Genomic DNA, 72089 nt, shown 5'->3' on the forward strand with positions numbered 1-72089 from the left:
TTAAAAACATTTAAAATTGTGCTGATATTTTCTTCCTTTTTCATAGATGAAGAGCTTTTCTCTGGAATGTATAAGGATTTCACGGGGTCAGATGTTGCTATTTTTCGCAGTTTGACCACAAAGAATGCAGGCAGACCTGATGGACACAATTCCAAATGGCTAAGTGGTCAGAACACATTTTATGTATTTTTGAGAACCATGCTTTAAAATACGTTGTTTAATTCCTTAGTGAAAATTAGGTTAAAATGGTTAAAAAATTAAAATATCAGGCCATAATATCAGTAATGATGATTGTGTACTCTATGATTTTAAATATTTAGGATAAATAAATAATTGAAATAGTCCATAGTTCATATTCCAACTCTTCATTTACCATCGCTCAATTATCGTAGGATATATGAGTAAATAAAAATGACAGTGATATTCATCATAATGCCCGTACACAAGAATCTTGTCCAGTTGTTTAATTGTAACATATTACAATTAAATATGCTATTTATTGATTTAGTCTGCTTGTATATTTTAATAATAGCAAATTGAAAATTTTCCTAGATTTATGACAGTTAGATATAATGAATAGGGTATATTCAGGAACTCCTCCTCTTTGTTTTTTACACAGATTCTAAAATTACAAAGCTGGTATATATTCTGTCTTCATAATTTGACTATTGCTTAGTAGAAATCATGGGTATGATAATTTTATGATTATCAGTATTCAACTGTTTCCAGTTCTTGAAGTCACCTCATGAATGGTGCTCATTTGACTTGAACGTATGATTCCAGTCAGTTGCTGTTGTTTAGAGTTATTTAGAGGAGGAAGAAACCACTAAGAGCCTTGTCATCTCACCCTGGGGAAAATTTCTAGCTGAACCTACATTCGGCAATTCGCTCGACATTGCGAAGGTGAGCCTGACCCCCGCAGCTGAGCATCTTCTTTCACAGATAGGCCAGCGCGAGAAAGCATGGATTGTCCGCTCGCTTCTTCAGATTGGTCCTCCAGCACGTCTGGAAATGGAGAATTCTAAAAGCTCTTGTGTTCTTGAAATAAGGAGTCCTTCTATGTCTCCAAATGACTGCATTTTTCCTTGGAAAGTTTCCCCTTCATTTCATATTCTGCATTTTAAGAAAAACGTGTTTTTTGGATCTCGGACTCCTGACTCTTCATTCTGCTTCAACGAATTTGAGTCTACATGCACAGGTTGAAAATCACACTTTGAAAAGCAAACGTTTTTTTCTATAAAACGCCCATCAGATTCCATGGGAAATAACTGGTAGAAAAGCTTTTCCGTGTTTAAAAACTCATCAGGGAACATAGAACTTTTGCATTTGCTGCACTTCCAGAATATATTGCAGACAGAGAAAAATGCTTTAAGCTCTCATATTATAGGTATACTCTGTGGCACTTGACATTCCAAATGCGACATGTTGAGTGAATACAATTACTGCTCTGAGACTTTCTGCCTGTGAAGATCGAATTGTTCTTCTATACTGAAGCTGGAGAAGGCACGTGCCTGTGGGTTACTTGGAGGGACGGTAGATGGATTTTCATCACGATTTTCATCATTTCATATGTATATGTACATAGTCGTTGTATTTTTTCCAGAACCTACGTTTGTGGATGCTCACGTCATCCCAGATGGCACTGGTCCTAGTGATGCTAAGGTGTACTGCTTCTTCAAAGAGAAACGGAGCGACACCAGCAGAAGCACAGAACAGATCCATTCCATGATCGCTAGAGTCTGTCCCGTAAGTGTTAATGTTGTTCTAATCTGAAGAAAGACTACGAAATTGAAATTAAATAAATGTTTTCTTTTCCAATAGTTTCTTTTCCTACTTTTATTATCTGCTGTTAAAATTAACAAAATATCGAAAAGAGACGTTTTAATTTAATGTTTATTCACGTCAGCCATACGAGATAAACACTCTATTTCAGCAAAAAAATTAGTTCAAGGAAATATTGTGGTTTTACACAGATAAACAGTTTTGATTACTTTTTGCTTTTTCATTTAGCACATTCGTATTAAGCACAAATAGCTAAATTGGATACTACAGAAAGAAACGGAACATTTCTTGTTAAGTACACGAATAAAATATAGCAAAATCTCAGTAGAAGACTATTTGGGAACTGTCTACAACAGTGAAAATTCAGAAACGCTTTGGTGAAATGCAGTTCTAATTATAAACAGTAACCAAAATGTTCTCGTGTATAAACGGTAAGTATACACAGCAACTCAAAAAAACTCACGATGTCCTCTCATGTAGGAGTTTTACAGGCTTGTCCTGACTTCTTTCTGGTTAGCATCCTTTGTGCGAAAGTACTTCCTAAAGGATTTAGTGTTTTAAACAGTTTATTTTTAAATATTACAGTATTCCACTGATCGTGGGGATCATCTTCTTCTTAATCATTTGCAACAGGGCAGTAAGGCCAGCAGAAGAGGTGAAAGGCTTCTGGGTGTACAGAAAAAAAAATGTCATCGATAGAAACTATTTGTGAGTGACCCAAATGCCATTTTCCCTGCCCCAGCTGGAGAAATATGTATACTAACGCATCCAATTAGAAATACTAAGGGTTAAATGATAACGTGAAGAAATGAAGGAGAGAAAACAGAACTATTGGGGACCATTGGGGCAAGTGTAAACCCACTCTCCCGACCACAGTCGAGTCTGCAGGCTTCCCTGTGTGCGAGAATTTATGTCCACGTTGAAGACAGCTTTATCAAGAAAAGGCAAATTAAATCATGTAGTCTCCATAACATTTTACGAATGTTTCCATCGTACATTGTTCAATTTAGAAACTTTAGGGCATACATTTATTAAGTTCATTTTTTTAAACATTTTCAGGTGATGCCATACTATAGCATATCTATGGCTATTTTATAAAATACTATATCTCTGAAATATTCCTTTTGAACTATTGATATGCAGATGTGGTTAACAGTTCCATCCTTCAGATTATGACTAATTCCTATGCAATAAACATCCAAGTTGAGTTTTTAATACATTTCAATATTTGTTTAAGCAATCTGAAATATGTTTACAGAATGGTTTCAGAATGACACTGGTGGACTGCGTCATCTTGTCAACAAGTGGGCCAGCTTCGTAAAAGTGAGGCTGGTATGCTCAGAGACTGGTAAAGATGGCCCAGAAACTCACTTTGATGAATTAGGTACGTAGATATGAGACTGAAAAATATTTTTGGAAGAGATTTTGTAAATTTTATAGATTTTAGTAACCTCTCAGAAGGGATATATTTTCCATGGGTGTTTTCAGCATAAATACTATGCCAGTTTGAATTAATGGTTGGATACTGTTCATAAATTTCCTCAAGTATTTTTCAAATCTGTTTTGCCCCTGAGTGCCCTGCTGAAACGTCTGGTTCACTGAATTCACCATGATACATCAATGAATGTGTGTGTGTGAGAGAGAGAAGTACTTGTATAATTTATACGTAAGTAATGGTATGTTTGCGCTCTTTGAAAATGAATGTGTATTTCATGTTTATCTAGGTTCTCATTTGAACTCAGTTTGTGTGAGAATACAGCTGTATGTTTTTACCATTACAGTAAGTAGACAGAATAGATATAACATGGAAACGTCAGAGTAGAAATTAGACTGAGGCTCCAGGCTCTGTTCTTGGTGACCCCGGGACTAAGAGATCTCAGCATGTGTGACATGAGGAGGGTTATACTTTCCTGGTCAGATAAGGACTAACAATCTGATTCCTTTCTGCCAATCAACAGTTCTCTTTTTAATCAGAATAACTTGGTATATATCATAGTGTCATGATTACTAACTGCCATTTAGAAACGACATTTCTTTTGCTTTAATCCATTAAAATGTAAAATGCTGGTTATTCTCGAATGGATTAGGTTATTTTGAGACAGGTGATGAGGTTAGCAACAAAAATCTGTTACAATATGGAAAAATTTGCTAGTTCTAACAGTTATAAAAACTGAAATAGATAATTGGTTTCCTCAAAAGTCATTACCTTGATGATAAAAACAAGACTTTCTGTGCCAGCATTTCTAGAAAAAAATTCTAAGTACGATTTTATGTTATAACCTAGTCACTTATTATTTTCCCCCAAATTCTTTGCAAGTATGTTTGTGTTTCCGTGACTTAGGATGTTTCAGCCTTTCTTGTTTTTTAGGGAGAGTTAAACAGTGTCAGACTTTGTTCACATATGGAAGGCCTAGTGGTTATAATTTCTTGCTTAAAAGGCTATAATTCACTGTGAGTTTAAACCAAATACGTCTTTCTTTGTATTCCTCAGCAAGACTTATTTGCAAAGATGTCGCTAAATCCAGACCTTTCTTGTAATCATGACAATTATTAATTGGGGTTTCCTCTCAGAAATCTACTTCCAGGTTCTGTTATGTATTAGTGCACCTTACTGTCTATCCCTTTGTGTTTGCCGTAATATACTTTAAACTTCTTGTTGTTAGAAAAATTATTGATTAAATAAAATATCACTAGCAATTTTGACTATAAGCCAAAAAAGTCTTATTTTATGTAAAGCAAAACAGTGACTATGAAAAAGTTTTCTTCCATGTTCCATCTTCTAACCTTAAGTCAAAAAGAAATTGAGAGTTGTCATACCTTTTAAATTAAAAAAAATAATATATTATCATTAAAGGGTATTTAGAAAATGCAGAAAAAAAGAAGAAACAGGAAAATTTCTATAGCTCTGCTAACCAGAGACCCTCACTGGTAATCTCCTTGTTGTCTTCGGGCGTATAGTTTTAAGGTTTACAAGGTTCTAGTCCGTATTTTATACCATGGGGTCTTTTCCACTTACAACGATTTCTTTAGCACGTTTTCTGTCAGGTCACAGCCATTGTAAATCCCTTTAGTGTTTGTACAGCATTTCATTTACTTTACCACGTGCCTGTCATTAATTGACTTAGTTGTTTCCAGATTACAATGATGCTGCAGGAATATTCTTCTGAATGATACTCTTCATGGTTGAAATTATTTTCTTAGGGGTAAATTTTTTTAAATACGGTTAATATTTGGGAACTTTGAAAGAATGACGTTTCCCTTTTACAGAGGATGTGTTTCTGCTGGAAACTGAAAACCCAAGGAGAACTCTAGTGTATGGCATTTTTACAACAACAAGGTAGGGATTAAACAATTACATTTTACGAGTTAAACAATAAACTTTATTGAGTAGTAGTAATTATTTAAAAAGTATTCTTTTGGGGCCGGCCCGGTGGTGCAGCGGTTAAGTTCTCACGTTCTGCTTCGGTGGCCCGGGTTCGCTGGTTCGGATCCCGGGTGCGGACATGGCACCGCTTGGCAAGCCATGCCGTGGTAGGGGTCCCACATAGAAAGTAGAGGAAGATGGGCATGATGTTAGCTCAGGGCCAGTCTTCCTCAGCCAAAAGAGGAGGATTGGCAGCAGTTAGCTCAGGGCTAATCTTCCTCAAAAAAAAAAAAAAAAGTATTCTTTTTAAGTTTTACTTTTACATAGCGTTTAAGATGTCACCCTCCTTTTCACTTTTGCCTGATAACCAAAATATATTTAAGCTGAACTAACGCTTTCAAAATAGTGTTGTACAGAGTATTTATAATGATTAAATGCTATTTTTCTCAAAGAAAGGAAAACATGAATTACAATGCAGGAACAAAGTATACAAGATATTTTATTTTAAGGAAATACTTTGAAGACTCATAATTCAAATAAAACTTTTGACATTGCTATTAAAATATTACTTCTGGAGCAATCTAACTTGACTGTATAGGAGCTAAGAAGGCACTGAACCAGTTTTCACATTCCATATGACAGTATTTCATATGTTTGAAAATAAGTTTAATGTTTTCTAATTGATGTGGGATGCCCAATCCCAATTATCATATATTTCAAGACAGTTCACCATATTCTCACTCTTTCCTGCACGTCTTTCTGCTTACACATTTTATACTAAGGATATTACTCAGAATTCAGCACAGCTCTCCACCTGTGACACGGCCAATACAGAATGTAATGGGTCCCTTTCATTAGACAATCAACCACACAACAAAAATCTAAAGATTTTAACATTTTTTTTCTAGTGGGGGAAAAACGGTATAGTTGTAAACTATAATGAGCCATTCAAAGTAAAAGAAAATGCCAGAGATATTGATTATAAATCATATTTACATTTTCCTTATAAGATACTTAAAAAGGTGTCCTTCAGGATGAGTTTAACTCCTGTTTAACAAAGAAAGTCATCTTGATTTAACTCACCAAGAACTGAACAAAGAAAAAAGAACCAAATTCTTAAGGAGAAAATGTTTGTTTCAAAAAAACTTTCCTAGTTTCTCTTTTTCTTAACACCAATAGCTTTAATATTGAAAAATTCAAAATTGTCATTTCTGAGTGTTACTGCTAGTGATTAAAATATATCTCATTTTCAAGGGGCTTCTAAGTTTTCCATTAGGTTTTAAGAGAAATTTAAGAGAAATACGTGAGGCAGAGAAATGTTTGTTTCAATCAATCTGCCTTAGTTAAAATGGAAACAGTTTTTAGTAAGGATCCAAGTAAATTTGATGAGATTTGGGGCTGGCCTGGTGGCAGAGTGGTTAAGTTCGCACGCTCTGCTTCAGCAGCCCGGGGTTCGCAGATTTGGATCCTGGGCGCAGACCTACACACCTCTCATCAGGCCATGCTGTGGAGGCATCCCACAGACAAAATAGAGGAAGATTGGCGCAGATGTTAGCTCAGGGACAATCTTCCCAGGTAATTTAATGAATCTTTTTTGGACCCTATTGTTTTTTCTGTTACTAATAGAGAAAGTACATAAACAACAACAATTTTGACTCCTCCAACTACTATTTAGGATAAATAGTAAAATAATCTTAAGGCAAAGAGATATGGTGTTCTCTTATTAATGAGGTTTATTTCTAGGAGTTAAATTATAATAGATTGTACTGATAGTGATTTAAAAATTCAAATTTATTTACTTATTTGTTTCTTGTGAGGAAGATGGGCTCTGAGCTAACATCTGTGACAATCTTCCTCTATTTTGTATGTGGGTTGCCACTACGGTGTGAGTTGATGAGCAGTGTACAGGTCCGCACCTGGGATCCAAACTCACGAACCCTGGGCCACCAAAGCAAATCCCACAAACTTAACCACTAAGCCACCAGGCTGGCCCCAAATTCATTTTTTTTAAAAATAAATCATCAATTCATTTTTTGTTGCTAAGATAAAATAGAAACTTCTTTGACTTGTCCTATATTTTGGAAACTGAGAATTTTCTATAACTTACTATTGTTTACTACCTTCATGGATGAATTAAATGTTTTAATGCTTTATGTATCAATGGCTTATTTCAAAACAGCGGAAGTTTTTAGCTTTTCAAGTGTAACATAACATTCAACCCTTCCATGAATTATATCAAATTTTTATCACAAACTTTGCCATCTATTTTTTTAACCATATTTAAATTTAAAAACAAAACAAGAATAAAATGGATCCTCTTGTATTTTCCTAGCTCAGTTTTTAAGGGATCAGCAGTGTGTGTGTATCATTTATCTGATATGCAGACTGTATTTAATGGGATTTTTGCCCACAAAGATTGGACTTTTGTCCAATCATCATCTGATTTCTTATCAGTGGAGAATTTCATGTTTCTCTGTTATTTTGCTTTTTTAAAAAATATAACTTAACGAGAAATGAATATCATGTTGATGTTTATTAAATACAACCATAAGCCTACTGGCACACTCATTCTAATTTCTCAGCTCGTGGGTTCCCATATTTGGGATTTTGCAAATATGTCATAGCACTCTACAATTTTTTCTAAGAGGTATTGCCAATAAAATCTCATTTAGATTTCAAGACAACTGGGTATGTTAGCCAGGACAGAGAGATTTTCCTAATTTTATTGGCATAAAAAACAAAACTTGGAAAGTCTTAACATTTCAGTGGCAGCCTAGGAATTTGAATGCTAGTTGCTTTTCACCACTCTTCCTTATATTAAGGAATCTCATCTATTTGAATGGAGGAATACCGTGAAAGAATTAATTCAGAGATAAATCATGTGGAGATATTTCAATTTTCAGGGGTAAACTTAGTTAAAAATTGTGTGTTGTGTATTTCTCAAAGAAAGAAAATGGTGTGTGTGAGCAAATAATTACAGTGAAAGTGATGTTATAATTCAAATGAAATGTTTACAAAATCTAAAGTTCTGAGGCAAACAGATATAGCCATGTCTTACGGTATTAGTAGCATTAAGGGGTACGTTGAAAACTAACTTTTCCAGCTGGAGTTACAGACAGTGGACTGACAGGTTGGAATTGAAATTTTTCTGGGACTACAATGATCACAGTCCCAGATCTGTGGCCCATAATAATGTTGCATTGCATTCTAGAATATTGATTAGTTTCTGTCTCTGTAAAATGTTAGACAGTATGGTGATTGAGAGGAGATGTTATACGATTAATCGATTGTATATCAAATTATATCAAGAGGATATAATTTTCTTACATCTTTGCATTCACAGAATAAGGTTATAATTATAAAATGGGGTGGGTATAAGTAAAGAAGAACGATTTTATGCAAAAAACCAAAAGGTAGTTGTTAAAATAATATTTAAACAAAGTGTTTCTTTTTCCCTTTTACTTGAATATGAAATTCCTTTTGTCAATATGCTTTCAGAAATTCATTCCAAATAATTTTTACTAATTGTTGATGCATTTTATTTTTGTGATATTATTAGAGTTTATTCACAATGTATTACTTACTCCTTTATTTTCTCATCATCTTAAACTATCCTGCTGTCAAATTTTTTTTAAATAGGAAAAATAGTTTGCTAAGCCTTTAAAGAACCAATTTATCTATTCAAAATTAAAAGGGCTCAGGTTTGGTTCCCTGGCTAGGAAGCTCAAAGATTAATCATTGATATGTATTTTATTGAACAATTAACTTTTAATTAACTTTGGAAAAACTATCGGCATTGCTACTTATCCATAAAAGAATTAAATTTTAAAAAGCCATATTTGGGGCTGGCCTGGTGGTGCAACAAAGTTCACACATTCTGCTTCAGTGGCCAGGGGTTCGCCGGTTTGGATCCCGGGTGTGGACCTAGGCACTGCTTGGCAAGCCATGCTGTGGCAGGCGTCCCACAAATAAAGTAGAGGAAGATGGGCATGGATGTTAGCTCAGGGCCAGTCTTCCTCAGGAAAAAGAGGAGGGTTGGCAGCAGATGTTAGCTCAGGGCTAATCTTCCTCAAAAAAAAAAAGCCATATGTAATTATGACTGACAATAAAGTCCCATCATAGAATTCACAGTCTCCTTTTAAATGATCTCTCTTTGATGCTCTTAGGTCAACAGAAGATGGAAGAAACATTTATCTATTTTGTATAACACAGGGAATAGAGGTCAACAGAGATGTCCATCTTAGGGTACCTCAAGTTGGTGTGCACTGGGTAAAAAGCAGGGATTACATAAGAGAAGGGAAAGCGAAGGGGGAGGCTGAGCAACTTTCAAATGCCATTATAGCTCCAGACTCATCATTTCAGTCGGTGTGTTCCATGCGTTTCCAGATAACTCACTGATAACATGTTCAAGGATCAATCATAAATTCTGAGACTTATTTGCTGTTTGAAGTTGACCAAGTCATTCTTTCATCTTAATACGGAGAATTAAGAGGTGGTTGTGATTGCCTATGTTTTCATCAGTTATTCTTTTGGACAACATAGATCCGGGGTTAGTGCAGGAGCAGTTGGTTTGTAAACTCAACAAAATTCTATCATTCCCTCAAATAGTACCTTAAGAGAGACCTCTGAGATAAACAAATAAAACAGGTGAAAGAGAGAAACGCTGACTGAATCGAGGTCTGAGGCCTCAGAGCCTCAGCGAGCGTGTGCGGGAGCAGCTTATACCTCTCTCCGCAAGAGTGGGTTCTGTGCACCTCGTCTCAAGTGAGGACATCACAGTGGGGGGCACTTGAAATCAGCATGGTGGGAGATGTACACTATGGAAATTGACAACACCAATCAGGGATTTTTCCTGAAGAAAAGCCACTCTGGTCCCAACTGTCATTAAATTCTTTACCCAGATGGCAGCTCAAAGGACCATGAGAATCACAGTGAGAAAATCACTCATGTCAAGTAGCAATCATTCTACAAAGAATGTGGGAATAGTTAAACCCTTTTTAGTGAAACAAAATAAACCAAGGCTAAACCAGAAAATTCTGCTAACAGTCCTACTTTTCACTATTTCCAAGCTCCAAAGCACAGCATTTTTTTCCTGTTCTAAGGCAGTGTGGAATCAGCCAGGGCTTAGCGACTCACCGTTGGAGCAGGCTCCGTGAAAAAAGAGCGAGGTCAGTACTTGAGACATATTTCTATAATGTGGTTTCTTACATCTGGTGCTGAGACCAGAGCAGTTCCTTTAATAAGAAAATTGTCAGTTGAGTGATCCTTGGGGAGTAAAGGAGGCAGCATGGGGGACTAACGTCTGGAACTCCTCCTGGGAAAGCACCCCTCCCTGAAGATTTGGTCCCTCCGCCCTGCGCTGAGCAGTACCCCATGCAGTCAGCTCTCTGACTCAGAGTGGCCAGCACGTGTCTCCTTCCTGGGCTTCCAGGGTTTAACATCCCGCCTATGTAGCCAGAAGCCCTATAGCCAAGTGACCCAAAGCATTCTCTTCTCTAGGGTTAACGATGTTGCCTCTGAAGTCCTCCCAATGAAGGATTAACTGTGATAGCTGTGCTTTATTCCTCTACACAGTAGAGAAATTGTCAGGTCCAGTTTATATGACACAGTAGTCCAGTTGCCAGGTCAACCTCATAAATACGCGAAATGTATGACTGGATTCTTAAAGCAATGACATTAGCATCAATCTTACACCCTTGTTCTAATGTAGGTGCTTCTTTTAAAGCAGGGATGATGACCTTATCAGCAAACTGCCCCAAGCAGCAAGCCCAAGTTGGCAGGAAGAAGCCTGCCAATTGTGTCATCATGTTTTCCCATAAGTAACTCAAGTTTGTGGAAGAAATGAGACACCTTTGGCATGTTGCAAAGGGCAGCCAGAGACTGCAGGTTCTCTCTGTGGCTGAGCTAACACGTGACATTATTCTACAAAGTTTCTGTAGGGGTTGTGTTTGCTTATACTCTCCTGTTAAAGCAGAACTAATAAAGTGTTCAGTTTTAACGTCTGTTTATAAGTGGGCCAGAACCGTCTGCTTTGAACCTCGTGCTTTGAACAGGTCTGGGACCGGTGCAGCAAAAGAACACAGAAAACTAAGGACCCACAGAGTCAGCAAGAAAAAGAGAAGTTGACTGGCACTTGTGTTGATTGCATGCATCTTTTGGTTGTTCTTACATTAGAAGTATTTCTATTCCTCATGGACATTTACAAACATTCAGTTGGGAAAGTTTACAATCAAATTGAACACATAAGGCACATAAACATGACAAGTTAATTACATATTGTTTCACGTCCTTATTCAAGACATGTGAATAAAATAGACAATATATCTTATTGAAGTCTAGAGGAGAGAGAGTTTGTTGTGGGGCAGCCTTGTCTGGAAAGGGGTATAAAAAATATGAGATTAACTGGCCCCAAAGGGCAGTTGGATGTGGATAATTTGGATAAGTGAAGAAGGATGTTTCAGGGAAAGTTTGCAGCATACGTTACAAGTGAAGATAGAAATTAATAAGTGTGTTGTAGAAGCTCCGTGTGGTCTAGTGGGACTGGAGCAGAGGGCTCTTGTACGCACTGGAGGATAAATGTGAAGAAGATGAGGTCCAGCTGGTGCAGAAGTACAAGGCTTCAACTATGGGATTCTTTGGGCTTTAAATAAGCGGCCTAAATTACCAAGGGTGCCTACATAAATTCAACTTCTCTCAGGACACGAGTTTCAAAGATCAGTGCTAGAGACCAGCTCAGATTCTGGAATGCCATGGACTTAAGTCCATTTGTTCAACCATCCACCACTCATCTTTCAAACTTGAGGTCAAGCTCCCCTGCACCATGCCAATCACTTTTTCTCTGACTAGTTTTACATTTATTTTCTGCTGTCTTTGGCCTCAACTCCTACCTCCTCCCTCTGCTTTATTTCTATGATCCAGCCATGACCCGGGAATTACAGTTCCCTAAATACTCCAAACTTTGTTCTTTTAAAATCTCTAAACCTCTTCATTCACCCTGGCAACCTTAAGTTCTCTACTATTCTAAATTCATTTAAAAAAATATTAGCTCTTAAATATATACAGCAGTTGATCACGAACCAAGTTCCGTTATTTATTTTATATTTGTCTTAAATTATTATTATATGTCTTAACTGTTATTTTGCTTTGAATATGTCCGTCTCCCTTTCTAGAATACTCGTGTCTAGAAGACAACAGTGGCTTCTTATTCTCATGTCCCCTGCTGGGCACATGAAGACACTTTTTGAATAAAGGCTGTCCAAAGAATGGATGTATGAATTAATATCTGAATATATTAATACTGAAAACTGGTATAATGGATGTGAGATTAGGAAAACTTTTAGGAGCATTAGAGGACAGCAGATGCTCGAGAACACCTGAGACTATCAAAGAAATTAGGTAAGGGCAGCAATTGCCGGCATTTCTTAACACGGCACTGCGATTACTCCTAGCATTTCACCTGTCACTTTAGCCACTTTAGTCAAAACACTTAAAATATCTTTACTCGAAAAAGGAGTGCTTACCACTGCTAGACAGAGAGATAACTAGAACTGGAGAAAAACAAACTCTTAAAGGAGAAGTTTAACCAAAATTACTTAGTGACTGTTTGTAGAGCAAAATGATCCTTCTGAAGAATGAGACACCAGCCTAATTAATGGACAAAGGCTTTATTTCATGGCAGCCCGTGGATGTTATGTTATCTCGAGGCTTCAGGACACGCGCTTTCGTACATCACAAGGTGAGGGAAAAGCTAATCGCATCTTGTTTATACTTGGCAGTGTTGCACTGAGCAAGCTCACAAGTCCAGATAGAGAGTCTGCGAAGGGTCATCAATATTTGTTCTTGTCACCATCATTGTCACTCGTTCTGTGTCTTATCTGCAAAGTTTACGCCATGAATTAATGGAAAAATTAATTGTTGTCAAAAGAATCCTTTTGACATAATAAAATCATACCAGGAGACACTTGTTTCTAAGCAAGAAGTTCATTGTGAATATAACAAAAGTCTCAAATGGGGGACATTTGAATACATGTAAAATACCTGATTTGAGCTGATTTGTTTGGGTTACCTGTTTAATAACTATAGTTTTGAGCAACTGAAACATAATTTTTATCTGAATTTAAATTACCATTAAAACCCGAAACTAGACACTTATAATTTAAAAAGCTTCTCTACGCATGAAAATAATTGCTAACTGGGTATTATATAAATTGCCTGGTAATACATGCTAACTTTGGATCTGTCTGGAACTTACAAATGAGAATGCTTGCAAATATTTAAGGCGACATCTCAGCTTAGCAAACCATAATTGGCGGTGTTTTATGAAGGGCTGGAACCATTCAAATTGGCCATGCATTTGTTCTTTCCGTGTTTTCGTTCAGTGAGCAATGTGGTTCCCCTTTTCCACTTTGTGTAAGGAATGAGGGTAGAAAAAACCCACAATTCTACACTTTTCAGAAGCATGGAACACATCCATTAGTTTAGAATACCCTCAAATGAAATTCTTTGTTTTCATTTGGTTTTTTTTTGTGGGCAATTTATAAACACATATATTTAAATATAATGCTTTTTCCTAGAAGAAAAGCATATGAGCACCATATGAGATGGAAGTCTAGTTAATGGGATAACAGATGAGAGGCTTAGTTTTATTACTTGCCTCATTCTCTCTCTATGGTGAACTCATTTACTTGCTTCTTGTTCCCTTCTACAAAAAGAAAGCTCTATTTACTGAGCCTGTAACAAGTTCTAGTAATGCTAGGTGGTCAAAGTGAGTCTAAAAGTAGCATTCAGAAGTATACAGTCTAAATGAGTGAGGCCACATTAGTGATTGGCTGAGATCCTCTTTGCAAATGTCAGTCTGCCTGGCGGTACTAGCCCAGAGGCACTGACGTTGTAGCACAGCTGTTGCAAGGATTTAACCCAGAGGTTGCCATGTTTTGTTTGGTCCCTGACATCGTTGTTCTTCTTTTCCATTGAGCCAACGTTAAGTTTTTGCAAATTTCGCCTAAATTCCCCATTTCTGTCTTCTATCGAAATCTGCTTATGCTAGGCTCATATTCCTGCACAGGTGCAATCAGCCAGGAATAAGTGTTCATTGCCACTTTCGAATAAGGTGTAACTTTGCATTTGTTACTGTCCCCATTGCAACCTACTGTTTACTGCAGATACTGTACCCATCGCTATTGATCAGGAAGCTTGCTTGCTTTGTTGTTTTCCTTTGACCTCGTACCTCTCCAAAGAAGATAAATGAAAACTAGAACAGGAGTGCTTCTGTTTCAAGAAGAATATGACATAGTATTTTTGTTTCTGAAAGTAGAGATATTGACGGGTGTTTAACAGGGTTAGACAAGTAACGTTTATATGTGTTAAAAGATTAGACCCAACAGCTTTGCTTGTATAACCTAAGACTCAGATCCTATTTGTGAGGTTCCAAGCTTCAGCAGCTCCCAGCCTACCCTTGAGGTTGGCCTCAGGTGCCCTATACATGGAATCTTCTCCTCAGAAGCCCTTGTCATGCTCCCTTCCTGGAACCGCTGAAGCTGTCCAGCAGTCCTTTCTCAGATCTCCTTATTGCTTTCTATCTGCCCCTTTGAACTTGAGGCTCTGAATCTCTCCTCTCCTGGCCGGAACCGAGGCCCCTGTTTCACCCAGCCCCTGCACCAAAATTGAGTGCCAGATGTAATAGACTAATTTACTCATTAAACTACTCTTTGTTGAATATCCACTGTTTGTCAGCTTTGTTATAAGTCTGAGAGACATGAACCAAATATACTTAGTTAAGGTCACTGCGTGGCTTACATTCTAGAGGGAGAAACAGACCATAAAGATACAAGCAACTATGTAATACATAGTGAGGTAAATAGGGCTGTGAAGAAAGATAAAGCAGGCTGAGGAGGTGGAGAGTGGAGACTGAGATGGGGAGCTATTTTCATAGTGTCATCAGCTTCAAGGAAGTAACTTTTGAACTGAGAACTGAACGAAGTAACAGAGAAAACCATGGAGTCGTCTCGACAAGAGTGTTCCTGACGGGGGCGGCAAGTGCCGAGGTCCGGGAGGGGCCATGCTTGAGGCTCGGGAAGATGGAGAGCTGCTCCGGCGGGGGTAGACACAGGCTCGACATTCAGGGGCTTGCAGGCCATGCTGAGTGCAGGGATTTTGTTCTAAGAGTGATGGGTGTCACTGGATCTCTCCAGAGGGCAATCATCAGGTCTAACTCACCACACCCAATCCCAGCTCCGACTTGGGGGATCCTTTTTTGGGAGGGGATCAACTGGAATAAAACTTGCACATTGGCGTTCTGATTGATTATGATAGTGATAATCTAATTTGTTTTAGCCAGTAGCAGCATTAGATTATAGCCACAGGATTTTTTTTTTCCCCACCAACACTGTACCTGGCTCAGAATAAGAAATAGAAAAGTGATGGAAGAGAAGGGCAAAGAGCTGTATCGCATATAAAACGGCTTTATTTACAACATGACTTATGGCAACTTGAGCTTCTCAGTGTCTTGAAAAGTACAGGCCTTTTGATTACTACTAAAGCAAAGTGACTATTTTATTAACTTGGTTCTTTTTAAAATATTTGTTTAGTGCCCAAGAGGAGCATTTACACCCAATATGTGAACCACCAAGGAGTTCCCAGACAATGTTGTCACTTTCTTTCACAGCCATCCACTCATGTACAACTCCATCTGCCCAATCCACAGGAGGCCTTAATCGTTTGCATAGGCTCTGACTACAAATACACAAAGATGGCTGTGGATCGAGTGGAATGCTGCCCATGGTAGATACCATGTCTTGTTTGTCAGAACAGGTGTTTGAGCTCACACTATACCTTAGTGTGTAGTAAACAAGCGTTAGAGGTAAGGGCCATGATGTTGGAACTAGACAGACTCCAACGTTTACTCCTGTCTGACCCTCAGTGAGGCGTTTCATGTCTCTATGCCTCTGTCTCCACATCTGTAAAATGGAATTAATAAAATAAGTTACCTTATAGGGTGTTGTGAGGAACAGATGGGTTAACCTATGGAAAGCACCTAGAACACTTCCTGGCACATATCGTAGTGAAATATATAACAAGGAGCTGAAGGAAGGGAGGGGAAGGAATTTTAAACATAGATAAGTGTTTCTCTCAATTGAAGCCAATTCTGTGACTTTTTCCAGTTATAATAATAATGGTAATGTAGATATGTTCTAGATAGCATTTAAAAGTGAATTTAAGAACTAAATCGCAAATCGGTTTTTTGAAATATTAACGATACTATTTTAATGCATCCACAATTCTGGTTTGCCAGTTGAATAGACAGGTTGAGTGAAAATACTCTTGTTTATTGACCTACATGGATGGGAATGGCTAGCTTTTAGCAGTGGTTCTCAGAGTGTGGCCCCTGGATCAGCAAAATCAATATTACCCGAGAACTTGTTAGAAATGCACATTCTTGGGCTCCGACCCAGGAACTCTAGCCATCTGTGCTTTAACAAGCCCTCCAGGGGATTGTGATTCACACTGAAGTTTGAGAACCACCACTCAGTAGAAAGAAACTCTAGTTTGTCAGTCAGGCAGTAATTAATATTATCTTTCAAACTTTCCCGACTACCTTGAAGGCAGTGGTGAAATCTCTTTGCTTGTCTTGTAACATCAGAGCTACTCCACGAAATTAGGAAGTTTCTCTCGTGGTTTAAGAAGCAGGTATAAAATGTGTCTGTAAACCTCGTTATAAGATGAGCAGCAGTGGAATACGTATTCTGAGCTAAGGAGTGAATTGCATGCAGACTCATATCAATTTAAGATGTGGCTGTCTTTTCTTGGCGAAATAAAACTTTCAAAGTGTGCTTTTCTTAGAAAGTACTTATTTTATCCTTATTTATTCTTCTATTTAAGGCCCCAGATCTGAGTCTTTCACTCTCATATAATTTCGGCTTGTACGGGTCTGAGGTTGCGAATTCTCTGACGTGTACTATTTGGCATCCTCTCTGCACTGGAACATATCTGTGTTTTTGCTGGTCCTCTCTCTGCTTGCCCCATACCTGAGGAATAATCCTTCCTTCCCATCTAACCGTTCCCCATTCTGCTCTCAATTTTATCCCCTCCTGCCATCTCCAGGACCTTTCTTTATTAATCATATTCTTACTCACTTTGTTCTTCTGTTTCATCCTCCACTGAGCCCTTGGCTTGGAAACCTTATGCTAGGATAGAAACTAGACTTACACCTTGGCCCACTGCCGCTCTGCTGTGCTGCCGATTTTGCTGAGGTCTTCAACGTTCCCGTGATAAGAAACCATTGAAACACGTCCTTCTCCTCTTTGCGTCGCTTGGCATTGTAGAATCTCTCTTTACCCGTTGCTTCCCCGGGATGTCACATCAATCCCCTCTTTCCTTGGCAGCTTCCTCTCAGTTTCCTTAGGCTGGCTTCCTCCTGCTGGTGAGCGTGGGTCTTCCCTGAGGGTCTGTCCATGGTCCCCCTCTTTTTACATATTCTTTGGCCATCTCATTCATTCATTTTTTTTTTTTTAAGATTGACACCTGAGCTGACAATTGTTGCCAATCTTTTTTTTTTCTGCTTTTTCTCTCCAAATCTCCCCAGCACATAGATGTATATTTTAGTTGTGGGTCCCTCTAGTTGTGGCATGTGGGACGCCACCTCAGCATGGCCTGACGAGTGGTGCCATGTCCACACCCAGGATCCGAACTGGCAAAACACCAGGCCGCTGAAGCGGGAGCGTGCGAATTTAACCACTCGGCCATGGGACCGGCCCCCCATTCATTTGGTTTTAATTATCTATTCTGTGCAAAGAAATCCCAAATGTGTATCGCTAGTCATTCCCATTTTCTAAGCTCAGTATTTGCATTTACAACTCACTGTTAGGTAACACAAACTGCATGATGCATTAGTACTCCAGACATCATGCTTCAAGCCCAGTTCACCTCCCTGTAAGACTCTCTGACCAATGCTTGATCCCATCTCCCATGTTTATATTCTTACCACATGTCCCTCTCCAGGTTCAATTTCTCCTTGGTATACAGTTATGCTTGCTTAACGACAGGGATATGTTCTGAGAAAGGCATCGTTAGGTGATTTCATGGTGGTGCAAACATCACAGAGTGTACTTGCACAAACATAGGTGGTACAGCCTACCACACACCCAGGCTGTGTAGTACTAATCTGATGGGACCTCTGTCATATATGCAGTTCAGCATTGATGGAAACATCATTGCGCTGCGCATGACGGTGTAATTTCTCTCTAGCCATATCACCGGCCTGGGAAGCTCACTAAATATTTGTCAGAATGAACTGAAAATCATAACTATGTCCATTGCTACTCATGTAATGAAGTGAATTCATAACTGATTGCAAAGCTGATCTTCATTTGCATATAGGCTGTGTTCTCCAAAGACGCAGCCTCGGTGTAAATGACCAGGAAAAGCTGCTTTTAGCCTCAGCTCAGATCATCCGACGTGGAGTTTGCGTCTGAAAAAAAATTTTTTTTTTGTCCTGGAGTGAAGTGGACCTGTTCCTTTCCTTAAGTGACCTGTCTTAAAGGTGGACTCTGATGTCGCAGTTGGGTTGTTTTTCCATGGGAATCTACAGAAAATATGTCAATTTCATGCATGGCATTTTCAGGTCTTTATAAACCGTGCGGCAGTGTTTATCAGATAGAAGGTAGTAAGAAACATACTTCTGCACTAATTTAGGGCTTTTCTTACCACGTAAGTATCTGGCAGCTTGACATAGATTTTTTTATGTTGGTATTTAGACATTTGTGTCATTTTGAAAAACAGTGTTTAGGCGTATGTTTTTAATTGCGCTGGGAAGCTTCCGCAGTGATTGCTTACAAAGCCACTTTGATGGAAAGTGTATGTGGTGACAATGCCTCTGCCAACAGCATCTTTCTGAAGAGGTGATAACTCACTCAATCGCTGACGCTCATCCTCATGATCATAGCAGACTGCGCTGCAATTTAAAAAACAGTGATTTCTATTTACGTGAAACTCTAACAGTATATTGGTATAAAATATTTGCTGCTCAAATAGTTCTTAGGCTCCTGGAGAAATTTCTTCAAAGGAGTTCTCGGTGCTTCTTTGCTGCTAAAGGTGAATAAATAGCCTTTCCTGAAATGGAACTTGAAAGAATCACAGGTCACTATTCCCAGGATCTCTTAGCTTTGTGTGTCTAAGGGTCTTAGGAAGGATGCAATATGTCTTGGGTGTTGTCAGTCCCCAGAGAGCCCTTCAGCTGTTGTAAATAAATAATGATGCTCCGATTATTGCCGCCATGAGGCAAGCTTCTCTCATGGCTTCTCTTTCCTCTGTACCAGCATGGAAAATTCAGGGGAATTTGATGAAGACATTCCTTGTGAAAGAAGATGCCCTAAGAAAAACTTCTGTGGCAGTTAATTGGAATGCAAATAGCATATTGTGTAACGGTATTCCCTTTGAATATTATGCATGATTTTGTAACTCACAGAATCTCCACGGTAGTTGTATGGGCTCAATGCCTGGTAGCTGGTAAAATTAGCCCATTACTGTGTACACACTAGCTGAGTTTGAAAGGCTGGTAGTCTGGCTTTCCCATCTCCTGGGACTGCCTCATTATATTTTGTGTGCTGCCAGATTCCAAGGTAAATAAATAAATAAGAAAGAAAGAAAAAGCAAAAGGAAGGGAAGGAAGAAAAGTGAGCTTTACCCTCTCATCTTTTACTCTTACAGTTTGCATTATCAATATGTAGTCTAAGGATCAGCAGACTATAACCTGGACCAAATCCAGCCCACTGCATATAGGGTCTATAAGCTAAGAATGTTGTTTTACATTTTTAAATGATTGAAAAAAACAACAAGAAGATTTCGTGAGCAGTGAAAATTATTAGCTTTTTAGATTTCAGTGTGCATAAATAAAGTTTTATTAGAACACAGTCACATCCATTCATTTACATTTTTCCTGTAGATGCTTTTACCCTACATTGACAGAGTTCAGTAGTTGACAGAGGGACGACTTAACCCACAAAGCCTAAAATATTTATTAGTTGGCCTTTTACAGAAAGACTTTACTGACTACTATTTGGTTTGATAATCATATAATTTTAGAGAAATTAAGGTTTCTTAAAGAAGTTATTTTCTCATATGTAGGTATGATACAGGAATTCATAATATTACCCAAAATAAATATTTCCCCTTTAATCTCGAGTAAAAATTATCTTGTATTCTATTAAAACTTAAACTAGAAGCTAAGTTAGCTTAATTATTTTCTCATTCATTCCTGCTACTCCTCCCTCTGAAAAGGAACACAGGTGGAAAAAATGTAAAATCAATGCTTTTTTTAAATTTGGTAGTATTTGTTGATGATTTGTAATTTTTTTTTTTTTTTTTTTTAGCTTTTAGTATTACAGCGAGGGTATTTTTATGTTCCTTACTCCTTTTTTTTGTTAACCTTCAGGAAGGGCCATAAAACAGCAGGCCAGGGCTCCCATAGGATTGACATTTCCATTGTAACTTTGCCACCTACTGCTCTCGCCCAGGCCATTTGTTCAAAGCCCACTGTATCACATAGTTCAGAGAGTTTTGTATGTTTTCCTTTTGCCTACGAAGTTACGAAAATATTTAAGTGTCTGGTTCAGGTTCAGACACATTCTGTCAAATTTATATTTTTAGCACTATCCATGCATCAGAATGACATGCGGTTTCTGATGAAAGAACCAGAGTATTCTCGTGAATGGACATTAGAAGCTTAGGATGATTTAAGGCCGTTATGATTTTTTAATGTAAGGTGGATACATGTGGTGCTCTGCCAAAATTCTTATGCAGCGTGTACTGTGCCATGCTTCTTAGCAGCTTCCGTCTAACTGGATGAGCACTAAGCTGGAATGTTGGCTCCAGGAAGCCTGTTGAACGTGTGGAGTTTTGAAGTGTGTGCCACATTTGTGACTAAAGCCTTAATGTGTTTGCCTGGCAGCGTCACAGGATAACTGTCTTCACAGTGACAGACGAGTTCCGGGGTCGCAGCTCCTGGAATGGCACACTTAATCAACTGCAGAGCCGAGCATTTCAATTTTTAAAGAACTCCCTAAAATACTCCACATAAAATCTGAAAGCCGGAGCGGAGCCCCAGAGCTCAGGACAGACTGCCGTCGGCTGGAAGTTGCGCGTGAGTATCGCTCTGAGGGTTGATGTCTGACTCCCCTTCGCTTAGGAGTAAGGAGCGAACCCCTTCGTGAGTCGCTGGTTTTTAACAAAACCATGGTTCACTGCTTTCCAAAACAGAAGCTGGGAACTTCTGAGAGTTTACCAAGGATTCTGCGGGGGTTTCACACCTGGAAATACTATGAGAAAGGGGTATGTGAAGAGAAAGGAAGGAAGATAACCCCTACAGTGGTGTTAACCCAGAGACACATGTTCTCATTAAAGTTTTACCTTAAAAAGACAATTCTTAAAAGGAATTCTTTTCCTTTAAGCTACTCTTCAGAGGTACATTCTTTTGAAGACAGCATAAAATCTTAGGTAATCTTTATACTAGCTTTAGTGTTGCTAGTTTGCCTGAGTTACCCATTTGTTTATTTAGTATTCTTACTATGCACATAAGTATACTTTTTCAGGTTTCTAAAATATGTCATTACTATTATAATGATGCTTATTCAATTTATTTACAGTGTTTACCTTCTGCCAGATATGTTATTGAATCTCGTCCAACCCTTGTAACTATCCTCTGAGGAATTGTGAGAATGTGGACTCCGTGGGGGCAAGAATATTTGTCTGATTTACTCATTGCTGCAGCCTCAGGACACAGAACAGTGCATCGCTGAAAGCTGTCACTCAACAGATGTTATTTGAATGAATGAGTAAATGAATCGTGCTTAACCTCCACCGTGTTGGGAGAAAAGCTCAGATCACTTAAGCCACACAGATATTTAGTACACGATACAAGAAGAGTATAAATTCTTTCTGTCTGTTTCGCATCCTGAGTATGTATCCTCTTCACATTACTACCTCATTCACCACCACCACTTTATATTATTTTCCCTTAATGAAGTTAAGGTAATTTCATTTATATTGTCTCATTTTGCTATGGATTAAATGTTTCATCCACATATGTCAAGATGATATCGCTGATGTGTTGACATTCAACGTTAGCATCAGCATTGCTTTGTTTGAGTGACAGCACTGACTTTTGCCCATCCACGTGTTGTCACCAGGTCTTACCTGTGAACAAGATACATCCTACAAGGTGACAGACAAGACTTGGAACGGCCTGGATTTGTGTGTGAGTTAACTTACCTGTGCTAGAATGTAACCCGTGAGTTTGGTATCTTTTTACGTCAGTTACCATATATTCAGGAATGAAGGAGGTACTATTTTGGGGAGAGGAGAAGATGCCAAAATGGGGCAGGACTTCACCTTCCTTTTGGATGTATTACTAAATCTTGTTGCTTTTCAAAATTCATTTTACAACGGGACTTATAGCTGTGTTCAAAACGTCTTACACACTCACCAAAACACGTATAAATCTCTTTGGTGTGCTTCTATTTACTTAACTAAAATGGATTCTGTATATTCGGTGCTCTATTTGGAGCATTTCAGAACATCGTGCAAGGAGACAGTGCCTCCCGGCAGGAGAGACGGCAGCAACTTGCTCTGTGCCATGGGCTCTTTTACTGTTGAATCACTGATATTTTCCTGGATGACTTGAAAACAACTGCCGTCAAACCTCACCCCTTTATGTTGCCTTCATTTAACCCTTGACTCTTATATGAGTGTAAGAAAATGTTCTAGCTTAATGACATTGATTCATGAAATCTTTCGCGTGTGTGTTAAGAAACAATCACACGATGTTCGTGTTATTGATGTACTGCCAAGTTTCCCTGAGGCAGACTTGGCAACCTTTGTCTCCAGGAGAAGAATTCACAGCCTACTCCTCAGCCAGGCCAGGCCTTTTCTATGTGACTGTGCAAAGGAGGTATACAGCTGGCTGTCAGTTGGAAAGGGGGATTTCTGGGAGCCGCCCCGTGGCAGAGTGGTTAAGTTCTCACACTTTGCTTCCATGGCCCAGGGATTTGCAGGTTCGGATCCTAGGCACGGACCTAGCACTGCTCCTCAAGCCGTGCTGAGGCGGCATCCTACATAGCAGAACCAGAAGGACCTACAACTAGAAGGTACAACTGTGTATTGAGGGGCTTTGGGGAGAAGGAAGAAAAAAGAAGAAGATTGGCAACAGATGTTAGCTCAGGGCCAAGCTTAAAAAAACAAAAGAAAGGGGGATTTGTGGAAAGCCAGTTTTTAAATTTTTTTTCTTCTTTTTCTCCCGAAGTCCCCCCAGTACATATTTGTATATTTTAGTTGTGGGTCCTTCTAGCTGTGGCATGTGGGATGCCACCCCAGTGTGGCCTAATGAGCGGTGCCGTGTCTGTGCCCAGGATCTGAACCCATGAAATCCTGGGCCACCAAAACGGAGTGCACGAACTTAACCACTCACCCACGGGACCCGCCCTTTAAATATTTTTTATTGAACTGAGAAGAGTTCAAATTGTAGAAAATGGAAAGAAATGTTTCATTTTAGAGTATGAAATGTAGAGTAAATTGAAACAAAAAGATTTGAAACTGGGTATTCGGAGGTGAGTCTGTGGCATGGAGTCATGCATGTTTCACTTAGCTGTATGCTGATTTTCCTCTTCCACTGACGATGTAGATAGAACGATTATGTCCTAACCCTCAGAACCGGTGGATATGTCACCTTACAGGGCAGAGGAGCTTTGCAGATATGATTAATGTTGTAGATTTGGAGAGGAGGAGATTTTCCTGAATCGTCTGGGTGCGCCCAATCTAATCACGTGACTTCTTGAAAGCAGAAGACCTTTCCACAAAATTGGTGATAATTTGTTCTAGCAGCAATACAGAAATTAATACAACTGAGTTTTGTATTCTAGCTTAATTGAAAAACTGGAATAAAACTATTTGATTTTCCTCTTAAGAATTTCTAAAATAAAGAATAACCAATTTTGATGTTTTAAAACTCTAGCAGAGCCCTTACAGACTGATGCAAAAAGATAGCATGCTATGTTCTATAGCTCTTTCTCAACGAGTAGAGATGAACATAGTAAAACATTACAACGATGTTATTTATTCACTCAGTAGAAATTACTGAGCCTGTTGCATGTCAGGGCTTATGATGTATAAAGAAGAATAGCGACAAGCACTTTCCTTTAAGGAGCTTGTGGCCCAATGGAGGAGGCAATTCGATCCAAGTCAGTCAATATTATTGAGCATCTATTATGTGGCAGGCATCTTACAGGTGCTTGGGATACATCAGTGAACCAAAGACACTAAGAGCTCTGCCCTGGAGGAGCTTACATTCTACTGGAAGAGAAAATGACCGTAATAAAGAAGAAAATCATATAACCTGTTTGAAGTTGATAAGTGCTATGAAAAAAACGGCAAAGCCAGTGAAAGGAGATTTGTGGTCAGGACTTGCCTCATAGAGAAGGTTAAAGTTGATCAGCACAGATTTGGAAGAGTAAGAGAATTCCTCAAGGAGCTATCGGGGGGAAAGAGCACTGTAAACTCATCGTGGAGAGCAGTGCCTTATGGTTTATAACATAAGGATCTGTAGTGTCCAGGAAGGGAGTGATGGCTGATACGCTTTGGAGATAGTTTTCTATTGTTGCATATCAAATTACCACAAAATTAGCGCCTTAAAACTACTCATGTTTGTTATCTATCTCACAGTTTTCGTAGATGAACTCATAGCTGGGCTCTCCGCTCAAGGTCTCATGGGGCTGCAATCAGAGTGTGAGCCAGACTGCATTCCTTTCTGGAGTTCAAGGTCTCTTCCAAACTGACATCATTTGGAAAAATTAAGTTCTGATGCAGGAACGAGGCCACTGAGGTTCCCTGCCACATGCATCTCTTCAATGGCCATTCAATATATGGTTTTTCACTCCTTCAAGGTGAGCAGAATCTCTCCCTTCAATCTGATAAAATGGTGTCTCATACAATGTGGCATAGTCATGGGACTGACACTCCATCATCTCTGCATTATTCTGTTGGTTAGAAGCAAGTCACACGTTACGTTCCACCTGCACTCACGGGAAGTTATATAAGGGTGGGACTCATGAGGGGTCCCCTTAGGGTGAGTCAGCCACTGCCCATGTACATTGTAGATCCAGCACTTTGGCAATGATGTGGAGGATACAATACAGACAGAAAAGAAGGCCAGTTAGGAGACTTTTTGGTTGTTAGAGGCAAGAAATAATGAGAGCCTAGATTAAGACAGGGGTTAGAAGTCAGAGGTTGAGAGGGGTTATCAAGTTCGAGAGATATTTAGGAAGAGGAAAGGACTTGATGATAACAAGTTGATTTGGAAAAGGTTGGAGGGTGAAAAATGTCTAGAGTGTTTTGTAGATTTGTGGCTTGGCAAATAGGTGGAAAGAAGTACCATTCACTGGTCAAGGGAACATAGAGTCAGCAAGCAGATTTGGAGAGGAATGAATTCCTTTTTGAATGGCACACCTGTCCTTTCCTATCACCTGTTGTGCATCAGAGACTGAATTTCTCACCTAAGAGACGTCATCTCCTTAGAAACTCGAGGCAACCCAATGAGAGAGAATCATTATCCTCATTTCACAGTTTTGTAAACTGAGGTGTGAGAAGTTAAATGGCTTGCTTAGTGTAGCTGCCCCTGACACAGGAAGAGTTAATAATCACTGGAAAAAGCTTGCCAACAAACTGTGACCCGGAAGTGAGAAGGCCGGTTAGCCAATGACGGGTAAGACCCCCGGTGGGGGGGGGCAACCTAAGCCAGGTGGCGGCCGCCCGGGGGGCACAGATGGAGAAACAGTATTGATATCGGGAGCAGGAGGGACCGTTGCCTAAGAGACCTTGCCTGCTCCAAGATAAAAATACAGGAGCACAGCAATAACATGATAATATCAAAACAGAGGCCAAGGGAGGGCTGCTTGAGAAATCACTAAGAATTCTTGGCATTCGCTAATTACTTCATCCAGAACACCTGTGTATGTTTAACAGCTGTAAGCTATGTATATATTGAAACGCTGGTTATAATAAACTCAGAGTGGCCATCAGCCCTCTCCACATCTATCCTGATGTGTACATTGGATTGCGACACCGACACAGAGTTGTGAAGCTGTTTGGAATAGTACATAATTAAATTCCAACCCAGGTCTGTCTCACACTGAGTTAAAGATTGGCAGACCATCCAGGTGATAAGTAAACGTGGGTGTTATTGTAGATACACTTCAGCAGAGAGGGCTATGCTAGAGATGTAGGTATGACAGTCATTAGCAGTGTAGGTGTTAGCTGAGTCCATGACAATCCTTGAGGTCACTCTAGGAGACCATGTAGATATGGATTTGGCTCTGGGGTGCTCAGGTAAGGGGTAGGAAAATCAAGAGTATTTGCCAAGATGATGGAGGAGTGATCGTGAAAGTAACAGGAGCATAAAGGGAAGGAGTATCCTGGTGGCCTTGAGAAAAGAGAGCAGCAGACAGGGAAGAGCAGTGGTCAAGATTGTCAGACATGGCACAGTTAGGTCTCAGTGTCCCTGTAAGACACTGCTTTCCTCGTGGTCCTGTCTTTCCAGCTCCGTCAAGTTTGAGAGGAGAGTAACCATTCCAGGGGGAAAGAGTGAGAAGAACAGGCGGAAGTAGAAAGAATTCACGTGGGCAAGCAAACGGTGGGTTGAGAGCTGACCAGATGAAGACGGGAACGCTGCTTTCTTCACTCGAGCGTCCAGAAACGCAGGAAGATGTTCCAGGCTGGTTTCTATGTGAGGCTTAAACTTTGAAAACCTGTGCAGAACAGCCTATCTTATGATAAAAATGGTGCAGGCAAATAGGTTAAGTAGTGACCATAAAATTCATTAATCTGACAGGAGTAATTCTTCCCCGAAACAATGCAGGGTTAATTAGAAAGAGTTAGTCCCAGGTTTGCATCTTTGGAAATTTAATTGTTGCATCCTGTGTAGGATCAGGAAAACCTTACATAGAATGTACATCTGCATTATGCAAAGTAAGTCTATTTGTTTGAAATTGAAATGTAAATAAAAGATTCACAACATAATGCAGTCAGGGACACTAACACGTGATGTGTAAATTTTAGTAATTACAAATTCCTAAAACATTAATTTCAGTGATTCCTGAGACTCTATTTGAGTATTCGTTAGCTATATCACCAGGAAATAACTATAATAATCTGTATGTTGATGGGTTATCGCTTGCTCTAATACTAGATTATATTTTTTAACCCTCACAGAGAAAATTAGCTTCTAGAATCAAAATAAACAAACTTATTATATTGCAAACTTATTAGATACATTTTTGATACATTAGATACAGCAGATATTTTTCATGAAGACAGACACATTAGTTGAATAAATAATTAAGTGAAATGTTTAAAATGGCACATTTTGGTCTTTTCTGATTTTTTGGTAAGCCGCAACTAAATCAAAACTTATAATTCAGTCGCTCCTTGTATAATTGCCAGTTTAGTAAAATCGTTGACCTTGACTTCTCTTTCAACTTTGCCCCAGAAGTCTACTTTTCAATTAACCTATCTAAATATAGAACTCCAGCTCCAGAACTTTCCACAGCAGGATGGATACAAGCATGTGTGTGTTTACCTATAAAATTCTAGACGTACATATGCAGTGTGATATGGCAAATTAAAATTTCCAGAGACTTTCCTCGTAACAACCAGCTCTAATTTTGCTTGAGATTTTCCCCAAACCTTGTTAAATACAGAATAACGTGTTAGAGTAGTTATAAAAAGTTGTTTTGGGATGAATTCTAAGGTAAGAATTAGGGAGCATGCTTGGACATTCAAAGGACCTAGGTTTAAATCCTGCCCTCTATCACTTATCAGTTTTATAACCTTGAGCAAATTATATAACAGCTCCAAGTCTGCTTTCCTTAAACATACCTACTTTATGGACTTTATTCTACAGATTAAAGAGATGAGACAAGTAAAACCCTGAACGTACAGCCTAGGAATTAGTAAGCATTCAACAGGTATGTATACACGTGTGCATATATAGTAGATAAATATTTATTGAAATTGAGCATACATATCTATGAATATAAATGTATATTTGGGTGTATAAGTATATATATGCATTCATAAATAGTTTTGAATTCCTATTATGAATCCTGATACTACTCTATTCACGAGACATAAGTGGTCAACGGCACACACAGTGGTCTTTCCTTTCACAGAGTCATATTCTTGTGGGAGGAAACAGGCAATGAACTGGAGGTGTATAAATATTACACAGTATTACCTAAATTTGAGTACACACTCTATTAGGAAAAGTGGGGAGAAAAAACTTTAATGACAGATCCTAGATGAATCTGCTGGTAATATATGGGAGGCATTTCTTTTGTTTGGAAGTTACAGATATAAGTAAGACACTGGTATATAAGCATAGTAAATAATTTATGTGCCAGGCAAAGAGTGGGCATAAGGAAGGACAATTTCCGACCCTGGCGAGTAAAATTATCCTCTCTGAAGTGTTTACGAGGAAGGTTGGCGCAGGCTCTCTCCTTTCATCTTGAACAGCCTGGTCGGTTATGGAAGGCAAACGCTGTCTCCACATTTTATAGAGAAACAAAAAGGACCCCAGGAGCAGCTTTGCTCAGGTTTACACCACTTGCAAGTGTAAAACCAGAATGGGTAAGATGGAAGTAGAGAACATTATTGCAGGTTTGGGGAGTGGCTGTATTGTCTTTTTCAGTGATGGTATAGGAACTGCCGTGAACTGGGCTGTTAATGAGCAATAGTCATTTACTCCTGAGAGCTGACTGCAGAAAGAACCGTCACAGAGCACAGTTACGCACATACCGAGTGTTCAGCATGTGGGGGAACACTGCTAATTGGTTGTGTCCTTTCCAGCGTAACTGCTGTTAGGCGGACTCAACAGCAGCCTCCTGAGTTAGTCACTTTAGGAGGTCTGCTTGTGCATATTACATTCTACTTTATCATTTTAGTTATAACTGGAACATGATGTCAATTTATAGCTTCACTTACTTATATCTCTTAAATTACTACTTCTTGTTGCTCAAGTTACATACGATTTTTTAAAAACTCTAGAGAAGAGATGAACAAAAAAAGAAAGAAAAGCAATCCCACTTTTTATTCCCGTATGTGAAAACAAATGTGTTTCAGGATGCAGAAGCCTTTGAATAGGAAAAAGTAATGCCCACACGTATGTTAGGTAAAATGGCTCACAAAACCTTGGTCACATCCCTGAAATTCACAGTGCTATTTCTGCAGGGAAACACAGAAATCTGCAAACCAAGTGCAGTAAATAAAGACCATAAATAGCCTCAAGTAAGTGCAGGTCAGGTTTTGTGACCAATTTAGCTCAAGTCAGGACAGGCTTTTCCACCAAAGGAATTTTTTAAAAAAGACTTTTGAAATGTAGAGGTGCAGATAGGAGATAAATGGCCTGCATTAAAAGTAGAATGTGATCCCCTGCCCACAGAGAGGGGTTGTGCTTACATACTGATTGTTTGTTCACTCTGTAAGATGTCACAAATTGCTCTGCTGCCTTTTTTTTCTGGCAGAGGGGATGTTTTATTTACTATCAGTTAAGATTCCCAGAAATGCCATTGTTTGTTTCTTTTTTCTTAAAGATGCATTGGTTTGCAAAACTGGAAAACCCAGTGGTGCGTGGTTTCAGATGTGGTTTGACTGGGTCGTCAGCTTCTTTCTCTGGAGTCTCTGGCTCCATCCTCCTTAGCAGGGAGCAGGGATGGGCTTTGCCCTTAGTCAACTTGTCTCGTGTTTGCAAACAGCTGCAACAGTTCCAGAACGTGCCTGCAAGCCCATCAGCCTGATAGAAAGAGCACCGTGTCTGATTCTCTTTATTCTTCCCATAAACCTGAGTTTCCATCTTGTATTGTTTCCCTTCAGACTAAAAGACATCCTTTGGCATTTCTTTAAATGCAGAAGATCTTCAGGCAACAAATTTTCCCAGTTTTTATTTATCTAAAAGATGATTGATTTTGTTTTCATTTTTAAAAGAATATTTTCACTGGGTATAGAATTCTGGGTTAGCTCTTTTCTCTTTCTTTCATTTAAAAAAAAATGTCATTCCATTATCTTCTGACCGCCATTGTTTCTAGTGAAAATTCAGCAATTATTATATTTCTTGTTCTCATGACAATATCTTCTTTCTCTGGCTGCTTTCAAACTTTTTTCCTATAACTTTTGTTTTCAGCAGTTTAAATATAATGTGCCTAGAGTGACTCTTTTCATATCTGCTCAGCTTGGGCCTCACCAAATTCCTAGATCTACAACATAATATTTTTCATCAAATTTGGAAAATCTTCAGCCCTTATTTCTTATATATTTTTTTCTTCCCCAGTCGCTCCTTATTTTTATCCTTCTCCAATCTCTCCTCATTCTCCTTTGTAATAATTACACATATATTAGACTATTTGATAATGTCACATGCCTAAAAGACTGCTCACTTTCTTCAATCATTTTTTCTCGGTGTTCTTGTAACTGGATAATTTCTATTGATCTGACTTCAAGTTCATTGACTCTTTATTCTTTCAACCCCAATCTGCTATTAAAATCCATGGAGTTAATCTTTATTTCAGTTGTTGTACTTTAGTTCTAAAATATCCATTTGACTTTTTTATACGTTATTTATTTGCTGAGTTTTTCTGTCTGTTCACTATCAAGACCATATCTTCCTTTCATTTCTGAATTTTCTTTTAATTTTTTGAACATACATGCAATAGCTATGACAGCTGCTTTAAAGTTGTTATTTGCTGAGTCTAATATCTGGATAATCTTAACTTCTTTCCTTCTTGGCTATTGACCACACACTCATTCATATTCTCTCTCTCTTCATATATAATAATTATTGTTGTTGTTGAATACTGGACGTTATAGACAATACCTTGGACTTACATTCTGTTATCTTCTCCTGAAGAGTGTTAATTCTTGTTATAGCTGATCACCTTGAATTTGTTTAGACTTGTTGCAACTCTGTTAAAATTTTTGTGCTCAAGGTAAGTCACTCTAACTTAGAGGGACTCAAACTTCAGACTCTCTCCCTTGTATTTATTATTAGGTCTTCGATATAAGTTTTGTTAGGGCAGGCCTGAAGTAGGTCTTACTCTAGAATGTGGCACTTACTCTCGTAGGCTCAGCCTTTCATTCATCAGCTGGATGCCAGAAGTTTTGACAAGGTGTTAATGAGATCTGTCTACTCTGATAAGGCCAGAACTCCAACTTAACCCAGCATTGCTCTTCTTCAGAACCGCTGAAACTATCATTTATCTGTTCCATTCTCCCCATAGCAGCTGCAATCTGTTAAGCCTACAGTGGTCTCATCCTGCAAATTTATAGCCCAGGAATCAGCCACAAACTCACAGGGGATTTCTGTATGGGCTTCTGGAACTCATCTTCTGGGCAGCTCCCTCTCTCTGATATCATGTGCCACAGAATTTATTTGCTTCAGCTGCCCCAAATTCTCATATCTGCCTCTTCATCTTAGTGGGACCACCATGCCCTACTTGGACACCAGCTCTCTGCACCTCTCTTGGGAAATTGTTCCCAGGCAGAAAGTGAAGTAATCACGAAGATTACCTTGTGACTTTCCCTTCTGTCAGTCTTGTGCTGTCTGTTATCCATCACCTAGAAAGAATTGCCTCCTACGGTTTGTCCAGTTTTATAGTTGTTTCCTGCAGGACCGCTGTTCTCTTATCAGTTACTCCATCATGGCCAACTGCCATGTGGCCCTCCAGAAAGATTTTTCTGATTGCATTTCTACCAAAAGTGTTCGAAAACACCCACTTCCTTATATCGGCAATGAGACCTCTAGGTTTTGTCATTATTTTAATATTTGCAGGTTAAGTGGATTTTTTGTAATTTAATATATATGCACTTTTTAAAATACACACATCTTTATATATATATGCGTGTATACACTTTTACTCACAAACCACATACATACACTTTTATTTTCAAAATATGTGAGACTTTTTATTATAATTTTGCTTAGGGACTCTCCCAGAGTATTTTAGTACATTCCAAATACGTCATTAATTTTATATATTAGTAGAAAATGTTATTTTAGCTAAATTTAGACCTAAATAAGATTAAAAATTAACAGATATATATAGAAAAACTAATTTAGTAGCTTATTCCTTGACAAATACAGACAACTACCAAGAAATGAAATAGGCTAGAATGAATTGTATTATTCATCTTCTGTGATTCTCAAATGTTTGAGCATATATATATTTTCTTCCATAAAGCTTATTTAAAATTAGCACTTCTAAAAATTATGTCTCTGGTCTCATGGGACCACATGGGAACCAATATCTAAATTTTAGTAAATTCCCTAGGGGACTTTGAGAGAGGTGGTCTGAACACAACACTTTGAAAAAATACTTGTATAATGGAACTTTGTCTCTAAAAAAACATGGATGGGGCCCACCTGGTGGCACAGTGTTTAAGTGCACATGTTCCACTTTGGCAGCCTGGGATTCGCCAGTTTGGAACCCCGGTGCAGACATGGCACAGCTTGGCAAGCCATGCTGTGGTAGACGTCCCACATATAAAATAGAGGAAGATGGGCATGGATGTTAGCTCAGGGCCAGTCTTCTTCTGCAAAAAGAGGAGGATTGGCAGCAGATGTTAGCTCAGGGCTGATCTTCCTCAAAAAAAAAAAAAAACCATGGATGGTAGGTGCTTAGGAGTCAAATAAGGTTAATGGTATCAACGAGTAAACTTTAAAGTCGCTGAATACTATATTTTTCTTACAATGCAGATAAGCATTTTAACAATTCTGAAAGGTTCTGCAGCAAAGAGCAAAGAGTCCTGTTTGACTTAAGCCACTATCTATCTATAAATATAGATTTATATTGACCCTACACACTTTTTAACATCATCACCTTTTGGGAGATGCTGAATAGATAGTATTTGTTGATACTGCCCTTCCAAGGGCCTCCCCTCAAACAGAGGCACTCGAGATGCAACTGATGACCAACTGGGACTCTGAGTGAGCCAAGGGCTAAAGCTGAAGGGGTCAACCTCACAACATTTAAATTACCTGTTGAAGGGTTACTGTATGGGAAGCTTGGCTAAATGTGAGAAACTGCTAACTAACCTAGTTTAGAAATATTTTATTTTTTTGATAGCAGGGGTCCATTCATGAATAGAATTGCCATCTCTTAAAAGCATATTCACTAAACTACTAACAAAGATTTTATAAACTCATGATTCAGTTTTATTCACTAATAAAAAAATTCTGTTAAAAGAATGTAGCAGCAGTCTGATAACCCAACAGAAAAAGAAATCTATTGTAAATATGTATTTTAACTAACGTGAAATAAGGCAGCCAATTGGTAAGATCTAATTATAGAAACTAACAATGTAAGACGGCTAGTCACCCCTCATGTATCTGTAAAGCTTTTATTTACCAAACAACTTTTGCAATTCTTTCTTTGAATTTGAAATATGTTTCTTTGTTTTCTTGTGGGGTTTTTTTTGCTGAGAAAGATTTTCCCTGTGCTAACACCTGTTGCTAATCCTCCTCTATTTTTTATGTGAGCCACCACCACACCCTGGCCACTGATAGATGAATGACGTAGGTTCACACCTGGGAACGGAACCTGGGCCGCCAAAGCGAAGCATGCTGAACTTTACCAAAAGGCTGCTGGGGTTGGCCCTCTGTTTCCGTGTTTTAATAAGCAAATTAGCTCAGAAAATTATAATAAAGGAAGACTCATCATTTAACACATATAGTGATTTTATCTTTTATAATACTAATTTTAATTAATAGATAACAAGTACGAATTTTCCTGCAGTAATTTGCCTGTGAAGTCGTGCATGGAGTTGTTTATGCTGACATCTAGGGAGGCTGTGATGAAGACAGAGAAAAAGGAGGAAACAGTTGAGTAGAGGACATTGTCGAGTAGGGATCTGTATGTTTGTCTTTACTAATTTGAATAAGGCTGGTACGAATTGCCATTATTTTACCAACACCCAGAATCGGGCTGGTGACATAATTTGCAAGGCCTGGTGAAAAATGAAAATTCAGGGTCCCTTGTTCAAAATTAGTAAGAATTTCAAGGAGGTGACTGCAGAGCATTAACCCAGAACATTTTTAGAGTTAGCACCAGGAGGAAGGGACTGACCAGGTCAGATAGGAGGCAGAGCTCTTCCAACCCCCCGGGCAGCCAGAAGCCCAGGGCACGCAGGCAGTTTGGCAGAGCAATTTCCAGGGAAAACGTCTAGGACTGTGGTTTCCATAAGACTCAGCAGGTGGATAAACAGATGACTGTTGGAAAGCCCTCTGGGGAGTGAGCTGTGCTCCCTCGCTTGAGTGAGAAGCCGACACTTAACTGTGCTGTGAATGCAAGCTCTTCTCCTCTCTGGAGACGGTGGAAAGGTTCCAGGGTAATGTTGCTATGCTCCTCCATATTGGGAAATATATATATATATATATATATATAAACTCTATAGGCCAGGAAAGAAGCTTGTCTGGGGAATTTTCTTTAAAGATTCAATGAAACAAGAGAAACATAAAATCACTAAAGCGAGTTAGTGATAACATAGTGTGTTGTCTTTGTGTATAGGTTCACTTTGTACAAATTGCTTGGAAGCCTGTCTTGCTGGATTCACACCACATGCTAATTTAATGTCTTCTAAGTATTCCTATTATCTGTATCTCGCAGACGAGAAAATTAAGATTCAGAAAGAAATGGTGACTCCAGTAAAGTCAAAAGCTTAGTAAGTGGTCAGGCTACAACTAAAAAGTGACTTACACTTACTGAGGGTATGCTATGTGCCAGCCATCATGCTAAGCAGTTTCCACGTATTATTCATTTAGTTGTTATTAGTTAGAACTCTTTCAACCGAAAGTGACCACACTCCTTACTCAAACTAGCTAAAACAGAATAACGGGTTTTTTTGTGTTCAACTGGGAAATCCAGGAGCCAGCCTCAGACATAGCTGCATTTGTGTTAAAATGATGTTGTCAGGAACTTATCTCAGCATCTTTCCCTTCTGCTTTCCTCTGTGTTGTTTATTCTCTAATGGAGTCTCTCCTGCATGAATCACAGGGCAAAGGGATGCTCTTATTGGACCCGCCTAAATCCTGTGCATCTCCCTGGAGCTGGAAGAGAGAGACACCAGTCCTTAACCCTGTGGACCGAGAGTGAGAGAGATGTTGTTTCTAAATGATGCCTCAGGTGTTGTTATCAGAAGAAGGGGAAGCGATTCTGGCCTTAATGACAGATGTCCATCACAAAAGGTATAATTATTGTTTACGTTTTACACATAAGCAAACTGAGGCTTAAGGAGAAAGGAAGATACTCTGCTTCACTGTAACTATACTGTAGGCCTGGTGCTTTTCCCAAGAAAATAAAAGCAGTATCTCAATTCTGCAGAACAATAAAATGGATTTATAGTTGTGAGTGCATTCCAGGAATGCCATTCTCACTACTCCTAAAAGGAAGACATTTGATAACTATGCTATAATCACCTTCAAACTAAAGGGTACAGAGATGGCTTTATGGAGACATAAGTAATTGAGAGTTTTATGGACATTCTGGAATATATATCTCGCGATGACTAACATTTTAACGGGAACACATTACTCAAAAAACCATAAACTCTAGTCTCTGAACTCTTGAGTGTTATGCCTACTTGTCTTTGCATCCATTCTGGATGTACTGCCCGACACACTGAAGGTCCTCAATAATTCCTTGTAGAATCAATGAGTGACAACGGATGGAAGGCAGCCCCGTCTACTTATTTACTAAGTAGCGAATGATACAGCCCAAGAACACCTCAGGAGTATTTCTCATATAGGAAACTGAAGGATTTGTGAATATGTTTTGAAAAGAAAGCTATAGGTGTCTGCCATGACTGCATTTTGAGAGAAACTGTCCCATTAACATGTGCCTCCTTTGGGAGCAGCCATGGGTGGTTCCATAAATCTTGGCTCTTTCCCAGTGCCACAACTGACTGAAACAACACCTACGCATTTGACAGCTGATCTGTCCACTAAGTATTGGTTTATAATATGACTTGGTGGTGATTAAATTGGACCAAATTAAGGCTCCAGAGTGGAGCCTCATAAATGGTGTGCACTCGAGTTGGGATGTTTGTTTCTGAGGCCCCAAGTACTGGAGATCCTGACCTAAGTTGTGGATCAACTGCTGGAACTATTGAAAAAGTCCCGTCTCGGTGAGGTCTTGCATTGCGGTAAACAAGTGCATAAGCATGTGTAATTCTGAGCCCTACATTTTAAATGGGATGACGCTAAATTACCAGATGTTCAGAGAAAGGCAGACAAAATGGTTTGCTTTTGACTTTGCCTAAGGTGTGCTCATGTTTAGACCAGAGAAGGAGAGTATGGAGGGTACAAAGGTAAACTTGGAGAAATGTGAGAAAAGATTGAGTGGATTCTCAGTAGCTGTAGAAGAAAGGCTAATAAATTAGAGAAATAGGAGGTAGATGTGTCTGCATCCAATTAAAAAATAAATTTCCCAACCTTTTGCTGACCTGTGAGAGAGTGATCTTGGATAATGGAACTTGAGTGATTCGATATTGTAGATAAGATTTCACTGGATTATTAGAGATTCTTCAATTTAAAGAATGTATTATTGCCCAGTTGTAGAGAAGCTTTTTCTTTTTTTTTGAAAACTAGGCTAATTATCAGAGGTGGAGTTACTGTAAAATTTAGAGTCCCTCATTTGTAGTTGTTTGGGAAAGGCCCAAACAATTCTGTTTTTGTATTTTTGTGTTGTTTTACTTAAAGAAAACCCCCCCAGATTACGTAAGTTTAAGGTCTCATAAAACCTAAAATATAAATTGTTAGTAGTGATGATTCACAATGCTACAAGGATTTAAGGCTATTCCATTCACATTTGATTGCACAAATTTGAATTCCTATTCTCATTTATGCATATAAAAACTTTAATATGTGGAATTCTGATAAGAGCAAATATGTTCATTTGTGATACACTGATGAAAACTGAACCATTGTAATGAAGGGCTCTGTAGAAATGCTAGCTCACAAGGCACCAATACAAGGAAAGGAATTAAAATGGATATTTATTTTCTTGAAAGTCAGATTTAAATAATACATTTTCTCATAGAACCAGGCACATAGTAAGCATCCAATAAATATTTGTTTCTTCAATGAAGATCTTGCATTTCTACGATTTTATTTAAAATTGATTTTCAGGTAGAAACATTACCAATACTTAAATTTACTTGTATTTTTGCAAGAGGTTCAGATAAGTTAACATTCAGTTTTATTTTGTAGAAAAATATGTTTTTACCTTTAATTGTCTTAAAATAAAATGGAGGGGCGGGCCCAGTGGCGTAGTGGTTAAATTCGTGCGCTCTGCTTCAGCAGCCTGGGGTTCACAGGTTCAGATCCTGGGCACGGACCTGGCACCACTGGTCAAGCCATGCTGTGGAGGCATCCCACATACGAAATAGAGGAAGATTGGCACAGTTGTTCGCTCAGGGCCAATATTCCTCATAATTAATTAATTAATTAATTAAAATGGAAAGCCACTCATCAACAGTAAAACCAAAAATAACTAAAATAAGAAGACAAGCAATTGATGCAAATGGTATTCTAGCTTTTATTGCAAATGAGTGAACAGCACATTTTGCACTCTCCCTTCATTAGCCCATTTTATAGCTGCTCTTTCTGTAATAATTTTATAAATAGCACGAATAGAGTATTTTGCTGTGGGTTCTTTCAGAAGAAATGATGATTTACGTAAAATATTGCTCTCATAGTAAGTTCAACCATTAGGTGAAAAAGGAGCCAGTGGTCTCATTTGAGAATACTTAATTAATTCTTGTCAGAGCTGGTGGTTTCACCTTCGGGAGCCTCTGTAATGGAGATCCCCTCTCATGCGGCTTTGTGTTGGACTGTGCTTGTACACGGTGTCTGCTCAGGGAGGAGGTCATTGCTGTCGTGGAAAATGGCTGCCATCCTCACAAGCTGCAGCAGGAGCCATAAAACTCTTGTGACTTCTTTAAGAAGGGAAAAGAGTCTGACCTTTCTGATGAAATGACCTAACTCAAAGTGTGTATCCTTCGCACACACACACAACGCTGCACAAATCCTGGCCTTGCTGGTACCACTTCAAGGCTTTTATTTCAGGTTTGTTGGTATACTCTATTCCCCCAGAAGTTTCCACTGCTCGTTGTGATGAATTGTCAGCAGAAATTGGGGAACGCCTCCAGCCGCACTCATCCACTTTCAACTGTGGCACGGCTCTGCACTGCATCCTCGTATATTTTTTAATTTCCACTTTATACTTGCGTTACTTATCTTCCAAGAAAATAGCACAAATTGTTCCCATGGCTGATGCTAAGGAAACTGATCAGTGAAATAGAGAAATTTCAAATCTTTTAATTACACGTAGAGCCTGCACAGCTTTGGGATTGCTATTCAGTGTGGCTTAGCAAGTGAATTTTAAGTTATGGAGTGTAGTTTGGAACTTGTAAGATCAGATGCTCAAATGCCGTACTCTTACAAGATGCAGAGATTGCTCTGGCAAAATCTCTAAGTCTTGTTCTTCTGTATAGATATTTTTTTATTGTCATTTAGTAGGTTTTTATTTTTTAGTTGGTAACATTTTAAAGTTGAGTTTATTTTTTATTAAGAATTATTTTGAGTCTTTCAATTAGGTTCGTAAAATATAAACAGGAAATGAGATCTTTTATATCAGAGTAACTTTGCCTGTGGAATAGAGGGCAGTTTAAGATTCGTGGTATTCATCACTAAATGATTCCTAGTTGTAAAGTCCTGTACAATTTGGTTCAAGTTAACTCTTCTGACTGACATTTTGTAACAGAATTAAAAAATGTTACAGCTTGTTGATGGCAATTCACCTTTCCAAATTACAAATTCACAGTTACATGCTCACACTTTAAAAGAGTAATGCCTTGATAGTCATGATGCACTTCATGAATTATTTTAACAGACAACATATTTTGGTGAGAAATCTATTTTTACTTTATCAAATCACTCACAGACTTGCTTTAACTCCACATTGCTTAAACCTCAAGTAGTTTCTTTTAAACACAAAATTTATGTGATTGGTAGAGTGGTATAATTATATGCTTAGAAAATGCTTACGTGACATATGAAATTATCTTAATTAAAAATATCACTCATAAATAACATTTTCTGTATGTATTATATTTATCTGAGCATCTGTTTTTGGCAATCTCTAGTTGGGAAATGTAAGTGAATTTTTTTTCTGCTTCAGTTTATTTGGCCCACCTATTTTCAAATTTTCCCCTATATTTTAAGAATATCCAAAGAAACATTCGCAAGTAATAAAGAAAATTGTGAAAACAGAATTCTTCTGTGAATAGATGTCCACATCTGAAATAAAACCACAGTAATGTTGCGGCTTTGAAAATTATTTTGAATTGTGAATGAAACATTTTATTGTGTCTAAACTCTCTTACAGTTACAGATCAAATGTCAATTTCTAGTACTAGTGATTTATAATACAATTATTATAAAAATTAATTTCTAGTGAGGCCGGCCCAGTGGCATAGTGGTTAAGTTTGTGCCCTCCACTTTAGTGGCCTGGGGTTCACGGGTTTGGATCCCGAGCGCAGACCTACACACCACTCATCAAGCCATACTGAGGCGGCATCCCACGTACAAAATAGAGGAAGACTGGCACAGATGTTAGCCCAGGGCCAATCTTCCTCATCAAAAAAATAATAAATTAATTAATTCCTAGTAATCTTTTTCTCAAATAATCACATCACTATGTTAACAAAAATATGGGAATGTCATTTTATAATGTTGATTTGTGGGAGTAAGTAATATTCTTAAGGACCAAACAAAGTTCTGTAGTAATATTTTGGAAATACACACCACTTGGTTCAAAAACAGAACTTTTGACTTCATAAGATATTTGGACAATTTTTCTCCTTTCATAGTAGTGACTACACCAAATATGCGCAAAATATAAAATATTCACATTAGTTCCTTTTGACTTATACATAATGTCAATTTAAACATACAAGATTTGGAGTGAAATCAGCATATTGCAAATGCTAATTGGGCCATATATGCAATATATTTTTGATAACTAAGTATTTGCATAAGGAATATTCTAAATTCTAAGCCAGTAGTCTTATGGCTAAATGTCTTTCTTTCCTTTAAAAAAAAACATCGGAACGTCTTGTCTCTTTCTTGGCTTCAGATCGGGACTCCGTGCAGACAGTGGTGGTTCTTCCTATGAACAGCTGCGCCAGAGGTGAGCTCGTTCTGGAGGAGCTGGAGTCTTCAAGGTTGGAGCATCTCCTGTTAGTCTCAGAACATGTGTGACGAATGGATTCTTTAATCTGACAGCCACTTGGGAGAAAAAAATACTTGATCAAAGATCAAATAAATGAATGTTATCAATTTTTGAGGTTAGGAAACAACAGAAAAAGTGAAAAACATGGAAGAAGTATTTTTCTGAAGTATTTTTTACATTTCAAGTTATCTTAAGGGGCCGGCCCCGTGGCTGAGTGGTTAAGTTCACGTGCTCTGCTTTGGCGGCCCAGGGTTTCGCCGGTTCGAATCCTGGGCACAGACATGGCACCACTCATCAAGCCATGCTGAGGTGGCGTCCCACATACCACAACTAGAAGGACCCACAACTAAAAATACACAGCTATGTACTGGGGGGGCTTTGGGGAGAAAAAGAAAAAAAATAAAATCTTTAAAAAAAAGTTATCTTAACATAAAAGGGTTAGTTTTTTCAGCTACCATCACAACTTGACAAATTTTGGTTATCATTATTTTTGAAGAAATGAGTTCTTGTGGGCAAGGTCTGGAAATTTATCCTTTGCTGCACAAGCCACTGAAACCCAAATGCTTTCACATTATTGATTGTTATGTAAACTTTCTCATATTTTTTTAGCCAGGGATTTCAGAGAAAATGGTTTGTTTCCTCTGTTTTATGGCTTTCAATTCAAATGTCACTCTAGTTAAGTAAAACAAATGTTGTCTCTCTACCACTCAAAACTTCATGTTCTGTGCGAACTTGAGATTTCATGGTCTTATTCTCTGTCCTTGAATTTGGGACGAAAAAAAGGAAAAAAGAAAAAACCAAACACAACACAAAAAAGCAGGCAGAGGCACTTCAGTGCTGTGAGCAGTGGCTCAGGGCAGAGCGCCCGTTCATTGCGGATCCGTGAGCCCGAGAGCAGGTCTGTGGGTCCTGCACACATTCTCTCCTTGAGGGCTGCGTCGGCGCAGTTCGGGTGCTCTCCCTCCTCCGCGTTTGGAAGGATGGGGAAAGCACAGCCAGAGGGGCTGTTAGCATCGCAAAAAAACTTGGGCGTATAATCAATCTACTGCAGACTCTTATTTTCTTAAACTAACAAACAGTGGCCCGTGGACACCACGAGACCAGGGTCAGCGTATAACTGAGTGAGAGCAGCATCGAGAGCCCAGGAAAGGACTGTTGTCAGCTCAGTGAGGTGCTTTGCTTACTTGAGTGGACTCGGAGTGTATTGAGTCATTAATATACATTCCCACAGTCACCAAAAATATTGAATGTCTAAGCATATAAGTGATCAAGATGCAATGCCATTAGATTATGCTAATAAATTTTAAATGTGAAGAAATACAAAAAAAGAGATCAAATCTAATACAAAATCTGAGGAACTCTGGCAAATATACCAATGTTATTAAATTTACAATTTTTAGTGCTAGACTCACCTTGTATAAGATTCTTTCTGATTAGTGCATTAAAATTGGGCTAAAAAATGTTAACTATGGGGCCAGCCTGGTGGTGTGGTGGTTGGGTTCCCGTGCTCTACTTTGGCAGCCCAGGCTTCATGGTTTTAGATCCTTGATACAGACCTATGCACCGTTCATCAAGCCGTGCTGTGGTGGTGTCCCACATACAAAGTAGAGGAAGATTGGCACAGATGTCAGCTCAGGGCCAATCTTCCTCAAGCAAAAAGAGGAAGAGCATCTAGAGTCTGGACCTGGCCTTGGGCAGCCACTCCGGAACCCACCCCTGGCCAAGCATTTGAAACCAAGAGCCTCAACCCAGGGCCCTGGGGCCAATCTGGATTTTGATAGTTAATTCTAACATTTAATAACTGGAAGATTACAGATGAAATTCCAGGGATCTAGCTTTTTCGGTACAAAATGAGAAGATCTGGCCCCGTGACAGTTCCTCAAGGCAACGCTCTCCAGGGCTGAGCTGGAGCCGCTGTCTGGACGGAGCTTGTGTCCCCAGCTCCAGATAGTCCTCACTGCTCCCTAAGCTTCCCCCTGGCCCAGGCCCTCCCCTAATCTCTCTGGTCTTGACCCCTGGAGGCATCTGAGTCTGCAATCCTCCTTTAGCCCTGGGGAGCTTTACTTTGTCACCTGGGACGTGAGGACACAGCAGTGTCCAGCCTGGGCAGGCGGGTTAGAGGGACTGGGAATGCAGCCCTCAGAGCAGGGTTCATCACGTGCCCCCCGACAGCAGCCAAGGAGGGGTCCGGGTAGGCGAGGCCTAGGACCAGGGGCTCTGGAAGTGTCCCCAAGGAATGCTATGTCCTCTGACTCCAAAGCTGCACCCTCACCTCCTGCTCGTCTCCCCTCCCTCGTGCATCCCTGCACCCAGGCATTTCGCAGACCCCTGGCCTGCTGGGGGCCATGACCCCAGGGTCAGCGCCAAGGGCACCAGCAACAGGCACCCGTCCAACATGCCACCTCCAGCAGCTCATGGAGCATAGTGCTGCTGTGAGGTGGCCACTGCCAGACCTTTCAGAGTGAGAAGCTGAGCCTCCAAAGGGACAAGGGACGTGTCACACAGGTCACACAGCTCACACAGACTTAGAAGGCTTAGAAGCTGGGTCTGCTGGTCTCTCTGTAAGGAGACAGGCCAGCCTCAGGTGACGACAATCAGGTGACCTAAGCACAGAGCTGTCTGCATGTGTCACGGTGGGGCTGGGGTAGTGGACAGGTGGGCTCAGCAACAAATGCCCAGAAGGGCAGAGTCCTGCAGGGCGAGGGCAGTGCCGTCTGGAGAGCAGAGGAAAGGCGCTCCTGCTGGAGGACCAGCTTGTGCAAAGGGCTGGAGGTGCTGCAGCGTGAGATACACAGCTTGGATGTGACAGAGGGGCACACTGGAAGGCACCGCTCTCATGGGTGGAAGCCCCGGACTCCCCCTCCTCCCGGCTTGGCCCCGGCCCTGGCAGCTGTGCCTCATCCATCTCTCTGTGTCTCCTCCTGCCGCCCTGAGGCCCAGCCCCGGAGCTGGCTCCTCACATCCTGCACTTCCCACATTGTCCTGTCTCAGCTCAGACACAGCAGATGGATTCCCTCCCAGGAAGCAATAATTAAGTTTCTCCTTACTGAAGGATACCCTCATGCCATGTCTTCAAAGTTTAAAAAAAAAATTGAAAAAAGATCCAGTGAGAGAAGGCCCCTCAGTTCCTGGTAATGAGGAGCCCTGGACCGGAAGGGAGAGAGGGCGGGGGTTACCTTGACCCCCATGCTGCCCTGGGTAATCCTTTCCTCTATCCAGGGTGTAACCAACATCACATGTTTCGGAGCCCCTTGTGCACCTGGCCTGGAGCCCTCCCAGAGCTCCCAGGCTGGAGAGGTCATCAGAGTGGGATCACAGCACTGGGGGCCCAGGGGAGGCCAGAGGGGGCTGCAGGAGTGCGTGGGGATCAAGAACGGCTTCATGGAGGAGGTGACGTCTTAGCTGGGGCTCCAAGCACGAGCCACCATCTAGCCAGGGCCTTGCACCCAGCAGGCACCAAATCCATCATGAGCGAGTGAGTGAGGGAACGAATGAAGGGCATCCACCTAAGAGACAGCAGGAGGGGCAGCAGCCTACGCTGAGGCTGAGACCCAGGGCACCCTGGGGAACATGGGAGGGGCTGCCGGGGGGTGCCCACCGTGTCCCCTTTATGGCCATCCTGCCGCCACAGCAGCTGGGCTCTGGCCGCTGGGCAGCCCCTGTCTGCCCTCTGCTCTGGGATACTGCTTATCCTTCCCAGCCACACCTGCCTGTGTCACCTCCATGTCCCTGTGTGTAGTGTTCTAGCCTCCTGGGGGTTTGTGAAGAGGGGGAGGTGAGTGTGCAGACCAAGGCTGAGGACGGCAGGGAGAGGGTAGTGGGGATCCTGAGGCGGTGGACACAAGGGGTGGGACGCACCCGCAGACGGGATGGGGGGATCCCTGCCCGGGGGCTGAGGATCCTGCTGGTGGGGGCTCCCTCACCCAGAGGGGCTGTGTGGAGAGGAGGCGGTCGTGGGGCAAGGGCTGAACTCCTTTGGGGACACACTGACTTCGAAAAGCTCGGGGACACCCAGACAGAGAAGTCTAGGGGGAGCTGGACATGGGGGTGAAGGTACGACAGAGGGTCAGGGTGGGAGCTTGAGACCCAGACAAGGCGGGACAGAGGGCAGTGGGGGGGCTGGAGAACACTGTCCAGCACGTTCACTAACTGGGGTCGTTGTGTTGATTTCACAGCCTCCTGGTGCCTAACACAGCTGGGTCCGGGGATTCTATTCAGTAAATGTGTACTGACTTCACCCAAATTTGTCTGTTTCTACTTTAAATCAGAGACTAGAATAGAATTTGCTGAACTCAGGTTAATTAGCTAGAAAGATGAAACCAAGGATTACAAACAAAAGGAAAATACAGACTAAGGGGAAAACTAAGAATCCACACTAATAGCTAAGACTCTCAAACATGCAGCCCACCGTGGCCTCAGGGCCTTTGCACTTGCTGGTCTTGCAGCCTGGAACACTCTACCCTCTGCATTGCTTGTTCCCTAAACACCTTCGGGAATTTGCTCAAACATCCTTCTTGACTTTATTTTTCTCCATGGTGCATATTACCTCCTGACTTTATGTATATTTACTTATTTTTTCTCTGTCTCTCCCAGTAGGCTGTGAGCTGTATGAGATTGGAGACCCCTGCCTGCTTCACCCCCTGCTGTGCCCCGTGTCTGGAGCGGGCCCAGCAAGCAGGAGGGTGTCAGTGATGTGCTCTGGGCGAGTGAACACTGCAGACCACAGACAAGCAGGTTTGTGGGCGTGCTAAGCCTCGTTCGCTCACTCGCTGTTTATGGAGCCCGCTCTGTGCCCTGCCCTGACTTAGGCTGGAGGCATGAGGGCAGTGAAAGAGATGAGAAGACAAACTCTGCTGCCCATGTGGAGCCGACATCGTGGAGGGCGACAGAGTGAGCAGAGCACAGCAGGTCAGAGGGCAGAAGTGCTACAGAGGAAAAGCAGGGCTGGGGGACCAGGAGGCAGGGGGTTGGGGGACCGTGGTGGGAGGAGCCGAGAGGTGGAGGGCCCCTGTGAGCAGTTTTCTTCCGGGTGGGGAGACTCAGGGAGGGGTGCTGATCCGAGGGCTGGGTCTTGAGTGCTGTGAAGGGAATGAAGGGGGTGATGGTAGGGAGGCTGGGGCGAGGAGACTGTCGCTACAGATGTGATACGGGCTCAGCACAAGGTTGACATAAGGGAAGCCATATTGTATAAAAGAAACCATGCTGTAACTTGAAATGCCCTCTGAGTCACTAGGCTAGACAAGCTCTGCAGATTCTGTGGCCCCTCCCACCTGCTTTAAGATGACGACTCTGTTCTTTTGAGTTCCTTAGGAATGTGATGACCTCGGGGCAGAGAGCCTGTGCTGATAGCTATCATCAACGACAGCTGAAAGATCAGGGTAGAGGGCAGCTGCTCCATTCTCTGATGCAGATCCAGTAAAACAAAGGACTGTCAGGAGCTGGGACCAGATGTCTGCCCCACCCAGAGACCAGCCATCTCCCCGGCCCCATATATAAGTGGCCTGTAGTCTTTGTTCTGCGAGATGGTTCTTTTGGACATGAGTCGGCCATCTTCCCTCTTGCTAGCAAGCTGTAATAAAGTCCTTTCTCTCCTACCACCTTGCCTCCTGACTATTGGCATGGTTTGTGGTGAGCAGATGACCTCCCTTTGGGCAGTAACATTTTGGCGACCCAGGTGGGACCCTTAGGTCCCGCTCATGGCCAGTCGACCTTGGATGGGCAACCCATTGGCTAAGTCCCTAGCAGCCACCGAGACTCTTTGTCTAGTGGAACTGCCCTTCCTGCTTTCCTGGGCCAACGGCAGCTGCCTCCTAATGCTGATTGTGGTACAGAGAGAAATGGCTCCGTCTGGTGAGTTGACGAGCTCAATCTGGAATGGGTAAGTCGCCTCCACGACGCTCGTGAACTCTCTTCCCCTCCATCTGGGGTCCTTCTGTTTACAGCAGGGCCATCTGGGATCCAATAGGACCATCTGGGCTCGCACTTGGAGTGGGAAGAGTTGTAGGACTTTATACCCTAAATCTGGGAACTAGTTTGCTGGTATCTGGGTTTTGGTGTGTGTCTATGTCTATGTTGGTAAATAGCTTAAAATTGACTGTTTGGGGACTGACTTTCTCGGCGATCATAATCTTTAGAAATTACCTTGTTTGTTGCGGCCATTCAGGATAATTTAAAGTTACAGTGACCATTTTGGGCTCTTTTTGAGCGTTTAAACCAAGAAACAAGTCTTTATAGAGTCAAAGGCTCCACCCCTGGGAGCCCCCACTCTGGTTTCCGGGCCTGATCACCCCGGCGACCCTGAGTAGGATGCCCTCTCTTGGCGGTTAACTCATTGAGTATTTTAGGTACCTACTGAGTCAGTGATGAGGATGGCAGACCTGTAATTTCTTCTGTAAACTGTCCTGCCAGGCTATGTGCCCCAGCGTGGGAACTGTCGTGTGACCCTTATCTTGATAACCCTTGGGAAGAGGCCATGAGGGTGAGGCCTGATCCCCTCTTTTCCCTGCTTTGTCTGTCTTGTTTGTCACCTCCTCTCTTCTCACCAAGTCAAGGTTAAGTTCAGGCTGGACCTGGGCTGAACCTGGACCTTCTGTACTTAACTCTCAGCCCCGGCACTGGGAGCCCCAGCCCCGAGCCAGCTCCAGGCCTTTGCCTCCTGTTTCCTTGGCTACCCTTGTGCTGGCTCAGGGACAAAATGCCTCGGCTGAGTGGGACTTGACCAAATCTTAAAACTTTTGACATCTGCAGTCGGGCTCTGCACCCTTCTCTGGCCGCTGTCAGTCAGACGCCAGTTTTACTGCCATGGGAAGCGCCCCAAGCATCCCCGGAGACTCACCCCTTGGGTGCATTTTAACTAGTTAGAAACGCTTTCAGTTGGATGGTTTATGCCCCAGAAACTCCATCTGGGAGAAAACTCGAGCGGTTTCTCTGTGCTGTTGTGATGTAGTTAATTTCCAGGACTGAAGAAAAAAAGGGGGGAAAGGAAAAAACCATCATAAGAGCATCCTTGCCAAAAATCTAGTATCTTGAGTGTCTTCTCCACAAATATTGGTAAAAAGGTACCTGATTCATGGCAGTAACACTTTTTTTTTTTTAAAGATTTTTTATTTTTACTTTTCCTCCCCAAAGCCCCCCCCCCCCAGTACGTAGTTGTATATTTTTAGTTGTGGGTCCTTCTAGGTGTGGCACGTGGGATGCCGCCTCAGCGTGGCCTGATGAGTGGCGCCATGTCCGCGCTCAGGAGCCCGCTATTCCAGGTACAGGAAAAGCAGTTGCTGCTAAGCCCTGAAGTAGAAGCAGAACAAATATTAATGTCGCCCAACTCCCTTATAAAGCTTCAGACAGACAGGCACGTGACTCGGCGTTTGTTGTCAGCAAGACTATGAAGATACGCTTATGTCCGACGACTCATCCGTCAGTTGTCGGCAGCTGGAGATGCTTCCAGCCAACTGCGCATCTTTCCCAGTGTCATGTTTGAAACAGGGGCAGCTTCTGCCTTCCTGCTCCTCTTCACCGTGGACTTCCCCTGCTCTTCTATATCGCTTCTCCCCGGGGGTCCCTCTTCTCTCCCCGGACTCTGCTTCTCTCCCCGCAGTGAGACCCGAGGGGGCCCGGGGATGAGGAACGCTTTTCAAGCACCTGCCACGGAGCTGTGACGTGACGGCGAGGGCTGATCTAGGAGAGGCCAAGGGTGTGGCGAGCAGGAGCAGGCAGGCGCAGCGCGTGCGCCCTGACGGGGCCGCCTCAGGGAGGCCGGAAGCACGGGCCTCTGCCCCCGCTTCCAGAGAGGAAACTTCCTTTGCCGGGATGTGCCCGTGGAAGGCAGCACGCGCAATCACAGGGCCTAGGGTCTGCTCGGCTGTGACTCCACCAGGACTGAGCCTGGAGAAGCTTCCATCTAAGTCCCCTTTCTCTGAGCAGGACACCCAGCTCCTCCCTGTGGCCATCTCGGAACAAGCCCCCTCCACCCCTTGGCTCTCATCTGGCTCCCCTGTCTGGCCGTGCTCTCGCAGATCACGCCCGCGGGGCCTCGGCGAGCTCAGGCCCGCAGATGACAAACCTGATAATGGTGGATGGAATCTGAACCCATTGCTCCCCAGGGGCCCCAAGGCCCTCGATGGCTCCAGAGCCCCTGCGGCAGCACCTACCCCAGAACTCCAGACCCCTCTCTGTGCTCCTCACGCACCGGGCACCTTTCAAAGTCCCCTTCACTGAGGACCCTCGAGCCTGGACGTGGAGCGCAGCTTTGAGCTCCCCACTGGCTTCTGATCTGATGGACCAGCTGGATCCTCCTAAGGGCCTGTGTCTTAATCCATCTGAACTGATGGTGATTTTCCGAGAGGAGGCTGGCCTGACTCCCTCCCTCCCAGCACTGCTGTGTTCTGAGCGTAGACTTCAGCCTGGATTTCCTCATCTCTAAATGGGTCTAAAACTCTTAGCCCTTGCCATGCCTGTCTCCAAGAGCTGTGGCATTTGTGCGACACATTGGGAGTGGCAGCACTTTCTAAATGGTGACTGATAAACGACCATGGGAGCTGGATGGGGTTCCGGTGTCAGGGGAGTCCTGCCAGGCAGGTGGCATCAGAGTGAAGCAGCCTCATTGGTTTCATCTTGGACACGTGTACTGTGCAGGAAATACACATACAAATGTTTCCTCCTATTTTTCTTAATTAAACATGTATTCCTCTTTGTCCCTCTTTAGATGGAGGTGAAGGTACAGAGATACCTGACTTTCCTGTGAACTGTCAGAAAAGCAACAGCACAAGCACCACGGTAAATGGTAACTGATGTTCCGGCTCACTGTCAGAGAGACAGCAGGGAGTGGTGGGGCCTGTGGCCAACTGGAGGGAGCAGCTCTCGTGAAGGGAGACGCTTCTCATCTCCTGCTGATTCTGCCATGTGGCAACACGCCTTGTCTTCAGAACAAGCAGCATATCGGATTTTTATACAAAATCTTCCTATTTTTAAACGTTGGCAACACATAAACATTGTTTCAAAGCACTGAGTGAACCAAATAAAACACATCTGTGGGCTGGGTCCAGCTTCTCTAAGTTTCTGATGTACTCAAACTCCTTCTGCTGTCAGCTTGGGAAACTGAGGCACAGAGTTGTTAAGTGACCCAACTGAGGCCACAGAATTTGGAAGCTGTAAAACCGTGTCTTTAATTCCACGAGAGGTGCCAGAACTTAGTTTTATTTTCAGCCGGAAGAATATATCTTGTGCGTTTGTGTCTGTGCATCTCTGTGTGTACATGCATGTGCCCGTATGTGCGCAGGCAGGGGTGAAGAGGTGGTAAACAGGCACTTCTTTCTCTGAAAGTCTGCTTCTTGCCCGGATTGGGCACGTGCCCGGGTTAGGAATCGTTTATTTCTCTGGAAGAGGGGGCTGGGACCTGTTTCTCTTCTCGTGATATTTAGGAGCCGTTTTCAGCTTTTCTTTGGCATTTAGGGGGTCCTGGGGGTCCCTGAGTCCCAGATTAGCAGCTGGGGCCCTTGAAGCTAGAAGCGCTCTTCAGAGGCAACTTGTTACCTCTGGGTTTCAGAGAGGGGCCTGGAGCCGGGGAGGTAGGAGGAGGTGGGAGAGGGACTGGGGCCACCCCTGGGCGGGAGGAGGACCGCTGGGCTCTGGGCCTGACTCGGGCACGCCCTCTTGGGGCTCCCAGCAGGCAGGCCACCTCCCTCTCTGAGGCTCGGCTTCTATCTGTGAACAGCCGGGCCACCCATCCCCAGGCTGCCCACCTGGCACAGCCCTCGAGGCCTTGCAGGGCCCCTGCCCCCTAGCCGGGACCTGGGGCTGCGGGCTCATCGTCCCACAGCAGCACCTGCAGCCCCTGCACCGCAGGCCTCACGGCCCCGGGTGTGTGCCCTGGGCGGGGGAGCACGGCAGCCTCTGGGAGTGTGCTCTGGGATTTGTGAAATGAATACAATTAACTGAACGCCCAGCTCACACCATCTTCCAGCCTCTTCCTCCCACGAAGGCCCCCAGACGCCAAGCTCAGAGCAACTTGTGATTCTGGAACCCGTCAGCTATATCGGACCTCCAGGACCGCACGTGCCATTGCCCCCGCCTGGCCGCCAGCGACCCTGCCCATCCTAGACTGTCCCTCCTCTGTGCGGCCCTGTCACCCCATCTGTGAGCTCCCACAGCACCTCACACACCCCTGGCCAGACCCCACAGACCGAGCATTCCTTGGGGCAGGCTCCCCAGCCCCCTGTCCTGGGCAGTGGGAGGACCGAGGTGGCCCCAGCCCCCTGCCCTCGGCAGTGGGAAGACTGAGGTGGTCCCAGCCCCCTGCCCTGGGCAGTGGGAAGAATGAGGTGGCCCTCAGACCCCAGTCCCGGGCAATGGGAGGACTGAGGTAGGCCCACGTGGCCCCTGGGCGGAGAAGGCTGCTGGGTGGCACTTATTCCCCCTCTTACGGTGGCTTCTGCACACCTGTCCTTTACCTGGACTTGGATCATCTCTCATCAGAGAGCTCTCTGTGAGGCCACGCAGCTGCCCTGCCACGGGGTCCAGGGCCTTGACCGCCACTCTCAGCCTAGTCTGGCCTTTCACCCGGCCATGCATGTTTATGGCAAAGTCGCACTGTGACGAGAGCCGGAGTGATGCCTGGGACAGAGGAACATTCTTCAGGGAGAGTCCCAGGGCCCAGTACCCTCCGAAGGGCAGAGCCGGGCAGGAGCCCCCAACCCCCAACAGCTGCCTGCCTGACCTCAAAGGCTGCTGCCTCCCCACCCTGCTCAGGGCCTGTCACCCCAGGGTGGGCAGCCCAGTCACCCCCGCACAGTGCAGCATGCCCCCCTGAGTTTCACAATGGTCACAGGCGCACTTGGAAAATGTGAGCCAACCCACACGAGCTGGCATTCTCCGGCAGGACTTCTCAGAGCCTTTAGTTGCAGACGTGGGTTATGAATCACTAAGGGGACGCCAGGCTTGGTGGTGGTTCCTGCAGAGCCCCCCTGATATGGGGTGTCTATGAATAGGTCACACTGCCTGAGTACCACAGGAGCAGTCTGGGGAAGCCCCCGGCACTGGGGACAGGACCCTGGCCCCACCAGGTGGGGGGGTGTGCATCCGTCCTACTAGAGAAGCATTAGGCAGCCTCCAGGACAACCCATGCCAGTGCCTGCCCCGCGCCCATCGCCCCCCACACTGTCCATGGATAAGGCGAGAAGAAACCTCCCAGAACCAGCCCCACTTGTGTCCCGCGTGACCTGGGGTTGCAGCCTGGAGTCAGCGCCCCGTCCCGTTTCCCCACTGGCTCGCTGGGTGACCCAGGCAGTCCCTGCCCATGGATGGGCTCGGTTAACACAGGAGGATTAGGAAGTTCTCTCCGGCACCTTCCAGCCTTGAGATCTGGGAGGGGCCGGGTCCCCCTAAGGAGGGCTAAGGGGAGGGGAGCGCAGCCTATGGGAGGAAACCCCCAGCTGCCAGCCATCGCCTCAGAAAGGGGTCAGAAGCTAACAGAGCAGGGACCCCGACCAAGACCCCGGAACATAATGGCACTTTTGTGACTTCCTCGCAAGGCCGTCATCTTGCTGCCTTCTGTTAGGAGGGTCGCCCACTGAGGCCCTCTGTGTTGGTCAGCAGGAACGTGCTGGAAACGAAAGGGCTGCGGACGGGCCAGGCTGATGGCTGGGAGCCCACATTCCTGGACCCCAGCAGGACGGAGAGTCAAGGAAGGACGCTGGGGTGTGGAGAACATGGTGGCAGCGACTGGAAGAAGGAGCCCCGATCAGCCTGGAGAGGGGCAGAAAGGGACCAGGACCAGCCTGGGCGTCAAGGTGCAGACCTTGAGCAGAGACGCTGGCCTGGGATGGAGGGTGGGGGCTTACCTCATGGTGCCACTCCTGGATGTCCAGGATGTCCCACTTGGTGATGGACCACGGAAGGTCAGGCCTGGCACGGCATTGCCAAAAGAGAAAGGGTTCTGGTTGCTGATGATCCTGGCGATGTCAACGGGCACCTGTGGGGGAGGGGCCAGGCCCCATGACCCCCAGGGTCTCACTGCCAGGAGTGCCCCCGAAGCCCTGGGCACCAGCTGTACCGCCTCTCCACTGCCTGGGACGTTCCTGTCTCCTCCATGCAGTGGGAGCCGTGCCCAGTTCTTCCCTGACAGAGACGGCACCACACAGGTGCGGGAGGTGCGATGAAAGAGCCACCAATCAAACAAAAGACAGAAGCAGTCCCTCCCCACCCGTCCTTCTTGGCCATGAACTATGTCCACCCTCCCACTCTGTCCTTCTTGGCTGTGAAGGATGTCCACCCTCCCACCCCGTCTGTCTTGGGCTGCGGGCTGGGTCCACCTTGGCCGAGAGTTGTCCCATTCCTCACGTGACGCCTGGAGCGCTGGGAGGCCGGCAGCCCCTGGCAGCACAGCGCCCCCTGCCTGCAGCGCTGCTCTGCTCCTCTCTCCATCTAGCAGGGGGTCCCTGCTCACATGGGATGGGCATGCGTGGGACTCATGGTCTCCTTCAACCAGGTTGACTGAGTGCCTACTAGAGGCCACCGGGAGGCGACACAGCCAGAGGGAAGCAGACTCGGAGCCAGGCTGCCTGCGCGGACTCCCGGTTCCCTCACTGACCAGCCGCGTGGCACTGGGCAGACGCCTCAGCGTTCTCGAGTTCATTTCCTCACCGGTGATATGGAGACGGCCCTGGCAGCTACCTCACGGGGAGGGTAGGAAGAGCAAATGAATTAACACACAGAGAGCACTCAGCAGAGACATACTGTGCACACGTTCGCTCCTGTCCCGGGCCAGGGCTGCTGTAGGCGTCCGAAGACGCGGGCTTCGCTCAGGAGCTGCACCACATGACACGGGAGGGGACAGGTGCACGAGGCGTGGGAACATGCGGGTGTCGCTCAGTAGCTGTGCCACACAGCACTGGGAGGGGACAGGTGCTCGAGGTGTGGGAAGACGCGGGCATCGCTCAGGAGCTGCGCCACACGGCACTGGGAGGGGACAGGTGCTAACAGAAGAGGAGGTTCGGGCCCGTAAGGGAGACTAACGGAGACGCTGCGCTCTGGAGCAGGACTGCAGGCAGGCCCTCCGGGAGGGGAAGCCGAGCCCCGCGGACATGCAGGCTCAGCAGATGCAGGGGAATGGAGCAGGCACAGCGTCCTAGCAGTGGCTCCCCAAGGTCTTCCTGAACCAGAACTCAGAGCCCCAGACCTGCCAAGAGGCTGCCCAGACAGCGGGACGGGAGGGGCTGGAGAGGGCCCCGCCTCAGCTGGGTCCCCATCCTTGTCCGAGTGATGGGGGCACGGATCCTCACCGCCTGGGGCAGCAGCACCTCCACCTCCAGAGATCCTAGGAAAAGGGCTTCGGGGCTCAGGCCAGCGGGGTGTAGGGCCATGTGCTGGGTCGGGTGTTTCAGGAAGGGACCCTTCCAAGGAAGGAGGCTCCTGCCGAGGCCAGCTCAGAATCACATGGCCAGAAGGCACCCACAGGGTGTCCGGCATGATGCTTCTCTGCCGGGAGCTGCCTGGCTTTGTGGGTGGCTCACCCCACAGGGATCTGGCCACCGTCCTCCCTTCCCTCTGGACATCCCAGCCTGGTCTTCCGAGCCCATAGACCTGTCTGATCCAGATGCTCCAGGTGAGCACTGCAGGGACTTCGGGGCAGTGATGGGGGACTGTTCTTCTCTAGGCTGGACAGCCCTCACAGGATAGGTCTCCAGACCCTCCCAACTCCAAATCTAGCTTGTCAATCTCTCTGACTGAGCAGAGTATAGGGATGAATGCAGGAGGCAGGTAGAATCTGATTAGAGCAGATCTTATGTCCTCCTTCACTCTGAACTCTATATTCCTAATAATCTGGCCAAAGACTAAGTTTACTGGCTTCTTCATAGGACTCTTGACTCATGCTGAATCCAGGCTACTAGAACCCTTTTCACAAGTGCTTGTGCTGAGCCCAATTCCTGATTCCTATGCCTTGTGACCTGGGCTAACACCTGGCACATAGTAGGCTCAATAAGTATTCGTTCCCTTCCTTCCCTCTGTCCTTCTCACTGCTCAGCCTCCTCCTGCCAGTCCTGGCCCCTTCCTCGGCCTTGGGGGCTGCTTCTTGGACAGATGGAACTGGAAGCTTCTGACCAGAATCACGTATCCTTTGTGGACATGTGGGCTTCAGGCTAAGCCCCCACCTCCTTGGGCTCAAGGAGATGCCTTTCAGACAGAGCTGGTGGCGCAGCCTCTCCATCTGCCAAGGGGCACCAGGGCCTTCTCCCAGCCCATCTGCCAACCTGCCAGACGGGGAATGCAGAGAAGGAGGTGGCCCAGCAAGGTGAGACCCAGCAGGAGTGATGGCCGGGAGGGAAACGCACGGCTGGGCGCCCTTCTAGCTGAATTTCCAGCCAGTTGCTGTTTCAGCCACCCGGGCACCCAGGAGGAGAAAAATGAGGCAGTTCCTAAAGCCACAATCCTTTCTTTAGAGAGAGAGAAAAGCGGGGCCACCCTGGTCCTTCCTTTTCCTCTCCAGGACGTCTGTCTGAAGCCTGCTGTATGTCACAGGACAGACTTTATCATTCCAATGCTTTCCTGTCTTTATAAAATCGACAGGCAGAACCAGGGCATCCACCCCCGCGAGGCAAAAGGACTCTGTGGTTTAACTGTGGTACTTGAGAGACACTGCAACTGCAGGAAAGGGAGTAAGCCAGCGAGCTCAGTGTCAGATCAGAGGCCCACGCCAGCTCCCCTGGGGCACTGTGTTTAGATGAGCCCAACTCGGGGGAGCTCGTGGACTGCATTCAGGGGGCCCGATTCCCAACGAGGAACGGGATGACCAGGTTCTTAAAGGTGCTTGTCCACAGCTTGTTACACAAAACAAACGCTCTTCCTAGAGCCCGGGTTTCCAGCATAGCCTTGAGCACAAAGCGGCCCCCGAGATGCTCTGCAAGTCACCGCAGGCAAAGGGTGTCAGGGAGAATCCGTGCGCCTGAGACCTTCTCCAGAGGCGGAAGCCACCTCCCATCTGTTTTCCAGAGGTCTGAAGCTGTACCCACACCCTGGGAAAGATGGGAAACCACCAGACTCGGAAACACCAACTTCCACCTGCTCAGAGTCAGTGCCCCCAACACGGGGCAGGAAGGTGCTCCTGAGTTGAGGACACCCCTAACTCAGCCTTCTAGCATCTCTGCCAACCCAGAGAAGAAATTAGGGACTATTCCTCCCTGGGGAGAAGGGTCTCAGGGGTTAACTGCACCTCCGGTGGAGCAAAAGACATTAGTGGACGACCCAGGCTTTCTTTATCTCCTGGAAACACAAATCCAGGTCTGAAACACTGTTGGTGTCTGACTACGCACGCTTACAGCAGCTAAGCCAGCACACGGCTCTGGAAACACACTGCAGTCCACAGTGTGTCAGAGCTGGTGGCATTGCTTCTCTTCTATCTGAACAAACGGCTAGGAGCCTGACGTTGGCTGTCCCAGGTTGAGTCCTGGAACTGCTATGCAGTGGCCGTGGGCCACCAGCCGGCTCCTTAGGCCCCTCATCTGCAAACAGGGACAGCAGCAAAATGCACGAGGGTGCCAAGGACCAGAGGAGGGGAGTGTAAAGCGCCCCATGCAGAGTCCACCATCACAGCCACTGCCACCATCGTGCACTGGGTGTCCCCGGGGCGGGGACCTGGAGACCTGCCCCTTAAGGAGCAGCTGGCGAGACTCAGTGTGGGTAGGAGCAGCCTGAGGGGTGTGGGTGCTCCCAGCCGGCAGGGCCTCCCAGGCAGGGGTGACAGGCAAGGGCTGTGCACGCAGAGGGCAGGAACAAGACCCTCAGAAAGGGTGGTTCTCAGGAGCAGAGCCCAAACCCCCTAAACAGGGCGTCCTCCCCGTCACCGGGGCCCAACTCACCAGTGCGCCCATCACCAGAGGGCCCTGTGTCCAGGGCGGATTTGGAAAGCACTGCCTGCAGTGGAGCTCACGCCTGCTGCCTGAGACACGATGACGAGCTCGCTGGTCCTAGTGTCCACAGCTTGCACAACCCCCAACACGGCGTCGTTGCTGACGGTGAGCCCCCACACCAGCTCGCGCCCCTTCACCACCGCAACACTCCCTTTGCTGATGGAGAAGAAGAGGCTGGACTGAGGCTGGGGACCACCCACGGCGGTGATCTGGAATGGGGAGAAACAGCAGTGTCTGTCAGTCCCCCCTCTCCCGAGTTCCCCCGGCTGGCCCGGACCTCCTCCTCAGAGGGCGAGGGCACCAATGCCCCAGAGCATTCCGTCTCAGCCCTTTCTGACGCCCCAGGCGGGCGTGCCTGGAGCCACGGCGGAGCGGGCAGTGGACAGCATTGCTGATGGCGGGCCGTGGGTTGGGGTGGGGCAAGCATGTGGCCTTTGGCGCCTACCTGCATCATGGCCCCGATAACCAGCATCACTTTCCTGGGTATCAACCTAGATGCAAGAAAGAGCTGGGTGTGGGGACATGAGAGAAAGAGGACCGTTGTGTTCCAAGTTCACACAGCCAGGCATAACTGACATCCAACATTTTCAGGGAGAGAGAAACATGGTGTGTGGACATCACTCCTCTGTGGTAAGTGACCTGCAAGGGTCTGGGGTTCGGGCCAACTCTGGGGGAGCCTGAGTGGCACCATAGGATCTCATCCCACCCAGGGCCCAAGGATCCACGGTTCTCGGGGCGGGGGGCGTGTTTCATTGTTTGTGAATGTCACCTGGGAAGCCTGAGAAATGCACATTCTCCAGCCCATCCCAGACCTGCAGAACCAGGCGGGGCCCTGTACTCTACCAAGTCGAGGGCTCTGGAAGAGAGGGAAGGGGCGGGACTTCTCCCCCAAGACAGACCAGTCAGCTCTGTCCCCGAGATGCTCTCCTCTGACCCATGGGAGGACTCACACCAACCTGACAGTCTGTCTGGGAGGCTGCTCGGATCTTCAGGCCCATGAAGGTGCAGTATTTGGCCAGGAAAGGCTGCTTGGGAAAGTCCAGCACAGGGACACATGCCTTGACCGTCTTCCCAATCTCCACCTACATCGTCGGTGACAGAGACTCAGGGGTGGCCTTTGAATGACCAATTCCACCACCTGTGGCACCCTGAGACCTTCAGAGAAAGCATTACCAACCTCAGACCCACAGCCCTGGGAATCGGGCAAATGTCACCTGAGTTGACCTCCAGACTATCAGCCAATCAACAAACGAAAGTCCATTAAGTGCCTACTGTATACAAGGTCCTTGGGGATACTTAGATGCATAAATCACGCTCCCCACTCTTAAAGAACAATCTAGGAAGAGAGAGAAGCCACAGCTTAGAACGGCAGCAGGCATACAATAGGAGTTCAATAAGTGCGCAATGACTGAATAGCTCATACCTGGCAGCATATAATACACACAGTAAGAACTTTAGGAAATGGGAGTCAGAAATGCTTAGTGACAAAACAGAAGTCAGTTCTGCAAATGACCAGTGGAACTAAGATCATGGAGGAATATCTGAGGCTGTGTAAGAGAACACTGGCTTTCTAAGTGGTCCCCATTCTCTCCCCTCAGGAACACAGGAAGCTGACAGCTGTCCTCTGCAGGCCTAGCCGCAGTTACTTGGGTGCTGGGAGTAAGAAAAATCCCCTATTTACGTTAAAGAAAAACCTAGATCTACTATGTATTCATTTTGCAAAAGCACTTGGCATTAGTGAGTTTCACTGATTTGCAACTGAAATTCCTGAGAATCTAAAACATACACACTGGGGAGAAAAATTCCTATTGAGCAAGGTGTGCACCTGCCTGGTTAGCAACCCACACCAGCTGGAGGACAGGGGCTCCTCAGTCAGGGGTAACGTGGGGACAGCTTCAAGGGGGACTTACAGCCGAGCTTGGCTGATGTGGACTGGAGTGAAGAAGTCCAACCTCACAGGTTGTTCTGCATTGTGCACACAGGACCACCCGGTGAGAGAGAGCAGCACCAGCTCGCGGCAACTTGAAGGCGGTGGGGGATGCAGAAACCAGGAGAAAAAGCGGAGGACACAGGGAAAATATCTCCCACAGCCACTTCATCTTCCTGGTTTCTACGAATCAGCAGAGGGAGCCATATCAGGAAGCTGACCCGGACCCTTGTCCACCACGGGGACCTATGGCTCCTGGATGTCCAAGACGGACACAGCAGCCTTTGCCGGGGCCAGGAAGGCTGGGCACACGTCATGGATCATGATGGTCGACGGGCCCAGGAGCAGAGGGCACACCTGCGAGGACGGAGGTGGACTCGGTTATGTAGCTGCTCCACCCATGGCATGCCACCTCCCAGAGACCTCTGGGCCAGGTCTTGGGGTAGTAGACAAGGAAAATCCAGGCAGGGGGCACAGGAAGGACCTGGCCACAGGCCTCACCGTCAAAGAGGGGCCATCTGGTAGACACACTCCTATGACAAAACAGGCGGCCTTCCCCAGCGCCCTGGAAGAGCCAGCAGGTGTGTCCACTTTACTGATGGACAGCTGAGGCTCCAAGAGGCTGATGGGCAGGCCACACACACAGGCAGCAGAGACGGAGGACCAGACTCCCAGTGACCTGCCCAGCAACAGGATGGTGCAGAAGGTGTCCCCCTGACCCAAAGATGGCTGGATCATTCCAGAGAGAGCAGGTCGGGGGAGCAAGTGACAAATGGGCCTGAATGGGAGAGGGAGGAAGAGAGAAAGAGACAGTGAAGGGTGGAACCATGTCTTATAAAATGTAAACGTCACAAACAGGGAAGATTTGGGGACGGACGAGCCCTCTCCCCCAACCCTGTCACGAAATCCACCTGCCTACTGAGCATCGGGACAAACGTCTTGAAGCTGATCCCCAAGGGGACACCACCCCACCAGCCAGCCAGGCTCTTGAGATCCCGGACCCCTGTCCCATCCCTGGCCCTGCCAATGGCCAGTTCCAACGGGAACAGAGCAGTCACAGGGACACCTCCACAGGTCCTGGCCACCACCGCCGGCTCCGAACAACAAACTTGGACAAACCTGGAGCAGATGGAGAAGGGAAGGCGGGGCAGGGCTTGGCTTGCCGAGCCTTGACCCAACGACGGTGCCCCAGCCTGAGCCAGCGCAGGGGCCCTGCTCTGTGTCCTGTGGAGGGCAGCTGAGCCAGGCCCAGGGCCCTCTCCTCCTAGAAGATGGGCCACACTTGCCACTCCAGGCCATGGCCCTGAAACATGCCAAGTGTGGAAGGAGCCCACGAAACCCAAGGAAGTGAAACTCTGCAGCAGCTTCTACTGGCTCTGGGCAGACATGTAAGGCTCTCACCTCCCCGCCCCCATGTCAGCTTCTGTGCAGCTCAAGTCTCCCACCTCAACTCACAGTGGGGGCCCTCTCCCGGGGCCAGAGCCCCTGGCACGCACACCCAGCCCTGCCCAGGGAAGGGGGGCCCACCCCCGAGCACCCACTCTGCTCTGTGCTCTCACAGTACCACACCCAGGCCTGCTTTCCCTGGAGAGGAAATAAAGACCACCAGGTGAAACCTTGCCCAGAGCCACACAGCGGGCGGGGAGAGCACAGAGGGCCTCCTGGAGGAGCCGCAGCTCCATACAGGCCCCGAAGGGCAGGCACAGCCCAAGGAGCTGGCCCAGCAGGGGGCAGGCCCCCAGCGGCGGCCCCTGTGTGAGCAGGGCTGCTCGCTCAGCTCTGCCCACCAGCTCAGAGCCGCTGGAGGCCCGCTCCACCGCCTTCCTGGGGCCCCCAGCCCATCCCACCCACACTGGGGCAGAGGGGGTCAGGGCTTCACGCTGGGTGCACGCATCGCAGCCAGACCCAGGCAAAGGTGCGGGCCAGCAAGGCCGGGGTCAGGCGGCATCTGAGGGCTGTTTCTCTCACCCTGACAGTACCCAGTCAACAGACAGCCCCCTCCGGAGTTTACCCAAACCATCGGCTCACCAGGCCACAGCGCCCCGCCCAGACACGGCTGCCTCGGCGAACTCCAAGCCCAGCCTCCGAGAGCCACAGAACCCGGTCATCTCGGGAGGCCCAGCAATGCGCTCTGTTTCGGGTCCCGAGGGCTCTGATGTTACACCAGGGCTCCAGGCTCTCTCAGGCGCCCAAGAGCCCCTCAGAGGGTAGGCAGTGGGCCTGTCACTCTGTTACCAGCCACCCCGTCCCTCCTGGGGCAAAGGCCACAAGCTGCCGAGGGGGTCTGGCGATGTCTGGGACCTCCGGACTTGCTCTGCAGGCTCAGCCTTCCACCCGCACCGTGCAGGCTGATGCCGGCGCAGCCTCCCCCGGCGCACGGCACGGGCAGCCCCGGGCAGCAGGGCAGGAGCGGGCTGCCCCGGACACGGCCCGGCGGCGGTGACAAGCCAGGCCTTCCGACACCTACCGGCGACAAGGGCCGGGGCGCACGAAATTCAGCCGGCGGGGGTCAGGAACCACCTCCCTCTCGCCGCCCTGCGGCTCCCCCGACCCCCGCTGGCCCGCCCCTCCGCCCGGCCCAGCCAGCCCGGCCTGAGGGCTCCGGAGGGCAGGACACGTGCGGCCTCCGTGTCCGCGCCAGCTCGGCGCTCAGCGGGGAGCGCGGGCCCGGGCGCGGCGGCAGGCAGCGGCGGAGCGCGGAGCGGGGAGCGGGGCGTGTGCCTGAGACCTCGGGCCCCGCCGCCCAGGCCGAGTCGAGAGCATCCGTGCCGCCTGCGCGGTCCCCTCCGCCGGGGATTCTGGAGGCGCGCGGAGCGGGGGCGGGGGCGCCGCGGCGGTCACAGGATCCGCTCCCCCCGCCCAAGCCAGACCCCGCGGGAGGAGGAGCCTGGCCGCAGAGCCGCAGAGCCGGACGAGCCGGCTACGGCTGGGTTAGGGTGACTATCACGGTCAGGGTTAGGGTTAGGGTGCGGTTAGGGTGAGAGCGAGGCGTAGGGGTTGGGGTTGGGACTGGGGTTGGGGTTGGGACTGGAGTTGGGGCTAGGGCGAGGGGTAGGGATAGGTCTGGGTCCCCCGTCAGGGTTGGGGCCTAGGGTCAGGGTCAGGGGTTAGGGTAGGGTTAAGGAAAGGATCAGGGTTAGTGTCCGGGCTTAGTCTAAGTGCAGGGGTTGGGGCTGGGACATGCATTGCTGGGAACTACCTGCTTTGGGTCTTATTTGCTGCTGGTGAGGGTGCTGGGTGATCGGGCACTGCCAGGGGAGGCCGGGCCGTCCACCTGTGACAACGGGCCTAGGTATTCAAGGAGCACAGCTCTCTCCCCCTTTTTAAAATAATAATCCATCACTGTGGTGAAATCTTGCTCATTTTTCCCATTTTAAAATTGTGACATACACAGAGAAAACACGCGCAACTTATATATGCATACATACACATATGTGCGTGTGTATAAAGATTCCTGTAGTTTAGACACCTGTATTCACCACCCACGTCAGTAGATGGGGCATTGCTAGCAGCCCAGAAGCACTCCTGTGCCTCCTGACAACAGCCCCTCTCCCTGGGGTGACCGGTGCCCTGACTTTGTGACAGTCGTGTCCTTGCTCGGCCTCTTAGTCTCACACCCTGGGGGCACCTTCAGCTGAGGTGTGCATTTTGCTCATTTTTCTTCATTCCGTGGACTGTGATGTGCACCCTCTTTGGGGACCGGCTGCCTGGGCGACTCACTCGGCTGCTGGGGGCGGCCATGGTGCCTGCGTTCCCGTGGCTGTTTAGTGTCCCTCGTGTGGATAGGCCACATCCCCCATTCTCCCACTGAGACACACAGGCCCATTCCAGCTCAGGGCTCCAGGAGCACCCACCTTGGACTGTGTCCCGCGCTTCACTGGCCTTTATACCTGGGAGCAGAGCTGCTGGGTCCAAAGGCGCTCTGACCTCCCTGAGCAAATTTCCAAAGCTGTTTAGGGAGCAAGCAATGTGGAGGGTAGAGTGCTCCAGGCTGCGAGACCAGCAAGTGCAAAGGCCCTGAGGCCACAGTGGGCTGCATGTTTGAGAGTCTTAGTTATTAGTATGGGTTCTTAGTTTTCTCTTGAGTCTGTTTGGCTTTTGTTTGTAATCCTTGGTTTCACCTTTCTACCTAATTAACCTGAGTTCAGCAAATTCTGTTCTATTCCATGATTTAAAGTAGAAGCTGGCAAATTTGGGTGAGGTCAGTACGCATTTATTGAATGGCCTCCCTGGGCCCAGCTGTGTTAGGCACCAGGAGGCTGTGAAATCAACAGGGCAGTCCCCACCTTGATGACGCCAGTTAGTGAAGACCCCATTTAGTGAATGTCCTTGACGTCCTCCAGCCCCTCCACTGCCCTCTGTCCCGCCTTGTCTGGGTCTCAAGCTCCCACCCTGACCCTCTGTCGTACCTTCACCCCCATGTCCAGCTCCCCCTAGACTTCTCTGTCTGGGTGTCCCCGAGCTTTTCGAAGTCAGTGTGTCCCCAAAGGAGTTCAGCCCTTGCCCCATGACCACCTCCTCTCCACACAGCCCCTGTGGGTGAGGGGGCCCCCACCAGCAGGATCCTCAGGCCCTGGGCAGGGATCCCCCCACCCTGCCCGCTGGTGCATCCCATCCCCTGGGTCCACTGCCTCAGGACCGCCACAACCCTCTACCTGCCGTCTTCAGCCCTGACCTCCCCCTCTTCACAAACCCCCAGGAGGCTGGGACACTTACACCCGGGGACACGGAGGCGACACAGGCGGGTGTGGCTGGGAATGACAAGCAGTAACCCAGAGCAGAGGGCAGACCAGGTCTCCCCAGCTGCCAGAGCACGGCTGCTGTGGCGGCAGGACGGCCATAAAGGGGACGAGGCGGGTGCCCCCCGCAGCCCCTCCCATGTTCCCCAGGGTGCCCTGGGTCTCAGCCTCAGCGTAGGCTGCTGCCCCTCCTGCTGTCTCTTAGGTGGATGCCCTTCATTCGTTCCCTCACTCACTCGCTCATGATGGATTTGGTGCCTGCTGGGTGCAAGGCCCTGGCTAGATGGTGGCTCGTGCTTGGAGCCCCAGCTCAGACGTCACCTCCTCCATGAAGCCGTTCTTGATCCCCACGCCCTCCTGCAGCCCCCTCTGGCCTCCCCTGGGCCCCCAGTGCTGTGATCCCACTCTGATGACCTCTCCAGCCTGGGAGCTCTGGGAGGGCTTGGGCCCAGATGCACAAGGGGCTCTGAAACATGTGATGACAGTAACACCCTGAACAGACGAAAGGATTACCCAGGGCCGCATAGGGGTCAAGGTCACCTCCCCCCCGCCTTCCGGTCCAGGGCTCCTCATTACCAGGAACTGAGGGGCCTTCTCTCACTGGATCTTTTTTCAATTTTTTTTTTAAACTTTGAAGACATGGCATGAGGGTATCCCTCAGTAAGGAGAAACTTAATTATCGCTTCCTGGGAGGGAATCCATCTGCTGTGTCTGAGCTGAGACAGGACAATGTGGGAAGTGCAGGATGTGAGGAGCCAGCTCCAGGGCTGGGCCTCAGGGCGGCAGGAGGAGACACAGAGAGATGGATGGAGGCACAGCTGCCAGGGCCGGGGCCAAGCCGGGAGGAGGGGGAGTCCGGGGCTTCCACCCATGAGAGCGGTGCCTTCCAGTGTGCCCCTCTGTCACATACAAGCCATGTCTCTCACGCTGCAGCACCTCCAGCCCTTTGCACAAGCTGGTCCTCCAGCAGGAGCGCCTTTCCTCTGCTCTCCAGACGGCACTGCCCTCGCCCTGCAGGACTCTGCCTTTCTGGGCATTTGTTCCTGAGCCCACCTGTCCACTACCCCAGCCCTACCGTGACACATGCAGACAGCTCTGTGCTTAGGTCACCTGATTGTCGTCATCTGAGGCTGGCCTGTCTCCTTGCAGAGAGACCAGCAGACTCAGCTTCTAAGCCTTCTAAGTCTGTGTGAGCTGTGTGACCTGTGTGACACGTCCCTTGTCCCTTTGGAGGCTCAGCTTCTCACTCTGAAAGGTCTGGCAGTGGCCACCTCACAGCAGCACTGTGCTCCATGAGCTGCTGGAGGTGGCGTGTTGGACGGGTGCCTATTGCTGGTGCCCTTGGCGCTGACCCTGGGGTCATGGCCCCCAGCAGAGCCGGGGTCTGCAGGATGCCTGGATGCACGAGGGAGAAGAGACGAGCAGGAGGTGAGGGTGCAGCTTTGGAGTCAGAGGACATAGCATTCCTTGGGGACACTTCCAGAGCCCCTGGTCCCAGGCCTCGCCCACCCGGACCCCTCCTTGGCTGCTGTCGGGGGGCACGTGACGAGCCCTGCTCTGAGGGCTGCATTCCCAGTCCCTCTAACCCGCCTGCCCAGGCTGGACACTGCTGTGTCCTCATGTCCCAGGTGACAAAGTGAAGCTCCCCGGGGCTAAAGGAGGATTGCAGACTCAGTTGCCTCCAGGGGTCAGGCCCAGAGAGGTTGGGGGAGGGCCTGGGCCAGGGGGAAGCTTAGGGAGCAGTGAGGACTGTGGCGAGCTGGGGACACAAGCTCCGTCCAGACAGCGGCTCCAGCTCAGCCCCGGAGAGCGTTGCCTTGAGGAACTGTCACGGGGCCAGATCTTCTCATTTCATACAGAAAAAGCTAGATCCCTGGAATTTCATCTGTAATCTTCCAGTTATTAAATGTTAGAATTAACTATCAAAATCCATATTGGCCCTGGGACCCTGGGTTGAGGCTCTTGGTTTCAGACCTTAACCAGGTTCTTAACCAGGGGTGGGCTCAGGAGCGGCTGCCCAAGGCCAGGTCCCGACTCTAGATGCTCTTGTCACGGCGGGCCCCCACCCTCAACCCCCCAGCCTAGTGTCTCCTCGTGGATGTCGTGGGCAGCTTCATCCCCCAGGGCAGAGAACAGTGGCCTGTGTGCTGCTGGCTGGCTGGCTAGCATGTGGGGCGCTGGGCTCTTGGGGGAGCCGCCCTCTCCTTCAGTGGCCCGTGGCAGGTGCTGCCCAGGCCCACACACACCCACACACACCTGGCGCATCCAGCCAGCCCTCTGCCAGCCTGACTAGACTCACTCTATGCACTGACGTTTCTCGGGGCACCTACGGGAAGGAGAGCAGTAAGCCCTCACGTCGAAGGACAGTGAGCAGGACCCTGCCGCCTTAAACATGTATTGAGCACCTGCTGTGTACTTGCTCCTAAGTTGGGAGCTCGGAGGACTGTGAGAAGGAGGAAGCCTGGGCATCTGTCCACAAGAGACAAGAGAACACCCAAGGAGGGGCCAGGGATGTTGACAGCTTCAGCGAGAAGGGAGGATACCTCCGATGGGGGAGGCGGCCGGGATCTGGGCCTGCCTCGGAGCATCGCCACGAATTGATCTGGTGAAGACGGGGAACAGTGTTTGGGTGTGCTTGGTGGAACAGCATGCACAATGGCTCAGAGGTGAGTATTCATTGTGGGGGAAGCGAAGCAGATGTGACTGAGGCCCCTGATGTCACCCTGCTCCTGGGAGGATGGAGATGGTGAAGAGAGCTGCTCCTAGTGAGCACTCCCTGGGGGCCCATTATTAGCTCTCTATTACAGAGGACAACATTGAGGCACAGAGAGGGGAGTGGCTTGCTCAAGGTCACAGAGCAGGAAACCTTGCTATATCCCAGGCCCCACAGCCCACATCCTTAACTACTGCTCTGTGCTGCCTGCAGAGACACAGGCCTCAAATGGACTTGGAAAGCTGTCTGGCCCAGTGCCCCATTGGATGCCGAGACATCCTCAGGAAGCACTCCTCCACACCTACTTGCACATCCCCAGGGATAGGGAGCTCACTGCCGTTCCTGGAAGCTGCCTCAGCCTCCCCGTGAATTGGCCCAGGACAGCCCAGGAGAAACTTGGGACATCCACAGGGCCCTGAGGTTCCCTGTCCCTGGCCAAGCAGCTCCAGTCCCCTTGGCTGTCCTTGGCAGAGGACCTGCTGGAGGTGACAGCCATGCAACCAGGTGTGCAGTGGAGACAAGGACGTAGTGGGCACAATGTATGCTACATGCAGACTTTCAGGTATTCACTCAACAAACATTGATTCAGGCTTTGCAATGTGGCTGGCCTGGGCTTGGGCCTGGGGATCCAGCAGCAAATAAAACACAGCCCCTTGAGCTGTTGGTCTAGGGAGAAAGCAGCGCTTGGAGAAAACCAGCCTGTGGTGCCCCTGCCCCGCCCCCATGCGTAATCACACTGATGTGAGGCGGCAGCTGTGGGTCCCAGTAAAGGGTGAAGGGAGGCCCTGAACACCCCATGTGGGCACTGACCAAGAGCAGGACACAAGCCAGATGGACTGGGCTCCGTGATCTGAAGCAGTTACCTCACCTCTCCATGCCTCAATTTCCTCATATGCAAATGGAATGATAATGGTGGTCATAGAATTTTCATGTGGATCAAGGGAGTTTGTGTTTTTTAAAGTGCTAAAGACAGTGTCTGGCAGAGGACCAGGCTGCCACTCACCTCAATGACAGCCCTGTGATGTAGATTTTGCTGTCCCCGTTTGAAAGATGAGAAAACTGAGGCCAAGAATGGTGGTGAGGTCAGCTTTCGGTCACCCCCTCCTCATGCTGAGCCATGAATGTCCATGGGTCCCCTTTCTGCCCAGCTGGCCTGTGTCCACCTCGTCTCTCTGTGCCCAGTAACCACCCAGCAAAGGAGGTGCTGAGAATAGTTGAATGAATGAGTGCATGAATGAAGACTCAGACCCCGTGCCCGCCTTGGGCTCTCCCGGCCGCAGACGGTACTGGGATGCTGCGTGCCCTCAGACTGTCCAGGTGGACGTGGTGCGTGTCTATCGTTTCGCCCACACCCAGCATGACAGAGGGTGTGGGGGCCTAGCGCCAGAGGCACTGGAGTGACCCCTGGGGGAGACGCCGGGTGGGCAGCAGGGAGCCACAGAGGCCTCAGGAAGTGGGGCAGCCTTGCCGAGTGTCCAGGTAGCCAAGGCATGGGAACAAGGATGCCCAGAAGGGGCAGAGGACTGAGTCCAGCCTGGGCACCACCCCCTGTTGGGCAGCAGTGAGAATGGGGACAAGCCCTGCTAGCGGGGTCTCCTCGTCCAGCAAAGGGGAGAGGAAGAGATAGGCGTGGTGCAGCCGACCGCCAGCGCCCTGTGTGCCGGCCGGGGCCTCAAGGATGTGGTACATATGAGCACGTCTAGTCTCCCTGGAGACCTCGTGAAGTAGCTACTGAGTCCAGCCCACGTGGACGGGAGGACTGAGCACGAGGACTCAGTGACTCAGCCCTGGAAGGAGCTGTTACCGAAACCCAAGTGGGTCCCTCCTGGCCAGTTAAATCAGACTCCACACCAGAAGCGGTTGTCTCACAGAGTAAGGTATATTTGGGGCAAATAGGACACCACGAGGAATCATTTCCAGAGTCATGGTGTCCTGACCAAAGGGAAGCAGGGACATTTATTTCGGACGGAGAATGAATATTCAAAACGGAGAGGTGAGTATTCACTCGCGCAGGCTGTTGGAAACATGCTTCCACAGACACTGCAGGTTACGGTAACAAGGCCTCAGCTCCTCCTGGAGAGACCTTAGCCCTAAAAATAAAGCCAAGGTGCAGGCGCAGCTCTGGGGGTGGGGCCTGGTCTGGCTCAGGGTGCTGGTGATTTGGTCTCCTTAACACAACGAAAGAAAAAACCAATTCAGAAAAACAGTTCAGTTCTTCTAAACTCACCCTTGAGTTCCTCCGGGCAGCTAGCGGACGACAGAGCCAGGACTCAGTCTCCTGAGCCTGTGCCCTGGGCCTTGGCTAGGAGCAGCCTTCCAGGCGCCGTGGACGGTGCGTGTGAACTGGCTGACCCCACAGGTGCACAGCAAGTGTCTCCGTCTTCCCTTTGATGGTGTGCTGGCTTGCTAAGAGAGGGAAGGCTCCCAGTGCCAATACCCAGCGCCCTCTGAGGGACACTGACATCTGGGATGCTGATGGCTCCTGGGAAAGTAGAGAGGGTGTGGGCCTGGGCATCAGGTCTCTGTCAGACCCCAGCTCTGCTCCTGCCAGCTGTGTGACCTGGCAGCTTTCCCTAAGTTCTCTGTGCTCAGCTTTCCAGACTTGACTCATAGGCTTCTGTGTTTGGCTCACAGGAGACTCTCATTCAAAGGGCAAAGGCCACTCCTCCCAGAAGGACCTTCACTTCCTACGAGCTCAACAGCACAGCACGTGTGCCCATGTCACCTAGAGCTGCTCTTTGACAGGGGTGGCAGGGGTAATCCAACGGGTCCTCTGGTCCCCTCAGTGAGGCCTTTCTGTCATCAAGTGACGAGGAGGAGGGGCAGGTCACAGCATCCCAGGAAGTCTGCATTGAGCTTCTGGGACTTGGCAGAATTCCGTTCCATACGACTCGGTTTCCAGGTCATTCCAGCAAGGAACAGAGCTCTCCCCCACCCCCACCCCAACCTCCTGTTTCAGCTGCAAGGCCCCCCAGGCGCAGGATTTACAAATTGCCTGCCACTTGGGGGCTGGGAGATGTGGATCCCAGAGCACAGGACCCTCTGTCCCGTGCCTTCAGGGGAGTCACACCCCCGACGCCTTCCCTCCTGGACCAGGAATCAGCCATCATGGGCAGCTACAATTTTATCCAAACTCAGCCCTGTCCACTACTGGAAACGCAAGTGTGTAAGACAGGGAGTCCAAGGGGAGTCCTAGACCCCTCCCCAGAAAGCAGGGTGGAGAGTTTGGACGGCCGTCTGTCGATGCTGCTTTTGCACTGCGATAACAGACTTGAGCAGTTGTGACAGAGACCACAGGTCCCTCAAAGACTGAAGTCTTTACTCTCTGGCCCTTTACGGAAACAGCGTGCCAGCCCTGCCCGAGCAGACGGTCCTCACAACAGCCCTGACGGCGTGCCTGGGGCAGCGCTCAGCCCAGCCCTCTCCTGAGCCGTCCCTGCGCCTCATTTAGTCCGCATCCCCAGGAAGGGGTGACTCCAAGATGCCCACTTTACAGATGAGAAAGCTGAGGCCCATTCTGCCTTAGTAACTCACCAAGTGGTGGAGCTGTCTTTGCACCCCAGGGTTCCGATTTCAAAGCTCTCACCGCTCACGCGCCGCGCTCTGGATGGCGGGTCCGGGTGCATGGGGGCCCTCCGCCTCCACACTGACATCGTCGTGCTCCAGGGCCTGCCAGCCCAGAGCCGGCTGGGTTAATACATTTTTAGTCCATTTCTTCTGCACCTGCTGGGCCCTTGGCTGCAGCTCCCTGCTGCCTGACACTCCAGCGGGATGAGGTTTTATAGGAGAGTCATCACGGCCCCTACCGCGAGGTGGGCAGACCCCTCCCAGCCTCCTGCTTCTGAATCCTTCGCTCCTAAGTCTGCAGAGCTGCAGTTAGAGCCCAGTTGGCCAGTGCCAGGTGCGACGCGAGGAGGGAGAGGATGGGAGGGCCTCTTACACTGAAGTTGACGCGTGGAAGCGACAATATTTATGTCCAGAATGGGGCTGAATTTGAAGCTAAGAACTTGGTCCCAGAGAGAAATAAAAGCTGAGAGGCTGAGGGCTACAAGGGAACAGGGAGAGCAGCTTGGCTATTGGGTTATAAATGTGTAATTTAATTAGAGAAATCAGCCTCCTGGATGATCCCAGGTCGCCCTTAGAGGCCAGAATTGGGCAGCCTAAGCCCCAGGCGCCCCTCAACTCTGGGATGGGATTGTCCCGGTATTGGGGGCGTTTGCTAGGGTGCTGTCCTCTCAGTCGTGGGCTGGACTGTGAGGCCTCACCCGCAGCACACATGCCCGCATGTCACCCCATGGACTGTGGTCCCCGTGGGTGCAGGGCGTTCCTCGTGCTGGGCCCAGGAGGCCCTGGGCCATGACGAATGACAGGTCTGTGTGGTCCCCTGGGTGAGCATTGCAGAGGGAAGAGCCCGCCAGCCCCTGGGGCAGTGCTGGGGTGAGCAGGGGTTCTGAGCCTCCTCTGGTTTAGCAAACATCCTGGCTCTGAGGTCATAAAGCAGCATGGTGGATTGGGAAAGACAGGCCTTGGGTTCAAATCCTGCCCCACCATTCTCCAGTAAGCCCCTGGCCCACTTCCAGCCTCCATGTTCTCCTCTGTGAGACGGGACACAGCCACCCTCATGCTCAGGGGCAGGGGCATCCTGTGTAAATTACAACACTTGTGCTGTGTTTTTTCAGGGGTCCGGGGGGTGCGCAAAGGCCCAGGGCAGATGGGAAAAGGGAGGTGTGGCATCTCTCTGTGAAACGATGGGACTGCGTGTGCATTCTCATATCCAGAACCAGGTCACTGCCATTAGCAAATTTGTGAATTAAGGCTGTGTTTACTCTCTCTGGTCAGTTATCATCTGTTGGAACAGTGGCCCCCGGGGCTTATTAGCAACGTTACTGCAGGTCACAGAAACACTCTGCTCAGTTCCTCATGTTCAGGGGCCTCTGCACACCCTCGGTTTCCCGTCTGTGCCTGCATTCCCTCTGCTCAGCGTCTCGCAGTAGCTCCCTATTGCCCAGGGCCCACCTCGCTCCAGGCGGCAAACGAAATATGAGGCCCTGTCCACTGTCCTCCACCCAGGCTGTGCTCACGGGTAGTGAACCACAGTAATCCTGGCCACAGCTCATCTCCCGAACTCTGCACCCTTGCCCCTCTGTGCCTCTGCACTCAGCACCCCTGCACGCTGCACCCTGCACTCTGTGCCTCTGCACCCCTGCACTCTGTGCCTCTGCACTCTGCACCCTGCACCTCTCCACCTCAGCGCCTCTGCACCCTGCACCTCTGCACCCTGTGCCTCTGCGCCTCTGTACATCTGCACCGTGCACATCTGCACCTCTGTGCCTCTGCACTCGGCACCTCTGCACATCTGCACCCTGCAGCTCAGCACCTCTGCATCCTGTGCCTCTGCACATCTGGACCCTGCACCTCTGCACCTCTGTGCTTCTGCACCCTGTGACTCTGTGTGTGTTGCACCTCTGCACCTCTGTGCTGCTCCATGTGCTGCTCCTCCTGCTCTTCTGTTCCCTTGCCTTCGAAACCTCAGCTCCCTTGTCCACTTTGCCTTTGTGGCAGGATTGAGTTGGCTGCTCACACAGCAGCCTCTGCCCACCCTACCCTACCTGCTTCCCGTGGATGCTCATTTTGGAGGAATCACGGTTGGTCCAAGCCAGTCATCGCAACTGTCCCCTCCCCCGCCTCTGGTGATTTGTTGGGGCAAAGACTCATTCTGGCCAATGAGATGTTAGAGGAAGTCTATGGGGGCTCCTGTGAGAGACTTTCCTTCCTGCAAAGAAAGAGATAGGCAAGGGGAAAGGTGTCCCCTTGCTTCCAGCTTGAGCACTGACTATGCAGATGTGATGGCGGGAGTGGAGGCAGCCACACTGTAATCATGAGGGAGTGACACCAACATTCTGTTAGTGGTGGAGTAGAGACGTGGGTGGCATCTGAGTCACCAATGACATTGTTGGGCCACCAGACCAATTCTGGACTTCCCCTCTCTCACATCATCTTTAAACATTAGACATTAGATGCCTTTGTAGTTTAAGCCACTCTTAGTAGAGTTTTCTGTTACTTCAACCAAACTCATATCTAACTGGTACAGCATTCAGGTCTCAGTTAAAAATTCTCTGTCCTTAACTAGTTCCCCAGCAGACATGGGTCTCTGCCGCGACCCCCACCCCTCACCCATGAAAACAGTCCATGAGCGGTGGTTCTCGGTCTACCCGGCTGGCTTGTCCGTTTTTGGTTTGTGAAAAGCTCTGGGGCCGCCTCTGCCCTTGCTTCTCTGCTTACCCCGAGCCTGCACACAGTTGGCCCTCAGACACCGCAGAGACCTTGACCCCCCACCCCAGCACGAC

General features: G+C 46.8%; 1 long non-coding RNA gene across 2 annotated transcripts; it reads left to right on the forward strand.

Annotated features, from left to right (window-relative positions):
• The first annotated feature begins 3052 nt into the window (after positions 1 to 3052).
• Positions 3053 to 40576, forward strand: LOC139082760 (uncharacterized). 2 transcript variants are annotated; one of them, XR_011538968.1, is made up of 10 exons: positions 3053 to 3166; positions 5050 to 5119; positions 21090 to 21281; positions 21784 to 22168; positions 22327 to 22394; positions 24854 to 25074; positions 26727 to 26912; positions 28089 to 28152; positions 35227 to 35417; positions 40369 to 40576. It is a non-coding gene; the product is annotated as an uncharacterized lncRNA (long non-coding RNA). The 2 variants fall into 2 exon arrangements; XR_011538967.1 differs by having other exon boundaries at positions 3057 to 3166; positions 21784 to 22095.
• The last annotated feature ends 31513 nt before the right edge of the window (positions 40577 to 72089 follow it).

Source organism: Equus przewalskii, chromosome 4 (assembly GCF_037783145.1).
Source record: "Equus przewalskii isolate Varuska chromosome 4, EquPr2, whole genome shotgun sequence".
NCBI lineage: Eukaryota > Metazoa > Chordata > Mammalia > Perissodactyla > Equidae > Equus > Equus przewalskii.